At 45.3% G+C, this 72,089-nt stretch overlaps 2 long non-coding RNA genes across 2 annotated transcripts; both read right to left on the bottom strand.

The window, feature by feature from the left end:
- Nucleotides 1-56,807: 56,807 nt before the first annotated feature.
- Nucleotides 56,808-62,733, bottom strand: LOC108177491 (uncharacterized). Its single transcript, XR_001794329.3, has 2 exons — nt 60,072-62,733; nt 56,808-57,040 (listed from the first exon to the last, which is right to left on the bottom strand). It is a non-coding gene; the product is annotated as an uncharacterized lncRNA (long non-coding RNA).
- Nucleotides 62,734-67,045: 4,312 nt separating this feature from the next.
- On the bottom strand, nt 67,046-70,379 carry LOC127492938 (uncharacterized). The gene is made up of 3 exons (XR_007922779.2): nt 70,257-70,379; nt 69,099-69,270; nt 67,046-68,026 (listed from the first exon to the last, which is right to left on the bottom strand). It is a non-coding gene; the product is annotated as an uncharacterized lncRNA (long non-coding RNA).
- Nucleotides 70,380-72,089: the final 1,710 nt, after the last annotated feature.

Raw genomic sequence — 72,089 nt, 5'->3', positions numbered from 1 at the left:
AAAACTTTCTTCTCCTTTGGTTTCCCTACAGTTCTAACATCCTGTGATTGGAGTAAACAGGACACTTCTTACCACGTGAAGCCTGTGGAGTCCGAAGCCAAGGATGTTTTATTTTGGGTGCTGGCCAGGCCCTCGTGATTTATGACATTATTTCGTTACAAATTGCTGTTAGGACAACCATTGCTCACCCAGGAGGGGCTGTGTGTTTACTCATAAATTTTCAGGAATGAGACAGTGTGTGTGCCAGGAATGCTAGATAACTATTTACTTTCCTTCCTTCTGATTCTCTTAAAACAAAAGGATGTTTTAGCAAATTCGGACTCAGGGGTCAAGCTGGAGAAAAAGGGAGTGATCCAAGCCAGTACATGTGTGTCTGTAGGAACACGCCAGTGCGAAGGCATGGGAAGAGGAGCAATGTCCCATCTCTCTCTCAATACGGCAGGAAAGCTCCTTTAAGAGACCAGAATTCTTGGAGAAACATAAGCCCCTCTAGGGTTAAGATCAAGTCTTAATCAAATTTCTTATGCCCTAGGCCTGTTGAGTGCAGGACCTGGCAAATGACAACTGCTCAATACACACAGAATTTGGATGAATCTACATGGGAGGTGACATTGTTTAGCATATATTTGAAAAATAAAATCAATGTCCAAAAAGTCTTTAAGGGAATATGTAAATACAAGACACTGGGCATCTGAACTGAGGTTCTGCGCACCATACTATTTTGTGCTTTTGATATTCTAAATATCTTTCACATTTTTAAAATACTTGAAATGATAATTTTTCACCTGACACATCTTGAGGGTATATAAAGGATATAACAAATACAGTTTTTCCTAATTCAAGCAAACTCTAGGTACTCTCCCCCTCTCCTTCACCCTCTTCTCCTCTCCCTCTCCTTCTCTCTCTCCCTGTCTCCCTCCCCCTCCCCCTCTTCCCCCCTCTTCCCCCCTCTTCCCCTCTCTTCCCTTCTCCCTCTCTCCCTCTCTCCCTCTTTCTGCCTCTTTCTGCCTTGCCCTTTCTTCCTTCCCTGGGCCTGTGACGCCTTTCACCAGGCCATGATGCAGCAGGAAGTCCTCCAACAGATGCTGGCCCCTTGACCTTGACTTCCCAGTCTCCAGAACTGTGGTAGGTTCCTTTTCTGTATAAGGTACTCACTTCACTCCGTGGAATTCTGTTTTAGCAGCACGAAATAGATGGAGACATCCTCAGAGAACTTTTTTTCATTACATTTTTTACAACATATTCTCCCCTTATACAGTCATTTGTTTTCTTTCCTCCCCATATTCCTCAACTTCTTTTATCGAGGCTTAATCAAATTCAAACTCGCTTTATCTTTGTATGTCTGAACTTGTTCTACATCCACTGATTTTTATATTTATTTAGGATTATTTTGCATAAGTGGCTACTTCAATAAGTTCATGGAAAATGAAATTAGAAGGTAAGTTTGGGGTAGTGATTAAGATGCTCCCTGGGATACTTGTGTCCCGAGTTCCAGTCCCAGCTCTGCTCCTTTCTGCTAATGCACACTCTGGGAGGTAGGTAGCAGATGACGGCTTAAGTAATTGGGTCCCTGCCACTCACAAGGGAGAGCCAGATGGAGTTCCTGGCTCCTGCCTTCAGGCTGACCCTGTGCTAGCTGTGGTAGCTATTTGGGGAGTGAACTAGCAGATTGGAGAGCTCTCTGCTTCTCCATGTGTGAGTCTCTTCATCTTTCAAAATAAATAGTGTTTAATTTTTAAAAGATAATTTTCATGCAAAAATTTTTTGGAATCTATGCATCTTTAATAATACACATTTCCATGAACTTTTTGAAGATCCTTCATACAACAAACTGCATCATTTTTAAAGAGTTTTGTTGGTTATAAATATACATAAAAGTCTAACATATTTCATCATCCCCAAGAGATTCTCTACTTGCAGCCCAACCTTCCCTCTACAGCCCTAGGCAACCACAGATAAGCTTTATGTTACTATAGATTATTTCATAATTTATAGAAAAGAAATGTTACACTCATATCTGGCTTCAGGACAATTTTAAATTTTAGCTATGCTACTATGCTTCTTAGTTTGTTTCCTTTTGATTGCTGGGTAATAGTCAATATATTGGATATACCTTATTTATTGATTTACCAGTTGATGGATACTAAGGCTATCTCCAGGTGTGGCTATTGTGATTAAAGCTACTGTGAACATAGTAGTATGGACACATATCTTCATTCCTTTCAGGTAAATACCTAAGAGTGGAACACTTGGATGCTGTGGTAGGTGTATTTTAAACTGTGAAAGACACTATTAAACAGATTTCCAAAGTGGTTGGAACCATTTGCTATCTCCAAAAGCAGTCTATGAGACATTCACTTGTCCTATATACCTTGTCAGCACTGGACAATGAAAGCCTTTTCTTTAATTTTTTTTTTAAAGATTTATTTTATTTATTTGAAAGACAGTTACAGAGAGAGGTAGAGACAGAGAGAGAGGTCTTCCATCTGCTGGTTCACTCCCCAAATGGCTGCAATGGCCGGAGCTGCGCCGACACAAGCCAGGAGCCGGGAGCTTCTTCCAGGTCTCCCACATGGGTGCAGGGGCCCAAGGACTTGGGTCATCTTCTACTGCTTTCCCAGGCCATAGCAGAGAGCTGGATCAGAAGAGGAGCTGCCGGGACTAGAACTGACGCCTATATAGGATGCCGGCTTTAACCCACTGCACCATAGCGCCGGCCCCTTTTCCATTAATTTTACAATTCCAGTGGATACATAGTGATGGTTAATCACATTAATAACCTTTTCATTACCTCTATTTGTGGACAGCTTCATTTATCTTCTTTTGAAAGGGCTCAAATATTTTGTTTTGGGTTGTTCATCTTTTGTTTTTCAATTCTAAGAGATTTCTATATTCTGAATGCAAACATTTTGTCAGATACACATATAGCAAATATTTTCTTCTTTATTATCTTCATAGTAAGTTTGGGGAAGTGAAAGTTTTTAATTTTGATGCTGAATTTATCAATTGTTTTTCTTTTCTTCTTCTGCTCTTCTGTGTCGTATCTGAGATATCTTTGCCTTTCCTAAGATCACAAAGACTTTTCCCATGCTTTATGCTATTTTTGAAATCTTTGCTTGTCTGCTTAGGCCTCTGATCTATATTGGGTGTTTGTTTTATTTGTGTTCTTTTCCTTTCTCATGTTTCATCTGCTCTGAAAGCAAGGACTGAGCCAGGTGTAGAGATCTGGCTTGGAAGTTGTTCTCCCTCTGCGCTTCTAAGACGTTCCACCGCCTTGTGGCATCAGATACTGCCAGTGAAAACGTTGCCATCCCTGTGACTGTGTTTCTGTGTAAGCAATCTGCATTGCTCTCTGTTACCTGTTCATTTCTCTCTATATATTTCTGCCTTCCTGCAGTCTCACTAAGATCTATCTTTGTATGAGGTTTTTGCTCTGATTAGCAAGCAAAATGCCCTTTTCATGTCAGGATTCTTGTCTACTTTTAATTCCAGAAAAGTGAAAAGTTCTGGCCATTATCTCTTGAAACGTTATTCTTTCCTACAGTCTTTTAGAAATATCTATTGCATGAGGTCCTTCAAAAAGTTCCTAAAAAATGGAATTAGAAAGAAATTTATTTTGGTGCCAAATATTTTTGAAATCCATAGTTTTTTCATAAAAGCATTTTCAAGTAACTTTTTGAAGATACTTTATATGCATGGATTTTAAATTTTTGTACTAAAATAAATCCACTTTCTGTGAATTTTTAAGTAACCCATAACAATTTGTAATTTCTCATCTTACCTTCCATGTATCTTACTTTTCCTTTACAATTTCAGATTTTTCTCTCGATATAAAATTCCAGGTGATACGTAAAATCCTGGCTTCCATCTCCATCTCTTCAACTATATTCAGCTAATGATTTCATTCTAAGGGTTGCTTTTTTATTTTGGTAACTATATTTTTCACTTCCAAGATTTCTGATTGGTTGTTACTTATATCCACCTATTCTTGAGATAATTACCTACTAAATTCATGTTTATCATTATTGCTGCTGTATCCTATTGGATATCATAAATGTAATTATTCTAAAGTAATTTTCAGGGGCCGGCACTGTGGTATAGTGGGTAAAGCCACCACCTGCAGTGCTGGCATCCCATATGGACAGCGGTTCAAGTCCTGGCTGTTCCACTTCCAATCCAGCTCTCTGCTGTGGCCTCGGAAAGCAGTGGAAGATGGCCCAAGTCCTTGGGTCCCTGCACCCACCAGGGAAAACTGGAAGAAGCTTCAGATTGGCACAGCTCCAGCCATTGTGGCCAACTGGGGAGTGAACCAGGGGATGGAAGACATCTCTCTCTATCTTTCTCTGCCTCTCCTTCTCTCTGTGGGTAACTCTTTCAAATAAATAAATAAATCCTTAAAATTTTTTTTAAAAAAGTAATTTTCAGATTCCTCCATTATTTATAGTTTCCCAGGTGTGAGTTCTTCCAATTTTATTTTTTTTTTTTTTTTTTTTTTTTTTTGACAGGCAGAGTGGACAGTGAGAGAGAGAGACAGAGAGAAAGGTCTTCCTTTGCCGTTGGTTCACCCTCCAATGGCCGCCGCGGCCGGCGCGCTGCGGCCGGCGCACCGCGCTGATCCGATGGCAGGAGCCAGGAGCCAGGTGCTTTTCCTGGTCTCCCATGGGGTGCAGGGCCCAAGCACCCGGGCCATCCTCCACTGCACTCCCTGGCCACAGCAGAGGGCTGGCCTGGAAGAGGGGCAACCGGGACAGAATCCGGCGCCCCGACCGGGACTAGAACCCGGTGTGCCGGCGCCGCTAGGCGGAGGATTAGCCTAGTGAGCCGCGGCGCCGGCCTCTTCCAATTTTATTTCAGAGTTCATATTGCATGGGCATTGCCTACCTAACAGCCAGCCCCCACTTCTTTGTTAATAAATTCCAGTTTTATTATGAGTGGCGAAATGCCAAAACAATAGATGGTGACTGGCCTAACACTGCTGTGACCTTCTGTTACCCTTTGCCAGTCATTCAGTTTCTCGGGCACTTCGGAAGGCACAGGGAACCATGTGACCCAGTAGAATCTCCTTTCTATATTGTTAGATTCAATTTGGTGGGCTTCAGAGAGGGGAGGAGTTGTGATGCCTGGAACTGCAGCTTCCATCTTACAGCCCCTAAGATAACAAACAGCCAGCTCAGCAGAGCAGAGAATGTCAGAGACAGCCCGGATCTCTGATTGCGTTGTTGGGCTGCTAGACCACTGGGACAGTCTGCCTCTAGTGTTTTTTGGGTTTTTTTGTTTGTTTGTTTTGTTTTGTTTTGTTTATTTGTTTGAAAGGCAGAGTTGCAGAGAGGCAGAGAGACAGAAATCTTCCATCCACTAGTTCACTCCCCAAATGGCCACAATGGCCGGTGCTGCGCCAATCCAAAGTCAGGAGCCAGGAGCTTTTTCCAGGTCTCCCACGTGAGTGCAGGACTTGGGCCATCCTCTGCTGCTTTCCCAGGCCACAGCACAGAGCTGGATCGGAAGTGGAGCAGCCGGGACTCCAACTGGCATCCATATGGGATGCCAGGACTGTAGGTGGCGGCTTTACCCGCTACGCCACAGCACCAGCCCCTCCTCCAGTGCTCTTATATCTCCTTCTCCAGTATCTTAATAACTAATAATAATAAAGGTAATGGTTGGTTTAGGTCACAAGAATTTGCCACCAAAATCATTACCAGAGGCTAGTCTTGTGGCACAGCAGGTTAAGTTGCAACTTGCAATGCTGGCATCCCACATCAGAGTGCCAGTTCAAATCCCAGCAACTCTGCTCCTTATGTGCCTGGGAAGCAGGAGATGGCCCCAGTTCTTGGTCCCTGTCCAAGACCCATCCACGTGGGAGACCGGGATGGAGTTCCTGACTCCTGGCTTCAGGAAATACATTTTTTAAAATCATTCCCTGCCAAGACAGGAGGCTTTTCCCCTCCTCTGCCTGGGATGCACCTGCCAAGCTCTCCAGGGGTCCACAGCTCAGAAAAGCAGCCTCACTCTGCTGGGTCCTCCTTGCTCCTGACTTTATGCTGGGACATGCCTTAGTCTGCCTTCTAGTCACATAGATACTGTTGCATCTGCCCCCTGCCACAGGTGAGCAGCATGTTACCTGCTAAAGATCCAGGTAAGTTAGGCGTTTGCCCAGCTTCCACTCACATACATGGAAGCCCAATGCCTGAGCTGACCAAATTCATGACAGGAGCCTGCCGCAAGATTTACCACTTACCTCCTCTGTTCTGCATCCAAATCGAAGTCCCAGAGCCCAAACTCAGTTCTTTCACCTCCACCTCGCACAGCCCCAAGTCTCAACCAATGTCCACTCCTGTGCAGCTCTGCCCCACTGCGTCTGTGCCTTTCTCTTTCCTCTAGCACACTTAACAATATTCTATGTGGCCCCTGATTCCTGTACGGTGGGACACAAGAGCAATTTCTGCATTCGCACAGTGACATCTTGCCTGAAACACATCCCAGTACATTCTTTAAATATTTATTTTATTTTATAAAAAACAGACAGATAAGACAGAGTTCTTCCATCCACTGGTCACTTACCAATTGCTTGCAACAGCTAGGGCTACACCAGGCCAAAATCAGAAGCTGGTTACTCAAGCTGGGTCTCCCACACAGGTGAGAGGGACCCATCTACTTCAGCCATCACCTGCTGCCTCCCCAAGTGCACATTAGCAGGAAGCTGGAATCAGAAGCAGAGCCGGGATCCAAACCCAGGCACTCCAATAAGGGATGCAGGCATTTCCAGTCGCATTTCAACCTCTGCACCAAACGATTGCTCCCAATGAAGTTTTAAAGTGTTGTATTTAGGCTTCTTACAAATAGAATTATCCAAAAAATTTTGGAAACACAGAAGAATATAAAAATGCAGAAAGTAGGCATGCTAACTGGCATCTTAACCACTAGGCCAGATACCCAGCCTAGTTAGCATCTTGATATATTTCTGTCTAGTCTTTGAATAGCAGAGACAGAGATCTTCCACCCACTGATTCACTCCCCAAATGCCCACAACAGCTTGCACTGGGCCAAGCCAAAACCAGGAGCCCATAACTCAATCCAGGTCTCCCAAGTAACTGGCCGGGACCTAAGCACTTGAACCATTAGGCATTTCAGTAGGAAACGTGAGAGTCCCAAGTTGCATCTCAATGACTATACCAAATGCCCAACCCTTTTCAGGCCTTTTTTTTGTATTTGTATCTATAAGCATACTATTTATTATACTAAAGATATTGTCTTGTAGATGTCTCACGTAGAGCCATTATAATTTTCCTACTCTCCTATTATGGATATTTTGTTGTTTTTAATTTATAGCTACTAAACATAATGTTGCTTTATAAATATTTCAATATTTCCCTAGGATAAAGTCCTAGAAGTAGGATTACTGAGACAAAAAGTATAAACATTTTAAATATATATGTATGTGTGTGTATGTATTGCCAAAGCACTCTCCCAACAAATGTTCATCCTCACAAACTCTGAGTATAATAACGTTTTAAATTTGCCAATTTGATAGACAAAAAAGTCTCAGTGTTCTTTTAATTTACATTTCTTTGATACTCATAAGTTTGAACATTTTTCATATGTTAATTAGCCATTTGTCTTTCCTCCCAGTGCATTTTAAATAAGATTGTATTTACTTTCAACTTCACAGAAACAGTTATTTCACAAATCAAATCAAAATATCTTTTTATGCATAGTTAAGTATTTAAAACAATCTCAAAAGAATTCATGCTGATATCTGCTTTATAATAGATATCCCTCTTTTACATGTTGAAATCTCATCTTCATTTCACTCAGGTCCAAATTCTACCTGGACTCAGATAATTTAAATCAAAGGTATAATGTGGAGAGACATGTATGTAAATGCAAGTGACCAAATACATGTGTGCTTCTATACACACATACACAACACCAATAACTCACATATATAACTCACCACACAGGTATAGATAATTTTTGAACTTTAAACTTCAATACAATTATCTACTTCAATAACCTCTAGATGTGTATAAATTTGCTTTGAAATTTGTTAAACATTGCAGTTGATAACTCCCATTTGAAGTTTTTACCATTTTGTCCCCTAATCCACAAATCAGACCTAAAATGTTAGCTTAAAATGAGCTAAAGTCGAATGCTATGTGGTTGATTTAAACAGCCTCACCCACTCAGTGCCACACACAGTGACACTCGGTGGGGATGCTACAGGGCGATGAACAGGGACCAGGGCCACTGGAGGGCAACTGGCAGTGGGGCCAAAGCTCATGACCACAAAGGACCTTTAGAGCTGTGCAGGAGGCAGTGGAGTCTTTTCAAGGTTTGTGGGGCTGACACGAGAAACGCAAAGCAAGAGACTCCCCCACGCAGTAAGGAACACAGCGTGCCAGGAAGTGTTTGGCTGCATAATGAAAAATCACTTGGCCCAGCATGAGGGGCTGCGACTAGGTGAGCTAGATAGGTGCCTGGATCCAGGTGAGGAGCCAGACAGATGCTGTGGCTAAGCTGTGTCTTTTATGGTAGGTGCTGGGTGAGACAGGAAACAACAACGTTCTGTGTGTTCAAGGCAGGTCAATCACATTTCCTGGCTCCTGGATTTGGCCTGGCCCAGCCTGGGTGGCTGTAGGCATCTGGTTAGTGAACCAGCGGATGAGAGGGAGGGAGGCAGGGAGGGAGGGAGCTCTGCCTCTTAATTTCTTGAAGTTGTATCTGTATTGAACATATACAAATATGTTTCTTATCATCATTCTCTAATATGACAGAATATATATAACATTTACATTGTATTATACACAAATAATTTGAAGATTATTTGAAGTATACAGAAAGATGTTCATAGGTTAACCAGGTGGGGATCCTTTTCTCTGCCAAGGGCCACTTGGAGATTGGTGAGCATACAAATTTATCATAATAAAAATTAACTTGCTGCAGATTTACTGAATTTCAAGTCCTGCCTGTAGTTGCTTGGGCAGGGCCAGAGCAAATTATTTCATGGGCCTTATACTGCCTGCAGGCTGGACGTTCCTGACCCCTGTGACAAACACTGTACCATTTTATAGAAGAAAATGAAGAATTTGTGGATTTTAACATCTATGGAAGGTCTTAGAATCAACCCCCCCATGGGCTGTGTTCAAAATAGTGTAATTTTTATTATCTTTTCTTTTTAAATTTCAAAGGCAGAGCCAGAGAGAGAGAGAGAGAGAGAGAGAATCTTCTATCCACTGATGCACTCTGCAAATGCCTACAACTGCCTGGCCTCAGTAGACAAAAGCCAGGAGCCTGGAACTCCATCTGGGACTCCCACATGGGGGCAGGGGACCAAGCACTTGTGCCATCTTCTGTTGCTTTCCCAGATGCATCAGCAGGCAGCCGAATTGGAAGCAGAGCAGCCAAGATTCTAACTGGCGCTCCAATATGGGATGATGCTATGGTGGCTATTTAACCTACCACACTACAACGTTGGCCCCTAAATTAACTAAGATAGTATACATACACAAACACACAAAGAGACACTCAAAAAGTTCATGGAAAATGGAAGTAAAAATAAATTTGCTGGGTTGCAAAAAATTTTTTAAATCTGTGCCTTTTGTTCACAATATACATTTTCCACAAACTTTGGAATGCCTCTTATGCATAGATTTCAGAAGTTTTTACAACAAAATAAATATATCTTTCTTAAAAGAAAAAAGTCACAGAAAGAGAGGGAGAGTCAGAGAAGAAACTTCTATCTACTGGTTCACTCCCCCGATGGCCACAATGGCCGGCACTGGGACAGGCTGCAGGTAGGAGCCAGGAGCTCCATCTGGGTCTCCCACATGTATGGCAGGGGCTCAAACACTTGGGCCATCTTCTGTTGCTTTTCCCAGACCATTAACAGGGAGTTGGATGAGAAATGGACACAAATCCATGTCCAAATGGGCATGCCCATGTCACAGATGGCAACTTTACACACTATGCCACACCACCAGTCCCATAAAGATACACTTTAATTCCATTTCCCCTGAATTTCTGACAATGTTAGAGGGTAGGTGAGTGTGTGTGTGTGTGTGTGTGTGTCTGAAGAGGGAGGGAGACTTATTACCTAACGAGCAACAAGCACACAATCACTGTTGTTGCCCTCCTGGTTTTTCCTTCTTTGTGACATACTTTTTTGAAAGAAGAACTTAGAATTCTTCATGAGAGGGTCTTGTAAATGCATGCTATATGAGCTGATGCACCACCACATCTCCCATTTCCACTCCAGGACTTCTCTCTGCACCTCAGCTCTCTAACCTCATATACACTCGGGCTTGCAGCCAGAGGTACTTAATAAAGCTTTATTGATGATAAGTCAGTATCTGTCATATCATGGCAGTTTTAAATGGACCTGTCTCACGCACAGAAACAAGCACCAGAACCTTGTAAAGTAACAAGAAGAGGTTTCTAGGTTTCATCTGAACCAACTCCCAGGTACCAAGAGAATTGTGGATGGGCTAGAACAAGCCAGGTCTGAATTGGTCATACACTTGATGGGCAGTCATCTGGGCTCATAGCATGGAAAAAGTCACAGGGAGGTTAAAAGAAGTTCTGGTGCACACAGCCAGAGTCCAAAGATGAACCTAAACCAGGAAGCTTACTTCAGTCAAAGACCGAGACCCAGACAAATTTGGAGGGCTGTTTTAGCTGGGGGAAGAACAGGTGATCTGAGAGAGCTCCGGGAGGCACACAGCTGGTGTCAGGGGAGGTAGCCCAGAAACAGGACAAGGATGCTGATTCTGCGGATGCTAAGAATGGAACAAAAATCCAGGGCTTGGAGCACCAACATACACAAGGTCATCATTTGAGCACCAAGGACAAGGTAGGGCCAGAGCTCCTCAAAGGACCCGGTAGGCTTAGAAAAGGAGTGGTTTGGAGATAAATCCCCAGCTTGCAGGTTCAGTGGGTCAGATACAAGAACAAGCACCAGACAGGCCACTAAAGTGACGTGGCTCCATGTCCAAGTCAAGCCTGATTACTATAGGTTGTATGGTATCATGGAGGAGTTCTCTCTGACCGGGCCAGCCCAAACTCTGGCAGGTGGAACGAGGTCCAGCTGGGAGGCCCCAAGGCCTAGGATCTGGGGTTGCCCTTCAGGCCTTTCCTCTGCCAGCGCAAGCCACTTTGCCAAAGGGATAGAGAATAGGGGTCTGGTGGGGCCAGAGAGAGCTCACAATGAGTGGGTGGCGTGCAAGCAGGTCTGTCCAAGCCCCCAGACTTCTGAGGTGGCCAACCCTCACAGCATCAGGAGGAAACACATTGCAGCTTCATAATCAGAAGTGAGGGGATGAGGGGGAACCCCCAAGCACACACAGGCTTCATGGTGTAGCTGACCAGAAAACACATTTAAGGTACCTGGGCTTGTTTTCCCTCCTAAAACCATCTTCCTGTCACTGCTATGAATGGGGCTAAACAATGACTTCCACTGCCCATTTCTGAGGCTGAACCTCAATGCTGGTAGTCTTGTCCATTGCACCCCCTCCGCCATGGGGACTGGGATAGGGGAACCCCTGCTCAATGCTGATGTTTCATTTAGTTCTTTCTTCTCATCTATCCTTGACTCAATAAGCATTTGTAGTTAGACTTTTCACCTACATAGATGGTGATCACTCTTTTCTCAGTCACTCCATATCATATTTGACTGTACAAAACTTACATCTGGCTTTTTAACTACAGTCAGATTCAACTTGAGCCTTGGCGCTCAAGATTTTGACACGTTGGCTGCCCTTGCTTGAACTTATATCTCTGCAAATACAAGGTCTATTGGAAATCTGGAGTTGTCACTTTTCTCCCCTGGGCAGTCAACGGTACAATCACAAGGAATGCTTGCTACTGCCATTACTGGAGCTCTCGGACACAGACACACGTAACTCTACTGAACAGAAAAATAACGAGAACAAGGCTCCTACTGCAGACACGGCCGGGGTTGAAGCACAGCGTCCGGGAGCATCTGAGAAGAGGTGTGATGTGAATGAGCATTCTCAGCAAAAGCACGCTAGTCAGCTGCGTTCTCCCATCCCTCAACCCCGCTCCTTTGAAAGTGAAAGTAAAAATTAAGCAACACTCCTAATTTCCTTGAGACCTCCAACTCTAGGTTAAAGGAAAATCTGCTGACTTGGCCGACCTTTGCCAGGAGCCACGGGGGTGGGGAGAGGGAGTGGCTGCCTTAGGCTCTTGCGTGGGTCCTAACAGCCGAGCTGTGCCTGTGCTCGTCACGGTTTCTTTCAAACCTGCCATTTTGCTGCTGCAGCTGGACTTGTCAGTTTTCAGTGCTAATGGGTTGTGATGGGATGTCACAGGAAGTCAACAATCAATGGGAGAAAACGTTGGTAAGGGTGGAGGGGACCCCATCACGGGTGACATGGTCAGCGACAGGACACAATGGCTTTCCTTTGTAGAAAAAATGGTCAAGAAAATGTGTGGTCTGTTTTGCTTTTTAAGATTAGTATACCTTTTTATCCTTTGAGGTGTGAGCTGACTACCCCCCTCCACTTTAAGTTTGGGTATCTGAAATACAGATCCTCGTTTTTAAATAACTGCTTTACAATGTAGTTAAAATGGTAATTTGTGTTGTGCATTGTAGCTATTTCTAGCAGGAAGATGAAACAAGATGGGGAAATGTCTGAAACAGAGGAATTGAAAGAAATGATGTGAAATGGCTGGGGCCACCTCTTTTAGGGAAAACTCATTTAGACCCTAGTGTTGTGTGACACGAGAATGCCATTACAGTAACACTCAGCGTCACGACGCTAATGTGAAAAGCATCAACGCCTGACTGCAGTTTACAGCCAGGACAGGAAATCTCACTGAAAATGTTTTTTACCAATAATTCGGTGGAACCATATTATGATGCTGGAGTCAGAATGCAAGAATAATATGTGCCTCATAGATCGGTGTATTCAAGTCCTATATCAGGAAGTAGATGTTGGAAATGATTTGACCACAAGCAAATGTAATATAGCATATGATAGCAAAGCACTTTCTAAATGAAGGCTTATTGTACATCTTTATATGAATTATGCTTACACCAAAAATTCCAAAGATGATCATCGAATATAGTTATTCCTAGTGACTTTCTACAACACAAGGGCCCTTGCAAAGTTTTGTAGGATTCAGAGTAAAATTTGGAATCCCATTCACTTTGTGAATCCAAACCTACATAAATCAAGTTTTCTTAAGTCCACCTCTATGCAGCTTAATCTTGTTAAAATCAAAAACTTAGTTACCGAGAAATATGTGGGTAAAATGTGTCTAAAGCTTTAGTGAAATGAAGAAAAGCTTTGTAAAACCCTTACCCTGCCTATACCGTGCTTTCAGCCTTACCTCACCACATCCATGCTTCACAATCTTACCCAGCGCAATAGCTACTTTCGATTTCATTCTTTCTCTATTATCGGGGTTTTAATAAGCATATGGAATTTTAATAATTAGACTAAAATAACATAACAAGTTCAGTCTTTTAAAAAATAATCATCCTTCATAAAGACAATGTTGATGTACTTTTCCTATCTCTCCCACTAATTACAATGAGAAATCCTGGACATTATATGAATGCATCTACATAAATTAAGGATAAGAAAGAGGCAGACTGGACAGGGACCTCGGGACTCAAACAACACAGTGTTGAGTTCCCTGAGTTTTCTTTTTGTCTCATGTATCCGAGACTTGGAAGTGAAGAAATTGGCAATTCCAAAAGGCCAATGGGTGCAGACAAAAATAGCCCCAACAAAAGCTTGCTCTCTCCAACCAAAAGACCAGAAAGGAGCCAGGCAAGCAAGACAGAAAAAGTTCAGACACTCTACTCCAGCCACAGAAAACACTGTGACCCGACCTGTTCCAGCAAAAGGGGAGTGGGGAGCCTAGACTTCCACCTTGTGAGGTTCTGCAAGGGAGCCCAAAGTAACCCCCCACCCACACCCACCAGGGCTGTGTCAGCACATTTGCTCTCCCTCACCATGTCCCCTGCCAATTATCAGCATGCTCAGAACAAAACACACAAAAATTTGGCAACTTAGAAAAGATGAACCACTTCTTCCAAAAACATAAATTATCACAACTCACCCAATATCAAGTGATAATTTGAATAGCTCTGTAACTATTCAAGGAACTGAATTCATAAATTTTAAATTCAATTAATACAGTTCTTCACTGAAAAACTGTACTAAACATTTAAAGAAGAATTAACACCAATTCTACATAATCTCTCTCAGGAAAATAGGAAAGAATACTTTCAGTTTATTTTACATAACAAATATTACCCTAATGCCAAAAACAGAAAGAGTACCAAAAAAGAAAACTATAGAAAAAATCCTCACGAACATAGAACATAGATGCAAAAATTCTTAACAAAATATCAGCAAATTGGGGTGAGCATTTGGCCTAGGGATTAAGACACATACATCTTGTATCAGAGTACCTTGGTGCAAAACCGACTCTAGGAACCACCATTGTGGCACAATAGGTTAAGCCAGAGCCCACAATGCCAGTATCCCATATAGGCATAGGTTCCAGTCCCAGCTGCTCCACTTGCAATCCAGCCCCCTGGGGCCCCTGCCACCGACACGGGAGACCCAGATGGACTTCCAGGCTCCTGGCTTTGGCCTGGCCCAACCCTGACCATCACAGCCATACATGCTCTCTCTCCTCTCTCCTCTCTATCTCTTCCCACCCTACCTCATCCCCAGACTTCTGCCTTTCAAATAAACAAATCTTGAAAATAATTATCTGTAGTGCCTGGTCCCAGCATTCCTGTTACTACAGATCCTGGGAAGCAGAGTGATGACTTAGGTGGGAGAACCGGACTGAGTTCCGAGCTCCCAGCTTTGGCCTGGCCCAGCCCCAGGATTTTGGTTGATTGGGGAATGAACCAGTAGATTGGGAGTACTCTCTCACACCACCTGCCCCTACTCCATGTCTGTCTGTCTGTCTCTCTCTCTCTCTCTCTCTTTAAGGTTTATTTATTGGGCTGGCACTGTGGCATAGCGCCAGCCCTTCCATGTGTCTCTGTTATTAATCTGAAAGTCAGAGCAACACAGGGGGAGGGAGAGACAGAGATCTTGCATGCACCGGCTCACTTCCCAGACGGTTGAAGCGGCACCTCTGTGCTCCGTGCCTGGTGCCTGGGTTCTTCACAACTGCACAGCCTGAGGAAGGGCTGATTCTGCAGCTACGGCAACAGCAGCTTTCTGTGTGGAGTCTAGGCTAAACATGGATTCCACTGCCCCAAATTAGTAACATCTATATCTTGCCATTTGGTAGAGTATGACTAAACATTTTCCGTAGTTGCTGGAGTTCAGAAGATTCACTGTTCACCATTTAAGGCTTATCATTCTGTAGACCATAAATGCTCAAAAAGTATTGAATGAACAAATAAATGTCTATTGGCACTATGGCCTAAGAAGATCTGATAGGATACACACACACACACACACACACACAAACACATGCACACATATGCACATGCACACTCTAAACACCAGAAAATGCTGAACAAAGCATTTTTTAATGCTTACTCAAAGTAAAGGAAAGAAAGCTCAAAATGCCACAAATAAAAACCAATTCAAGAAAAATAAGTAAGAGATGACGTTAACCCGATGACAGGGATGTTGTAAACAGATACAGCCTAAGGGGCTTGGGACTCAAATTTTTATGCCTGCACCAGAGCAGGAGACAAGGTCTTGGGCCCTCGCAAGGCAGGAAGCTTGAAGTAATCTCCTGCATGAAACTGGGAGCCTTGAATATTTTCCTGGGCTATGAAACTGAATTTAGGAACTCACTGCATTGGTTTAGGGGCTCAGCAAGGAAGCCAACAGCGTAGGACAATGCGGAGTAAAGACTGACCCAGGGGACACTGGAGCTTAGTATCTGCTGTGCACATGGTGTAGTGCTCACAACCGTACATCCACATGCTGAGAGAACACAGCTGAGAAAGGATACAAAACTCATAGGAACAGGAGGAGGATGGCGGCTATGAGGGTTGAGAGGGAAGTGGGTGTAAAATTTCAACTCTGTAAGTTCTAGAAATCAGTTGCACAACAATGTATATTTATTTTACACCACTGAACTGTACACTTAAGATAGTAGATTGGGTGTTATGCATACAACACAATGTGAAAACATTGGTATAGAACCACTGTAACCCATTAGGCCCCAGAAGGGTAAATGGAAAACAAGATAAGAGCAGTCAGAAGTTTATCGTATCTAGGAAAAAAAATCCTGAGGGTAAAAATCCCTCCTGAAGATGAACTCACACTCAGACAGGCTCACACACACAAAGATGACAGACACCACAGGGAAACAAGTCAGCATGCAAGAATCAACAGAGGCAGCAAAAGCAAGCTTTTGTTCTCTGAGGGATATAGACAACAGAATATTCTGCGAGGGTATAAAGCAAATACTCCCATCCGAGATATAAAATATTATCTATAAAATATAATGAAAGTTCAGAAAACTGAAGGAGCTGGAAGAACAAGAACAGTAGCACTGAAAAATAAAATACAACTAAATAGGGTAGAAATAAGCAAATGTATTATTCTAAAGTTTTTTAAAAAATCATTGATCTAACTGATACTATTAATGAACCCAGAGCAGAGAAAAAAAGCAACATATTTTATTCAGGCAATAACCTTTCCCCAGCAATTACATGATTTATGAGCCATGATACAATACCCATTCTACAGCCAGTCTTAAATAACATCAGACGTCTCTCCTGTTCATGTTCAAATGATCAAACTGTATGTTTTTTTAGCCCTAGAGACAGTTAAGTTGCAATCTAGGAGTTTGTTTTCTAGAAAATAAAATACTTTCAGATATTGATAAGCATAATGAAAAAAATGTAGAGCAATGAGAGAATAATGAGGGTCTGATATCAGAAGGGCCACCATAGACTAGGTATTCAGAAAAGGCATCTATGTAGGGGTTGCACATATCTGAGCTTGGATGAAAAAGTGCCACTTAGGCAACCATCTTTGAGAAGAACAATACAAGGAGAAGAGGAATCAAAGACAATAGCTCTGAGAAAACAGAGGAACAAACACCTTTGTATTATCACTTAAGAATGCATGGGTACTGGGGCTGGTGGCTCACTTGGTTAATCCTCCACCTGCAGCGCCGGCAGCCCATATGGGCGTCAGGTTCTAGTCCTGGTTGCTCCTCTTCCAGTCCAGCTTTCTGCTGTGGCCCGGGAAGGCAGTGGAGGATGGCCCAAGTGCTTGGGTGCCTGCACCCACGTGGGAGACCAGGAAGAAACACCTGGCTCCTGGCTTCGGATAGGGATAGCTCTGGCCATAGCGGCCATTTAGGGGGTGAACCAAGAAGGAAGACCTTTCTCTCTGTCTCTCTCTCTCACTAATTCTGTCAAATAATAATAATAAAAAAAAAAGATAGCATGGGTAGAAAGAATGGTTAATAATGTTTATTTCAACCATATATAAAGGTTCCATGGTATAAAGTGCACGCTGGGAGACAGCAGATTATGGCCAAAGTACTTGAGTCTCTTTCACCCATGTGAGAAACCTGAATGGAGTTCCAGGGTCCTGGCTTCAGCTAGGCCCAGCCCCACATGTTGAGGGCACTTGTGAAGTGACCCAGAAGATAGAAGATTGATATTGTTCTCTCGCGCGCTCTCTCTCTGCCATTCAAATAAAACATATTTAAATTCAAAAACCCGTTTAAAAAATAGATGCCATGGTACAGATTCACCCTGTCATTTGCATTGCCAGATTACTGTTGAGGGTGTTGTGAAATACACATTTGCTCTTCTTTCCCATTTCCCAGCATACAATTCCTCAAATCCTTGGAATCTCCAAAATGATGTCTTCTTATATACAAAGGAGTTGACTGGTGGCCGGCAGCCCGAATGGCTTCAAGATAGGAACTGGCCACAGGAGAGACCAAGACATGATTAAAGTTTCAGGGCCCCCCTTCCTAATTTCCAGGGAAGGGAGATGGGCTGAAGGTTAAGTCAACCACCAATGGTCAATGATTTCACCATCATAACTACATAATGAGGTTTCCATAAAAACCCAAAAGGATTGAGTTCAAAGCCTTCCAGATAGTTGAACACATGGTGGGTGGTACGCTGAGAAAGGCATGCAAGCTTTACACCCCTTCTCATATACCTTGCCATATACACATCTTCCATCTAGCCACTCATCTGTAGCCATTGCAATAGCCTTTCAGATAAATCAGTAGATGTAAGCAACGGTTTCCCCAAGTTCTGTGAGCCATCTGGCAAGTTAATTAAACCCCAGGAGGGGGTCATGGAAACCTCAATTTGTGGCCAATGGTTAGAAGCACAGGTGACATCCTATTACTTATGACTGGCATCTGAAGTAGAGGCAGTCTTGGGACTGAGCCGTCAACCCGTGGGATCTGACACTATCTCCAGGTAGACAGTGACAGAGTTGAATTGAACTAGAGGATATTCAGCAGGTGTTCACTACTGAATCGCTTGCTTGCTTGGGGCCAGGTAGAGCCCCCCGATACCTGGCATGAGAAATATTGTATTGACTGTGTTGTGAGAGAACAGCAGGAGAAAGAGTTTTTCACTGCTCCCTGTTCTACTTACTGCTGGTTCACTAGGAGTTTCAATCTGTTTGCAAGAATCAAAGCCCCAGGCCTCAAGCCTCACCTGGAATTGTGCTGTCAAGAGCAGACACAAAAATATGGCTTTTATACTTCATATTGCCTGTCCCTGATATTTTGAATCAAGAAATGAATTAATGCTAAGCATTCCCAGTGGCCCACAATAGCCAGGTCTGGGCTCAGCCAAAACAGGAGCAAGGAACTCAATATACGCTTTCCAACTGGGGGGCAGAACCCAAGTACTTGAGCCAGCCCCTGCTGCTTCCCAGAGTGTACATTAGTAGGAAGCTGGATAGCAAGCAGAGGCCGAACTCAACCCATGCACACCATTATGGGATGCGGGCATCACAAGCAGTGACTTAACCACTACACCACAACATCTGTCCCTGGACCCACTTATTTTTTTAAGCAAAAATGAAAATCTTCTGTAAAGGATCAGATGGTAAAGAGCTATGCTCTCACCTATGGGAGTACCTTCCAAGATCCTGCTGGATGCCTTTACCTCAGATAGTATCAAATCCCACACTTACTATGATTTTTCCAATACACACATGCCTATGACAAAGTTAATTTATAAATTAGGCATGGTGAGTTAACAACAATAACAATAAAGTGGATAATTATAAGAGTATATTATAACAAAAGTTATATGAAGGTGGTCTTTCAAAATATCTAGTGGGGGCTAGTATTGTGGTACAGCAAGTTAAGAAGCTGCCTATAATGCCAGAATCCCATATGATGGTTCAAGTCCTGACAGCCCCACTTCTGATCCAGCTCCCTGCCAATGGCCCAGGAAAAGCAGAAGATGGCCCAAGTACTTGGGATTCTGCCACCCACGTGGGAGACCATGAAGCAGCTCCTCATACCAGCCTCATACCAGCCCAGCCCCAACCATTGCAGCCATTTAAGGAGTATATAAACAGATTCATTCTCACACTCACTCTCTCTCTCCCTCCCTCCCTCCAAGTCTTTTTTAAAAGATATCTTATTGTACTGTACTTATCCTTGTTCTTATGATGATGTGAGATGATACAGTGCTTACGTGAATAGAGGAAGTTAGGTAAATGACAAAGGCCCTGTGACATAGTGTCAGACTGTTGGTGACCCCTGAAAAGAGGTCAGAAGGAGAATCATCTGGTTCAGGCGATTCTGCATCATCGAGCCATGACATGTCACTAGATGTCAGGAGCAGATGACTGTAGATCTTAAAAAGTTAAAGATTTTTTTTTTTTTTTTGCCAAAATCTTTCGGAAGAACATTGTAATTCGAAGTCATTGTCTCTCTAGCCCATCAAACTGTTGATGCAGATGTCGTCATACCTTGCTGATCAAATGAGGGACTTTAATGCTGTGTTCTGTCTGAGGATTGCATTCCATAACTTTGTCCTTTACTGTCTGTGCACTTTGAATCACGTTGGCAAATTTTGGTAACGTCCACGAATGCCAATTCTGCTTCAGTTTCTTACCCCCCTTCCTCTGTAGATGACTCTACAAGTCCTCCCAGTCCTCACTTGTTAATGCTCCTCAGTGGCCTTCAGTAGGTGCTTCCATTTCTCCACCAGGCACATCAGTGAATGCTTCCCCACCCACTTACTTGTCTTTCTGCCTGCATGATTTCCCTAACTTTTAATCAATCCCCAGGGACTCTTTACAATGGTTCACAACTTCATTCTGTAAGTTCTTCTGTCAGGCAACTACAGTTTCTGCTTTGATTCATCCATTTTACGTTTGGGGACTGTTACTGCAGCAGTAATAGTAAATGAATTTGAGCACAGCATTATATCAGTTAGGGTCTAGTCTACATCAGTTGCTGAGTGGATGCCATCAAAAACCAGGTGGATGTATGTGGCCTTGACAACTGAATGATGCCCTGGCCAAAGGGCTGAAGCAGTGAGGTTATACTGGAGGTAAAAATAAAAATTCAACCTGACATTTTTGTTTCCATAGCAAACAGATCCAGAGTGGCCAAATGCATCACCTATTATTACTGGTCTTTAAATTCCAAACTTTCCTCCTCAAATATTTTTTCACTTCTGAGGTGAGGCACTGGTGGAGCCATTCTATGAACAAGATGGCTGCCATCTACACTTTCTGATTGCACTGTTTTTGTTGTTGCGAATGCATATGTTCTTCACTCTGCACACCACTTGCCCACGCAGAATGTCACATAATACTAGAGTTGGTCTGTCCTGCTGTGTTTTACAGACTGCTGCCTCCTCTGCACTTTTATGAAGCTTCTATCAGGCATGTTCTCCCAGAAGATTCAAGTTTCATGGCAGTGGGGGCCAGTGTTCTGGTGCAGCTTCCAATGTAGGAAACACTGGTTTGGGTCTCATCCGGCTCCCTGCTAATGGACCTCAAAAAGCAGTGGATGCTGGCCTCAGTGCTCAGGTCCCTGCCACCCATGTGGGAAACCAGGAAGGAGTTCCTAACTCCTGGCTCCTGGCTCCAGCCTGACACAGCCCTAGGTGTTGTGACCATTTGGGGGAATGAACTAGCAAATGCAATGCCTCTTTATATCTCTCCCTCTCTATCACTCTACCTTTCAAATAAAACTACTAAAGTCTTTAAAATAACAAAAAAGACCTGATTTGTGGTGGTGTCTCTTCTCCTGAATCAACTTCCTCAGCTCTGCCAGATATGTGGCAGCAGCTTCTTCATCAGCAGATGCAGCCCCTCGGGTAATCTTTATATTTTCCAGCCTAGACCCATTGCTGAATCTGTGTAACCACCCCCTACTTGCAGTAAACGCCTTGATGTCACTCATTTCTGGGAAACCCTTGCTGAAGTCTTCACACAGACTCAAGGCTTTCTGGCACAACCCTTTGCCATCAATCAGAACATGTTTCCTGTGTGTGTCTTCCATTCATGAATTTCATGCCTTCTCCTCCTTAACTAAGCACTTATCACACAATGTGACTGTAACATCTGCAGATGGAGGTGCACCAACAAAAAAAACAGTGTGCATTTCTTTTTGCTCCTTCACAATTCCATGGATAAAAGATTCATTTTTATCATAGATTTTAGCAGCCTCAGTCAACAATTGTTTTTCTTGCCTCATTAAGTCAAGAACTTTAACCTTTTCACTTAAAGGAAACACTTCATGGCCTCTCTTTGGCATATCTCAGTGTTCAGCATCACTAATCTTATGCTTTGGAACAATATTTAAGCAAAACTGGGAAACTATGACACTGTGATAACCAATCTGATAACCAAGGTGGCTACCATGTGATATCAGGCAAGGGGCATATCCAGTGTGCATAAGGTAGACAAGGATAGGACAGAGTAGGGTGGAGATATTTCACAGTACTAACTCAGAAAGGTGTATGAATTGCTTATTTCTAGAATTTTTTTTGACAGGCAGAGTTAGACAGTGAGAGAGACAGACAAGAGACAGAGAGAAAGGTCTTCCTTCCATTGGTTCACCCCTCAAATGGCTGCTACGGCCGGCGCGCTGCGCCGATCTGAAGCCAGGAGCCAGGTGCTTCTTCCTGGTCTCCCATGCGGGTGCAGGGCCCAAGCACTTGGGCCATCCTCCACTGCACTCCCAGGCCACAGCAGAGAGCTGGCCTGGAAGAGGAGCAACCGGGACAGAATCCGGCACCCCATCTGGGACTAGAACCTGTGGTACTGGCGCCACAGGCGGAGGATTAGCCAAGTGAGCACCAGCCTAGAATTTTCCATTTTCTATTTTCAGACCATGATTGACCAAGGGTAACTGAAACTACACAAATACAATTCTGGATAAGGAAGGGCTGCTACATTAATTGTGATCCCTTGACTAGGGTGATGTCTTGCCATTTCTTCTCCGTCAAGTTACTGGTTTTCCATGTTGAGGGGGGACAGGTGTAATTCAAATTCTGAAGATCACACTACCTTTGTTGTAAGTGCTCAAGTCTGCTACTACGCTGCAAATCAGCCAAAGACAATCTGTAAATAAACAAGTGCTGCTGTGTTCCAATAACACTATAGACATAAAACCAGGCAGTGGTTTGACAAGCCCTGTCAAAACAAGTCTTCCAAGTGGACAACAGCTACAATGAGCCTTGGGTTGGGATGAGGAAAAAATGTTAGAACTTTTGCTTTTTGCTTTTTATTTTGCCCCCTCCAAAAAAGAAAATAATCTTACTATTTAATAACACGTTGACATTGGTGCGCTCTTCTAACCACGTGTCATAAGATGAAGTCCATGGTGCAGAAGGAACTGTGAGGGAGGAAGAGGTGGGCAAAATGCAGTAGTGCAGACAGTGGGCCCTCAGTCTTCCCTTCATTTTCCGAGCATCATAGTATATCACAGGCCATGTGCAATACTCCTAATAGACAAGGAGCTCAACAGATTTCCACAAAGAAACCTTACATAGAAGGCAGCACTGCTAATGCAACCACAAATGAATAACACAATAACTCTTCCAAATCCTTATTGGTAACATAAGACAAAAATTATAAAAAGTCAAATCATATTTGAAAAGCAGATAGCCAATATTCAAATCATGTTAGTGATCTATTGCTATGTGTCAAATCACCCCCAAAACTTTGTGACAAAAAATTAATAGCCCTCTGCATTTGCAGGTTCTGAATCCTCAGATTCAACCACCTGCAGATTGACAGTATTTGGCAGGGTGTGGCGGGGGGTGGGAATGTGTCTGTACTGAGCATATATACAGACTTTTCTCATCACCATTCCCTATATAACAGGATAACAACCATTTACACAGCCATTATGTTGTGTTAGGTGTTACAAGTCACTTAAAGATGACTTACAGTGTTTGGCAGGATATGTGTGGCTTACATGCATACTACATCATGTTATTTGAGGAACTTGAGTATCCACAGATTTGGGGATCAGAGGGCGCATCTAGAATCAATCCACCATGGATACTGAAGCACAAGTGTATTCAGTATCTCCACAATTCTTTTGTCAAAAATTGGTGGGCAGTTTTTCAGGATGATTCGGGCTTAGGGTCTCCCATGAGGCTGCAGGCAAGATGTTGGCCAGGGTGACGGTCATCTGAAGCCTGGGCTGGCCTGAAAGAGCCTTTTTCAAGATGGCTAACTCATCTGGCTGGCAGGTTGATGGCTGCTGATGGAAAGAGGTCTCCATTCCTCACTCTGTGGGCCTTCCCATCAGGTGGCAAGAGCCTCCACAACATGGCACAGCTTGTCCCAGACTGAGTGACCCAAGAGAACAAGGAAAAAGTACTTAAGTCCCAGCCTCAGTCATGTGCCACTACTTCCACCATACTCTCTTCGTCACACACAGCAATCCTGATGCAGTGTGTGAGGGAACTAAGCAAGGCTTAACTACAGAGAAGCAGGGATGACTGGGCCACCTTGGAGGCCAACTATCACAGTCCACCAAATAACTCCTAACAACTCACATCCCTTGTACATACAAAATGTACTCACTCGCTCTCAAGTGCCCCAAAGATTTCAAAGTGTAGAAACTTGTCATCAGGCCAGCACCACAGCTCACTTGACTAATCCTCCACCTGCAGCGCCAGTACCCCAGGTTCTAGTCCCGGTTGGGGCGCCAGATTCTGTCCCAGTTGCTCCTCTTCCAGTCCAGCTCTCTGCTGTGGCCCGGGAAGGCAGTGGAGGATGGCCCAAGTGCTTGGGCCCTGCACCTGCATGGGAGACCAGGAGGAAGCCCCTGGCTCCTGGCTTCAGATCGGCGCAGTGCACCAGCTGTAGCGGCCATTTGGGGGGTAAACCAACGGAAGGATGACCTTTCTTTCTGTCTCTCTCTCACTGTCTAACTCTGCCTGCCAAAAAAAGAAAGAAAGAAACTTGTTGTCTATGGCAAGTGCAGGTGCAAATGAGGCTCCTCACAAGCCAGTGGACTTTGCCCAGAGATATCTGGGGCTTAAAGATGTTTAATGAGAGCAAAAATTATTTGTACCATTGCACTAGTCAGGATTGGACAAAGAGACAAAGAGAGAGACTTTTTAAGGAATTGACTCATACCATTATAGGAGCTACAAAGTCTCATGATCTGCCTTGTGCAACCTGGAGACACAGGAGATCCAGTGATGAATTCTGTCCATGTCACAAGGCCTGAGATTAGGAGCATCAGTGGCTTAAGTCCTAGTCCAAGGGCCAGCGAGGACAAATATTCTAGCACAAGCAGACATACAACAAGAGCGAATTTTCCCTTACTCCATCTCTCGCTCCATGGAGCTTCCAATGGATTGCATGAGGCCACCCACCCAACCCACCCTGGGGAGAGCAATCCGCCTTCCTCAATCCACAGACTCAAATGGAACTCTCACCCAGAAACACCACCACAGGCACACTCAAAATAATACTCAACCAGGTATCTAGGCATTCCATGTGTCAATTAAGTTGACACAGAAAATGAACCATTACAGCCATTAAAATAAAATTTTTAAAAACTGTCTTAAATACTATTTATTTCAAATTTCTCAATTTGTATTTTATGCACATTTCATGATATGTAATAGTTATGTATAAGTACCTTAATATATAATATACAGAAAACAAATGCACATATTTGTACACATGGCGTGCACACAGTGCTGGTTTTAATAGAATAGACAGTGGCACAGAGATGAAATAAGCTTGGAGACAACTGGTGTGAAAAGCCAGAAAGGTTAATAGGAAAGTGCTTGCCCACTCCGAGTTGCTATTTTCAGTGATCATTGGTCAGGGCATCTATCTGGTGGTTGGTAAGTGCTATCAAAATACAGTTACCAGCTTGACTGCCTTATGGGAAGTGGCAGAAATGAAGTGGTTTTTGAGGGGAAGCAAATGTAAAAATCACATCAAGGAATAAGAGGTGGTAACTGTGGTAAGCATTTAGCCTCTGCTTGAAGACGAACAGAATATTATTTATAATCAAGGACAAATTCCCCTTTAAAAAGCCAGTAAATACATGACCCATTTACAAGACTAAAGCAAAAAAAAAAAAAAAAACTAAGAAAAGAATCCAGGGAAGACTGTAAGGGGCAAGTAAACCCTTTCTGGGGATTAAAAAAAAATGTCTTATTTCAAAGGGGAGGGGGCATGCAGAGAGGAAGAGGAGGTGGGAAGGAGGTAAATTATCAGTGTCTTCCATCACTAGCTGCCAGCAATGTCCCCAAAATATTCAGTCTCTTCTCCCTTTGTTGCTCCCTTTCATTGAAACTGTTTACAGATTCAAAGATCACAAGTGCAATCACACTGTGTCACAGTCCATTTTCTGTTGCTACAACTGAATACCATGTGTTTATTCGGCTCATGCTTCTGAAGGTTGGGAAGACTGAGCCGCCAACATCTGGTGAGGTCTTTTCTGCTGGCGAGGTCTTCTGCAGAGAAAGGCAGTGTAGGGCATCACGTGGTGAGACAGAGCCAACAAATGCAGCACTTGTTTTTTTTTTTAATCTTTTTTTAAAAAAGCAATAAGTGTTATTTGAAATTCAGAGGAGAGACAGAGAGAGGTCCTCCATCCGCTGGCTCACTCCCCAATTGTCCACAATGGCTGGAGCTGCACCAATCTGAAGCCAGGAGCCAGGAGCTTCTTCCCAGTCTCCCACGTGAGTACAGGGGCCCCAAGGACTTGGGCCATCTTCTACTGCTTTCCCAGGCCATAGCAGAGAGCTGGATCAGAAGTGGAGTAGCCGTGTCTTGAACCAACACCCATATGGGATGCCAGCACTTCAGGCCAGGGCGTTTACCCACTGTGCCACAGCGCCGGACCCGAGCACTTGCCTCTGTAACCATGATAACCCATAAATCCATAAATTAATCATTAATGCATAAGCACTCATGACCCAGTCAGTTACCTCCTAATGGTCCCATCTGTCAAGTACCATTGACACATGACTTGGGGGATTAAGTTCCCAACACATGATCTCTGGGGGACATTACAATCTTTTACCAACAGGGTGATCCTCTGTGACTAGTCAACCATGCACCTCATCTAGTTTTCATGGATACCACAAGAAACACACTGTTCTGAACTAGGCATCTGGTTAGCCACTGTAGCCCAATGTAGAATGCTCTGATCAGATGGTTCCTGCAAAGGCCATCTTACCACCAACTACGTGCTTACACACATGGCCAACAGTACATTGTACAAGTAGTGGGATGCGTTATATGCTACCACCAAGTCATGTGCATAATGCATAACTAAAAGATGTCTTAGGAAAGCCACTATTGTTAAGAATTATAAGTATAGGGGCAGGTGCTGTGGCGTATGGAATAAAGTCACCGCCTGTAGAGCCAGCATCCTATATGGGTGCTGTTTTGAGTCTCGCTGCTCCACTTCCAATCCAGCTCTGGGAAAGTAGTAGAAGACGGCCCAAGTCTTGGGTCCCTGTACCCATCTGGGAGACCAGGAAGAAGCTCCTGGCTCCTGATTTTTTTTTTTTTTTTTTTTTTGACAGGCAGAGTGCACAGTGAGAGAGAGAGACAGAGAGAAAGGTCTTCCTTTGCCGTTGGTTCACCCTCCAATGGCCGCCGCAGCCGGCGCGCTTCAGCAGGTGCACCGCGCTGATCCGATGGCAGGAGCCAGGTACTTATCCTGGTCTCCCATGGGGTGCAGGGCCCAAGTACCTGGGCCATCCTCCACTGCACTCCCTGGCCATAGCAGAGAGCTGGCCTGGAAGAGGGGCAACCGGGACAGAATCCGGCACCTCCGACCAGGACTAGAACCCGGTATGCCAGCGCCGCAAGGCGGAGGATTAGCCTAGTGAGCCGCGGCGCCGGCCCCTGGCTTCTGATTGGTGCAGCTCCAGCCCTTGCGGCCACCTGGGGAGTGAACCAGAGAATGGAAGACCTCTCTCTCTCTCTCTCTCTCTCTCAGCCTCTCTAACTCTACCTTTCAAATAAATAAATAAATCTAAAAAAAAAAACCACAAATTGTAAGTATAAGCCACAATGTCTGGAACTTACTGAGCCCTGATTTTGAGCCAAGCACTCTGCAGACAGGATTTTCATACACTATCAAATTTCATGCTCCCAATAAGATTGGGAGGCAGGTTTGCTTACTATACCCATTACAAAATATTAAACCAAGGCTTAACTGATTTGCCACAGGCTAAATCAACTGGCAGAACAGAATTTGACTTCAGGGACTGCCCTCTCAAATACTATGCCAGTAGCCCTCAAACTTGGCTCTATGTAAGAATTCTGTGGAATAACGCACATTCCAAGGTCACACTTCAAAGATTCTGATTCAGCAGGCTTGAGGTTTACACTGGGAATTTGTTGGGGTTCTTTGGTTTTGTTCTCATAAAACACCCCAGGTAATGTTCATTTCACTAGTTTAGTAGTCTTCAGGGCCATATATTGTATGGTATTAAAAACTGGCATTCTGATCCAACATGGGAAGTGAGATACACAGCAGACTCATAGAATGGCAGATGTCCTAAACAGCACTCTGGCCTCAGAATCAGCCCTTAAGGCAAGTGGATCCAGCTGAAAAGCCCATGAGAGTATTTCAGGCATGGAAAGCTAAGACACTCTGGAAAAAAAAAAAATGACCTAAATGAAAGATCTCCACGAGTACATCCCAGTGGAAAGAACAGGTCAAAGAAGGAGATACCTTTCTCTGAAGGGAGGAGAGAACTTCCACTTTGACTACGACCTTGTCTAAATATGATCAGAGTTGGTGAATTCAAAAGGCTTCCATAGCCTTGGCAACTCATGACAAGAGCCTAAGGTGATTACTGATGCCATAAACAAGACTGTCACATTGTTAAGTCAACAACAGGAGTCACTGTGCACTTACTCCTCATGTAGGATATCTGTCGTTAATGTGCTGTACATTGTGATTTAATGCTATAACTAGTACTCAAACAGTATTTTTCACTTTGTGTTTCTGTGTGGGAGCAAACTGTTGAAATCTTTACTTAATGTATGCTAAACTGATCTTCTGTATATAAAGAGAATTGAAAATGAATCTTGATGTGAATGGAAGGGGAGAGGGAGCGGGAAAGGGGAGGGTTGCGGGTGGGAGGGAAGTTATGGGGGGGAAGCCATTGTAATCCATAAGCTGTACTCTGGAAATATATATTCATTAAATGAAAGTTTAAAAAAACTGGCATTCTACAGGGCTGGAGTTGTGGCACAGCAGGTCACGTCTTGGCTTGAGACACTAGCAGCCAACAGGAGTGCCAGTTGGAATCCTAGCTGCTCCACTTCTGATGCAATCTCCTGCTAATGTGCTTGGGCAGATAGTGGAAAGGTAGCTCCCCATAACCAAATAAGTCAAACTGTATCTTAAGAATCCAGAGTGACTGTAAGGCTCCATTCTCTGATGCTGCGAAATGAGGGGAGGATAGGAATATACACACAAACAACACTCGAACTGACAAAACTGAACAACAGAGGTTGTGATTTGCAGTATACAATTTTTCTTCCGTTTACCAAAATATTCTTCACAGTGAGCCGCTCCTCCAGCAGAAAATTCTAAACCAAGGAGCCATACAATGCGGCCCATAAGTTAAACAAAAATATTTGGCTACTAAAGCCGAAAACAGAAAAGATAGAAAAAGGAGAGAATGATAGAATTTCCCCTGCATAGAAAAACATTTAGACAGGTGACTGGAACTATTTTGACGCCCATATATTTTTCTTAAACATCTGGCAGTTGTGGTACTTGTATGCTCCAGGAGAGCCAACAACAAAGCAGAGAAATACAGACTAAGCAATTACGACAGCAAGCACTCAGGAAGCACTGATCGTGTCACAGTGGACAGCCTGACCTTGTCTGAGGACTCTATGCCAGTGATTTATTTCATACTCCATGGCATCATCACATATTCTGCAGGGCAAGCTGGCCCCAGCTCCCACCACCTCACTGAACGTGTCTCTGTCATGGGTTTGTACTGGGAAACGCATCAAGACTTCCTGGGATGCTGCCTTCTGAACAACTGGCCTCACTCCCTTGTAACACAATTTTACTCACACAACCTCAGCAACATACTTTCCAGAAACACATTTTATTGCGGGAGCTGGGATGTGAGAGAAAGGCCGTCTCTCACTGCTGGCTAGAACCGTTATTTTCTTGTTGCAGGGCAGTCACGATACAACTCTGGAAGGCCACCTCCCTGGGCGACATGCACAGAAGTCATGCAGGAGGACTGGTGCTCTGGGCTTCATGTGTCAGCGCCTCAGCACTGCAGAACGCGTGGCACCTCTTAGCAGAGAACATGGAAATTAGTGGGAGGGCCCAGGGGCCATGCTGGAAGCCAACGCTAGTTGTTGGCAGAGTGGATAGAAGGTAAAGAAGTTCCAGGGATGATTAAATCTACATTCTAGTTGGAAGTAGAGAAACTGAGTTTCACTTCTTGATAACCAGATTTAACCACCAACTATGTGTCAAGTGAAATTGTCAGCTCAAGGGAATGGCTCGGGAGTGAGGGCTGGATCTTGAGTGAAAGGAGGCAGGAACCCCCAGGAGGGCAAATGGGACAGAGGCAGGTGAGAACAGGCAGGAACAGGACCCCTACCCAGAGGAGGCGCAGCCCCTGCCACACCTGTTCAGTACTCACCCTCAGTGCCACAACCACCTGGTCCTGGGCCATATCCACATGCAGATAGAGATGGTTGTCCTAGAATCCCCTGCCTTTCCACCTTCACTGGGCCCTCTGTGCTTTTTAGAACCTGCCCTCTCTTCCCATCTGGACTCATTAGAAGCCTGTCATCATCTTTCCCATTCTCTGCATCCTGGATGAATTTGTCCAAAGGATGGACACTTAGAAGCCTTGACATAGCCCACGGTCATACCTAAATGCACTTGACAAAGTAACCTCCCTAGAAACAGAAAGTTCCAGAGAACACATGAGCACCAGGCAGAGGGGATGCTAACTATCCCGGTGGGTCAGGTACATTTGAGTCAAAAAGAGGAAGGAAGCCTTCCTGGGGAGCATCAGCTTGAACTGGCAGGGAGAAAGGAGTTGAGAGGGGCTGACCCACTTGCATGCTTCCGGAGACTTGTACTCTTCCCTGAGCGGCCAGAGGGCACTACCAGTCATGTAACGTGAACACAATGTGAAACTGTGCTGCATAAAATATTTGTGCATCTTTAAAGTGACACGTGAATACCAGTGTCGTCGTGATTACCTTATTGTTGCATGGTGGTGGCCACCACAGCCATTTCTCACTTCGAGTAAGAATGGCCAACATGTCTTGAACACTTTCTAAGGGCCACGCACCATGCTCAGCACTTCACGTACATTACTTAATTTCATTCTCACATCAGCCCAATGAGATAGGTGACATTTCTGCCTATCTCTCTGTCACAGCTAAAGTCGAGGCTGAGAAAATTAAAGTAACTTGCGCTAACTCAGAAGGAGCTATGACCTGGAGCCAGATGAGCAGCACAACCAAGCACTCCTAGGTGATGCCCTGGGCTGTAACACAGCATAACCAGTGTAGGTCCCCAAACCACTGTGATCAGGTTACATCATGTTAGTGAGGCTGTCCAAGGAAGTGAGTGCTCATAAAACATTTTAGAAAGACTACTATTCAAAATAGAAAAAAAAAAACACTACATTTTGGTGCTCAAAGAAGTGACGTTCATTGGCTGGAAAATGCAGTATGTGGAAGAGCTCGCCCCTGACGATGCTGGATAAATGAGGTGTTGGTGTATCAGTAGGAGGAGGAGGAGGAGCACAAGGAGATTGATAATACTAGTCAAGCCGCAGTGCTGCACACATTCACGCAGAAGAGAGGGGAACTGGAGAAACACTTGGGAAGTCGTCTGTCTATGAAAGAGCTTCAGAGAGGCTTGGATCCCGTAGGCCAGACCCACCTCCCTCCTCCCCACAGAGGGATGTAGTAACAGAAAGAGCAGCATGTGTTTCAGGTAATGCATTTATTTCTTGCAACAAATAGTTGGCTATTTTCCTCTAATTTTGAATCTGGCGACTCTGGGTTCCTCCATACCTTGCCATTGCCGGCACTAGAAAATATATAAGTGCCGCAGCCTTTGTGCACAGTACAAGGCTATTGTAAAAGCAAACTGATTCTCCCTGTCTGCTATATTTATGCTGTGCAGCAGAAAACCAATAAGTGCATGACCTTGTTCCACACACAAATATGTTCTTTTAAAGGGTTTCTCCTTTAAGGCAGCTAGTCTGCACTGGGAGGAAGAACAGAATGAAATTTCAGAAATGTGCAAGACAGTACTCTTTTTTTTTTTCCAGCCTTTTATTTTCTTGGTTCCACGAAACATACTTGTAAAAGCATATCCCTTTTTTTACATAATGATATTGGCAAAACCATCACGCTCAAGGCGCTTCCTCCAGTGCTGTTGGCTTGGTTTTCTCTGGGGCTGGGAATGGGCCCCAGCCCCAGAGATCTGTACAGCTCAGGCTCTTATCAGTTCCGTTGGAGGCACCATATTTCTGGCTGTGCTCCTATCTGACCTCCCGACTGTCTCAGATGCACAGATATATGGATGGACAGAAAGACAGATAACGAGGGCCCCAGTCGATAGCTGCTTTCAAACCAGCACTATAATTAAGAAAGCACTGGTTTTATTTTCCTCCTTCTACTAAACTCCTGTTTGGGGCTGGGCAACGCTGAGACTGATTGATACCACAGCACACTCTGAATAGAGCTTTCCAAGGGGAGAGGCACAGCCACAAACACCGCATTTAATTCACATTCCTATTAATGTGCACTCAGCTTCGTGTGATGGCCCCTGTGTGATGCCCAGGTTTGAACACGTGGCCAATATGCTGGATCCTCCACTTAGCAGATACCTATTGTATGCCAGGCTTTCAGAGACAGGAGAGAAAGCAAAGGAAAAACCCCTGCACCTACTGGGGCAAGGCCACACAATGAGGATTAGTGAGTACCACTGTCTCCATTGCTTGAACATCATCCTGGATTTCATACAGAAAATGATCCCTTCCTCCCTCCACCCATGAGTTAGTCAAGAACAAAAGGAAATAGCTCTGACTTGTTCCTTTCTTTCCAAGCACCTCGGGAAGCGCCAGGCACGGAGCCAAAGAGAAGAGGGGTTTCACTAAGGCAAAGCACCACCCTGTTTGGCTTTGATAAAAAAAAAAAAAAAAAAAAAAAAAAAAAAAAAAAGAGCGAGGAGCAAGAGCACCGAGCACAGCAGTTTGAAGGATGTCTACAGGAGAGGAGGGTTCTGTGGCTGGCTGCCGTGGGCAACAGCAGATCTAATCGGAAGCACTACACACGTGGCCTCTGGGAGAAGGCAACTCCTGCAAGGCTGGGTTTCTCCATTTTTCTTCTTTAACACAGAGGCTTACTGTGCATAAAATATTCTTCACAGCCCCCACCCCACCCTGGATCTCCACAAGGGAAAAAAGCACTCACCACTCAACCATTACTCCCAATGAATTCCAAACAAACCAAACACACTTCTCCCCATCGCACAGTTTAGTATGGTATGAAGATGCCCACATGTGTCCCCCCGGGGCATCTCTCCTTCCCCAGAGCCCAGGGGAAGCAAAGCCAAATCACCCCACACCCACCTTGCTCTGGCGTCCTCCTCCACTGGCCCCTTCCATTTCCCTGTCAAAGACTCTCACTCTGTAGAGACTCACAGGGGCCTGGCAGGAACTAGGAGGTGCTGCTGCTGTCCCTGCCCGAGGGGCACTGCATCCTCCAGACTCAGGGGCCTCCCTGAAGTCACCTGACTGGGATCCTGCTCTCCCCGTGTGCTCCAGACACAAGGGTGCCATTTTGCGGGGAGGAAGTCTAAATACTGAAAGGGGAGGCAGGTCCTGGCTCACAGAGGCCAGGAAAGCACCTTCCTTGTGCTGGAAACCTGAAGCTGAATGAGAGAGCAGGAAGAGCCCTGCCCAAGAGGAAGGCTGGGTATTGAAGGTCAGATCAAAGACACCAAATCCAACAGGAACTCCTTTACTAGACCCCAAGTGGATGCATTTTAAATGCTAGATCCAGACACAACTATTTCCCAAATCTTCCTTGACAATCCCCAAATAATCTGACAATGATGGCTAATGATTATTAAGCCCCTGCTGTTGGCCAGGCCTTATGGGAACTGCTTACCTGACTTTTGTTATTTATTTTTCACAGCACCCTCTGACATAAAGGTTATCATTACCCCCACTTTCAGATAAGAAAGCAGAGACTTAGAGGTATAAATACCCCTGGGGTAACCCCCCCAGCAAGCATCAGAGCTAGGTTTTACATCCACTAATGTGACCCCAGCACCCACACTCCTAACTCGTATGCCCATGCCATGTTTTCAGAAACTGCCAGAAAACAAATTTCTAAACCCAAATATGAAAATCCAACTGGTTGAATTATATCAACACTGCCAGGAGGGTAGAGCGAAGATGTCCCCAGTGGTCTCTTATTTAGTAGATGCCCACAGATAAGGAATATAGAAATTAAATTTTTGAGGTCAGCACTGTGGCATAGTGGGTTAGGCTACCACCCGCAGTGCCAGAATCCCATATGGGTGCCAGTTCAAGTCCCAGCTGCACCACTTCTGATCTAATTCCCTGCTAATGGTCTGGGAATGCAGAAGATGGCCCAAGTGCTTGGGCCCCTGCACACACGTGGGAAAAAGCTCCTATCTCCTGGCTTCAGCCAGGCCTAGCCCTGGTTGTTACAGCCATTTGGGCATTGAACCAGCAGATGAAGATCTCTCTCCCCTCTCCCCTCCCCTCTCCCCCTTTCCCCCTCTCCCCCCTCTCCCCCTCTCCCCCCTCTCCTCCGTCTCCCCCCTCCCTTCTCTCCTCTCTCCCCTCCCCCCCTCCCCCCTCTCCACATGGCCCATGTGTACCCGCATGGGAGACCAGGAAGAAGCACCTGGCTCCTGGCTTCAGATCGGCATAGCTACAGCCATAGCGGCCATTTGGGGAGTGAACCAATAGAAGGAAGACCTTTCTCTGTCTCCCTCTCTCACTGTCTATATCTCTACTTGTCAAATAAAAAATAAAATAAATATAGGAAATAATACATAATGTCACACCTTCCTGTCACCCATGCCTCTCCCTGGAGCAAAGCTTGGGAAGCTGGCTGAGTGTAGGAGTCATGTGAGGACCTTGTCAATCACAAATTCCCAGGTACTTTCCCCTGGACCAGTTGTGGGAACAGGTTTGGAAAACATGATACCCCTCCTACTACCACTACCAGTGCTCCCTGGGTCTCCACCCACATTCTACACAAGGGCCACCCCTACCACCTGCTTCCTAGTCACCACTCTCTAGCCTACTATAAAGTTCCCCAACTGGGAAGCTTTCATCAGTGGGTATTCTATAATGTGACCACATAGTGAAGTTGAACAACTCCAAGAGTTCCTCCTAACTGGCACGGTTCCAGCTAAGGACTGACCACAGAGAATGGGCATGTGATTTGTAAGGCAGATGTGAAGCAGCAAGTGGATGCTCTGAAGCCCAGGAGGGCCCAGCCTGTAGCAGCTCATTGGCTCTGGATGCTGGCCACAGGCCCCCTTGGGACCCGGCTCCTCCTCCTGAAGCCTCTCTGGTCCTGGTCCATGCACAGTGCAGCTCCTTCTTCTGCAGGTCACTTATATCCTTGAGGGTTGAGGTTGCAAGACATGGCCGCGAGCAATGATTTATCCTTGTGGATTTAGTTCACACTCATGGGTTCTACTATTCCCCAATTTCTCTGGTTCAGGTCTACCTTTCCTTTCTACCTTCTGGACCTGCTGACTTGGAACAACATCCAGTTCCTCATCAAGCATTCCACGAACTTCGGCACCAGCTCCCAGAACTGTATGTGTCCAACTGCCACAGGAAATCCCCTATGCCTGTCACTCACAGTGGTTCTGCTCCTCTGGTCAAACCCTAACTGATACAGGAATTGGTACTGGCAGTGGTTTCATGGGAATAGAAATCTAAAGATGGGTTCTTTGACTTGGAACTAGTTCATCTAGAATTGGATCTGATCTGATTTAGAGGCATTAATGGCCCTGTCACCAGTAGCAAAGGGGATATTGGTAGCCTGTGGCACACAATGGCAAAATATTCACTAAATTGTCACTTGTGATCAAGCATCTAAAAGACAAGGCTTGGGTGACCAAGTACTTGCTGCTATAACACATTTGGTAAAAATAGAGTATAATGGAGTTCATTGCTTTAAAGGACTAGAGCATGTAGCAAAAGAAAGCGATGAGCTTAGAGATTCCAACTGCAGTTCAAGGTCTAGGGAAAGGATCACAAAGCTTCGAGGACTGACCCCAGAGGACCTCTTATGTCCAAGAGCCAAGATTTCTGAAAACAAACCCTAAGGCATGCCGAATCACACAGCACACAGGAGTCACAACCGTGCAGGATCTCGAACATGAAAATCAGACCACTTAGGGGTGGGTGCTCACAGCAGTGATTAAGACTCCACTGGCAATGCCTGCATCCCATACTGGAGTGCCTGGGTTCAAGTCCTGTCTCTGCTTCCCATCTGGTTTCCTGATAATGCACAGCCTGGGAGGCAGTGATAGTGGCTCAACTACTCGGGTCCCTGCCACTCACCTGGGAGACCCAGGTGGGGTTTTAGGCTCTCAGCTTCAGCCTGGCCCATCCCTGGCTGAAGTAGGCATTTGGGGAGTAAATGGAAGACCTGTTTTTCTGTCTCTCTCTTTCAAACAGAATGAAAATATAATTGTAAATAATGTCAGGCACTGATAGGAATACTGAAAACTGAGTCGAATTAGCCCTTCCTCCTTGTCCAAGCTTTCTCCTTCCAGTTCTGCCTGTGCCTGAGGAAGCTGTCATGGTCTCTGCTGAGCTAGCTACCTTGCAGGGGACCACAGACTCTTCCTATAGGCTTCTTCCAGAACCATGACCAAGCTAAATTTTGCCAAGGCCTTGGGAACGAAGATGTAAAGTGTGACCCATGAGGAGATATCATCCACACCTGAAGAAAGGAAAGGCCTTGTGGACTTTTATCGGCTATGTCCTTGGAGACATATATTAAATGGAATTAAGAATGGCCTGCAGCTGCCTCTGTACCTCGTGAACTGTAGCCTCACTTGTCACCTAGTTCTATGACAGAGTGGCCAAGTCACAGCAGTCACAACAGCCAAGCATCAGCCAACCACAGGCAGCCAACTGCTCACACCAGGTTCAAATCAGGCCAACATCAAGCCAGAGCCAATCAGGCTGACTCTGGCCCTCACTTCCCCTGTCTGTATGTCACTTCCTTCTCTCTAGCTGTGTAAATATAGCTTGCACACTTGGTGGAACTGAGCATTCTGGACCATTTTTGCCCAATTCTAGAGCTACAAATAAAAGCCAGTTACAGAGGTAGGCAGCCAACAGTTGGGATGCCCACATTCCATATGGGAATATCTAGTTCAAGTCTCAGCTCTGCTCCCAGCTCCAAATTTCTGCTAATGCACACCCTGGCTGGCACCAGTAGTGATAGCTTAAGTACTTGAGTTCCTGCTGCCCACACGGGAGACCAGGATTGAGTTCCTGGCTTTCAGCTTTGGCCAGGCCCAGTCCCTGGCTATTTCAGGCATTTGGGGAGGGAATCAGCCAATGGGAGCTAGTGCCCCACCCCACCCCACCCCCGCCTCTCAAATAAGTTATTTTTTAAAAATCCAATTAAGATCTGCCAAACTAGCTTTGTTGTCATTTTCTCTTCTGACACATGTATCAGAATAAATCCTGTAGGTGTTGAATCAGGGGGGAAGGAATATACTGGATTGGGCCAAGTTTGTTGCTATGGGTACACTAAGCCAAGACTGGATTCAATGCATTAATCTGAGCAATCCCGAGTGGCTCTCAAAGTTTGTGCACTTGGTTTCCTGAAACAGAGAGACCAAATGACCTATGCTGTCTAAGTAGAAATGCCAGACCATGCTTAGCAAACCTTCAACCATCTCCAGAGACTTGGGGGAGCAGAGGTGTAGTATGCAGCCGTTCACCTGTCTCCACCTGTGCTTGTCAGGAGGGCTCCGAGGGCTCTCAAGTCACCAAGGCTGAAGGAAAAAATATTTGAGGGGATCCAGGGCACCTGTGAGGAGCTTTGCCACCCTCTCCTCTGAGGGCCAGGATCAACAATGGGAACTGCCAATGAGGACAGGAGTGCTGGTGTAGCAGGGCCCTTAATCCAAGACAGGGTTGGCACAGTCGCTGAAATGGGCAGTAGAGCCAAATCAGCTGTCAGAACGGTCTGAACACCAAAGTCTCTGGTATCATTAGAAGTGAAACAGTCACATTCTGCTAGGAATGGTGAAAGGAAGTCCAGCTCGAATCATCCCAACAGAGTCCCAGATGCTCAGCCCATGCCTGGTTTTGAGCAGAGTCCCTGGAGTGAGGGTAGCCTGGATCCCCTGAGAAAAGTCCCAGCCACACAGCTAGCAGTTGACTGACACATCTCCCAGTCTCCTGAGACTGCACCCAACACCAACGACCGCTTTCCCTTGGCAACTCCCACTCCGGGCATCCCTGGCCCTGGATACTTCTGTTCTCCTTTGACCTTCCTTCCCAGGTTCCTTTTCTTCTTTCTAGGTCCTAAACAGAGAAATATTTATTTTTCTATTCTGGTTCATTTTCCCTATTCATTTCCTAAAACATTCACTTCATTACTTCCAAATACCTAGATCTCCAGGTGGAGTCTAAACTTCCCTGTCCAACCCCAGCTTTGAGCATCACCCCCTGCTGCTCCATTAGCCAAACATCAAACTCAGGCACTCCGTTTCCTTCTCTGTCCGTCACCGCATCATCTTCCCACTCAATCAGAACTGACAACAGATGCTGTGGACTCATCCCCTCCTCTCCCACACCTGTTCAGTCACACAATAGTAGCCATTTTCTTTGCACAGTGCCCTGCCTTTCTACCGCCAGGAACACAGCCCTGGCTCAAGTCTGATGCCAAAGTCTTCCCTCCATTCTCTCCCCCAGGCCTCCAGCCTACACTTCCTCATGTGTGTTCTAGTCCGATGTGTGCAGGTCCACCAAGCAGAAGCCTACTGCGATCCCTGTTTGCCTTCAAAACAAAGCCCAAGCTTCAAAATTTAGCATTTTGGCCCCTTATTATCCATCCCTCTATCTACCTTTTTCAGGTCACAAAGTTTTCACATCTACTACACATTTCCAACCAAACTCCACCACTCCCAGAATGTAGCCCACACATCCCCACTTCCACAATGCCCCTTTTGTCTGACATGCATCCCTCCTCCCCACCTGCTCACTTCTTCCATAAATATCACTGAACACCTCCCATGTGCAAAGCCCCATGGGGCTCAGGGCATCCCACATGGGAATAATGTGGGTTGGGTTCCCTTGAGTGGCTTAAAACCGGACCTGCTGAAATTCCAAGAATCCCACAAGGCTTATCCCAGATACTGCCACCTACATGGACCCTCCCACCCCCGCCCTTCACATCCTGGCCAGAGGGAATGGCCTGACCACAGCACTCTCTCCCTTCCTCCTGCGTTTATCAATGCCAGATGCTGGTCCTTCAGCCGTCAGGGTCTTTGGGACAGCTCCTCCCTCCGCTTAGAATGCCCTTCCCCAGACTCCATATGGCCTAAGCTCTCACTTTCTTCAAGTGTCCACTCAAAAGTCAGCCTCAGAGAGGCCTGCCCTAGCTGCCACACCTGAAACCTCTTCCAACCTTTCCCTGCTTCATTTTTCTCCCTTGAAATAATTAGGACACATTTTCATGAAAGTCTGTGTGTGTGTGTGTGTGTGTGTGTGTGAGAGAGAGAGAGAGAGAGAGAGAGAGAGCGAGAGAGCGAGAGCGAGAGCGAGCGCTACATCTATATCATTACCCTACACACTCTAGGAGTACAGGGCTGTTGTATCCCAGAATTGTCCTTTAGAAACCAGAATCGCCTTTCCTCTTCACAAAGAACACGAAACTATGACGTTGTAGTTTATATGTTCTTTGGGCAGATCAAATTTTCAGACAGGCTTCCTTTCCCCAATAATTGTTTCCTCAGGGCTGGCGCTGTGGCATAGTGGGTAAAGCTGTTGCCTTCAGTACCAGCACCCCATATGGGAGCAGGTTGGAGTCCCAGCTCCGCCACTTCCAATCCAGCTCTCTGCTATGGCCTGGGAAACCAGTACAAGATGGCCCAAGTGCCTGGGCCCCTGCAACTGTGTGGGCGATCCAGAAGAAGCTCCTGACTCCTGGCTTCAGATCAACACAGCTCCAGCCATTGTGGCCAAGTGGGGAGTGAACCAGCAAATGGAAGACCTCTCTCTCTCTCTCTCTCTCTCTCTCTCTCTCTGCTTCTCCTTCTCTCTGTGTAACTCTTTCAAATAAATAAAATCTTAAAAAAATATATTTCCACAAGCAGAAAGGGTGAGACAAATACATTTATCTCCTATTCAACTCATTGCTTTTGATTTTTTTTCTGGTTACATCTAAATCCACCATAGCCTTTTCCTCAAGTTCAGCAGAACCTAAGATGAGAACTTGATAAATGTCTCAATGAATCCCCCTTCCCAGGAAACAAACTCTTCTGTATCTTTTCCACACTCAACATCTTCCAGGTGGCCCAAAATATTGACGGTACTAAACACTGACCACAGCTCTCTTTCAGGGCAGCTGCCTTCAACAGGGGCTACCAGGGTCCCTTCCCACAGGACCGTGAAGGGACCCTGGAGCTGCCAAAGCAGAGAACCTTAGAAGCCAGAGAGCAAAGGCATCCAGCCCCATCTGCCCGCTCTCAGGCAGGTGTCCCATCAGCTCTAGAGGGAAACAGCCTTGGAAGAGGGTCTCCCCTCCTGAGCCCCTGGATTCTCAAGAGACTCTGCCCTTTCATTTTCCCCATCACTGGAGTCCGCATTTTTTTAACCACTGCTGACTGGATCCAAGGGCTGTTTGGAAGCCCAGTTGTCCTAAGTGTCAGTGACAGCTTGTTTCACCATGGATCATCTGAGAACAGCAGGTTGAGAGTGAGGGTTGCTGGGTTCATTCCTTTCTCTTGACATGGTTTTGAGCAACTCACAGAAAAAGCAAGTCTGAACTTTTGCATGGCAATGGGATGGTCCCTGCGTCAAGGCCAAACTCAGAGAGGTCTCTCTCCTTCCCAGAGTACTGGGACACCCAGAGCAGCACCTGGTAAAGACAGCAGGCTGTGCAACAAAGGCTGTGCCAGGATCATGCCCTGCCATGACCCAGAGCGTCAATCATCTCCTACCCTCTCTCGGGGTTCATGGAAGACTCCCCAGTTACACACTATTAGCCCCCAGGAACCAGGCTCCCCATCTGCTGCACATCTCTAATACTGAGTCTGTAGCCATGGCTTAATAATCCAACCCCGATTCATCATGGAACTCACCACAGAACCAGGCCTTCCACACAAGTTCTTTTGCCGCCCCTCTGATGCATTTTTGCAGGTAATCACTGCCTATCACTTTCAGACAAGCTGCTCCGTGTCCTGGGGACTGCTGCGTGAGTTGGTGGCTCTAACCCTAGCTGCCATTAGAATCACCTGGGGAACTTTAAACCAGCAATGGTGCCTGGGCCCCTCCTTCCCAGGCCAATTAAGTTGGAATCTGGGAGTGGGGTGGCTGCAAAAGCCCAGTATTTTTTTTTCAGAGCTCTCCAGGGGACCCTAACGTGAGCCTGTGCTGGGAACCACCACACTGGAGAGTTTCAGCTCCTGCAGGACGAACCTCGCCGTCCTCTACCAGTCCCCAGCATGCGTCCCGGGGGCAGCTGCTGCGGTTGGTTGGAGGGGCTGTGCTGTGGGGGGCATACCTAGTGGTGGTAGAGAGTGAAAGGAAGGCACATGCAGTAGACTCACCCAGGAATGCCCAGTGTCCAAAGTAAAAGTCTCTGCTGCCATTGAAATGTCCCCTGCACAGGCGAGGGTGCCCATGGAGAAAGCAGGACCTGGGGTCTGCAAGATCTTCCCGGGACTTTTAACTCACCATGCAGTGCCCGGAAGAGACTCCACAGCCTCACGGTATAAGGAGCCTGCCTTTTACAGGTGGGTTAATGCGATCAGCCTCCAAGGCCCATCCAACCCCACCTGCTCTCTCCCCCAACAGCACTTATCCATCCATTCATCAAATATCGATTAAGTGCCTGTTAATTTACTGAGGGCCTGAGCTAGGCATGTGGGATAAATTAGCAAACAAAAGCAGAGAAACAGAAAAGAGAGCAGGGGTGAAGCTGCCAAAGGGAGGTCCCTTTTGCTCAGCCCCTGGACAAGGTGAAATCTGAGCAGGAACTTGAACTTCTGCCTCTTAACCCTGCTCCTTAGTGCCCTGTGGGAGACCCAGATGGAGTGCCTGGCTCCTGGCTTCAGCCTGGCCCAGCTCCAGCCTTGCGGCCATCTTGGGGAGTGAACCAGCGGATGAAAAATACCTCTCTCTCTCTTCTCCTCCCCTCTACCCCATAACTCTGCTTTTAAAATAAAAAATAAATATTTTAAATAATAATAAAAATAACAAGAGGGGTAAACATTTATTTGGTCTAGCAGTTAAAACCCCAGTTAGGACACCTGCGTCCCACATTGGGGGACCTGGGTTAGATCCCTGGCTCCACTCCTGACTTGAACTCCATGTCAGTGCAGACTGTGGGGGGCAGTGGTGATGGCTCATGTAATTGGATTCCTGACACCCATATGGGACACCTGGATTGAGCGTCTGGCTCCAAGATTGGCCATTGTGGGTATTTGAATAGTGAAGTTGCAGATAGGAGCAGTGTGTGTGTGTGTGTGTGTGTGTGTGTAATAAATAAATAAATAAGGCCAGCACCGTGGCTCAATAGGCTAATTCTCCACCTGTGGCGCCGACACACCGGGTTCTAGTCCCGGTCAGGGCGCCAGATTCTGTCCCGGTTACTCCTCTTCCGGTCCAGCTCTCTGCTGTGGCCCGGGAAGGCAGTGGAGGATGGCCCAAGTGCTTGGGCCCTGCACCCACATGGGAGACCAGAGAAGCACCTGGCTCCTGGTTTTGGATCAGCGCGGTGCGCCAGCCGCAGCGGCCATGTAGGGGGTGAACCAACAGAAAAAGGAAGCCCTTTCTCTCTGTCTCTCTCACTGTCTACTCTGCCTGTCAAAAATAAATAAATAAATAAATGAATAAATAATTAAATAAAAACTGTATTAAAATGAAGCATTAAAAAAGCCAGGGGTAGAAATAAGGCAGAAAGGAGTGTCCAGTCCTATCTGCTATACAATATGTCTCTCCATCATGCACACACCCAAAAGGTTTTCCGTTCCAATTTCACATCAAATGGGTTTCGTTTGATAGAATCATAGCATTTTCGATTCAAAAGAGACCTTTTAAATCACTGACTCCAAATCCCTCATTTTCGAGGCAGGGGCCTGTGGCCTGAAAGCGGGCTGCTCAGAGCGGGTGAGTGTGAGTAGCAGGCATTCCCCGAAGGTCACGCTACCGCCGAATGAGCTGTCACTGCCACTTAGGAGCACCAGCGGCTGTGGCGCCAGCCAGGGCCACCTCTTACCCACTCTGAGACAGCTCCAAGCCCACACTGAGCTACAGGGCCCAGTGGGTGGAGGGGCAGCTCACGTGCACCAGAGTCCACTGGGCTCTCCACAGTTCCCTGCTACCTCCCTCCAAAAGCAGAAATTTGGCCAGATCCATTTCTGGAACAAAGAGTCTTTTCAGTGCACTGTGTGTTCTGTAAGAACCTGCCTGCACCTTGGCTTGTGTCTCAGAGAAGCCATCGATGGTAACCACAGCTTTCAGTGAGGGGCGAATTCCTAATACAACGGAAACCTCTTACACGCTCTTCCACCTTCCTCCACCATGCCCTCTGTGATAAGCATGAAATCACACACTCTATCAGTGGTCATTAGTGTTGCAAAATCGACCACAAACCACAGCAAAACACAAAACAGCAATTTCAGAATGCATTTTTACCGTGAAAGAGTCTTGAACTTGAAAACCATGTAACATCTGTATGAACACCAGGCCGGCTTCTTAACTTGCTCACCAGCTTGTTTAGGAGAAAATAGATTTTTTTTTTCCATTTTCCAAATATAAAATACCATAATATTGACTGCGCTCTCCTAAAACTACACAGGGACTTATTATTAGGTGTTAGCAGGAGAAGGCAAGGCTGTATTTTAAACTCTGCTGACCTAAGAGTCCAGCGACGCCAGGAAACATAGGAGTTTTTGGAAAGGGAGCACGGCTTGGAATCAGGCTCTGCATTTTTTAATTCAGATAATAGAGGCGCTTGGCGGGGAGAGCTCTGTTAAGTCTGCACAATTGGCCTCTGCAATGACGAGTTCTGAAACCTCAACGTGACTCCCAAGACTGCTTAGAGGTCAGGATCTGTCCTCAGCACCATCCCTGACCACAGCAGACGAAAGATGAACTGACACTGACTACCATGGGTGTAGCCTTGAAAGAGGCAGGGGGAGTTACAGGTCCCATTCTGCCCAAGGTTTATAATAGAGCCCCCAATACAAGCCGAGCAGGGAAATGGGCAGGGACCTGTAGAGTCAGTCCCTGTAGAGAGAAATCATAATATTGTTAAGTCGTGAGACAAACAAAAACTTGAAAATATGACCCCTGAGAATGCTTCACTGAACTGCAGGCTGGATCAGACTTTGTTGTCCTTTGTATTCAGAGATAATGTGCCTGAAGTGATTGTTCTGAGCCTCAGAATGTGCCTTAAATACCAACAGGAAACTCAAGGCTCTTTTCCATGCTCCGTCTATTATTCCATGGTTTGCTACTGCCATAACACTGTTTTTATTCTGCTGCTTAGATTCAGGCTCAACCTGGAGCCCTCGGTCCCAGGGTTGGGAGCTCACGACTTCCCAACCCGCAGTGGGAAGGTCAGCTCACAGCTCTGGTTTGATGAAAGTTGGAGCCACAGAGACTGGATTAGGGAGTCGTTCTTACTGTAGGAGGGACACACCTCCCCCATCCCCAATAATCCAGGAACCCACAAGGGAACATTGAGCATCACAATGCTGAGGGCTTTGAGTAGAGAGCAGGGACAAGCCTTCAGTCCCACAGCCCAGCCCACAATGTCAAGCTTCAGAGGAAAGGTGCCCTTACCACAGGTGCCATTCATCAAACGTGCCTACCTGAAGACATCTATACATTACTGATGTAATTCTCAGAAAATCCACACCACATAAGAACAGTGATACTGATTCAAACACCAGAGAACTGAGTTTCAAGACAATTAAGTTATTTGTCAGAGGTCCAAAAGTTAGTAAAACATGAGGCTTCTAGTCCAGCGAGAAAGGAGCTTGAAAGTCACAATTCTGGGGCCAGTACTGTGGCACAGCAGGTTAAGCTGCCACCGACAATGCTGACATCCCATACTGGAGTGCCAGTTCAAAAGTAGCTGCTCCCCTTCTGATCCAGTTTCCTCTAATGCACCACAGAAAGCAATGGCAGGTAGCCCAAGCACTTCGGTCTCTACCACCTCTGCAGGACACCCTAATGGAGTTCCTGGCTCCTGACTTGAGCTTGGCCCAGCCCTGGCCATTTGAGGAGTGAACCAGCACATGAAAAATTTCTCTGTCACTCTGCCTTTCAAATAAATTAAATAAATATATTTTTAAAAAGGATACCACCCCATACTAACTGCAAGTGAAAAGCTAAGCAGACTGGAAAATCAACACCTCGGCTTAGACCCCTCGAAGAAGCCAGGGAGGTTTCGAAGCAAGTGCTGCTCCCACATCGGAGGCACAGGTGGTGCCAGGAGAACCACAGCTTTGCAGAGCAGAAGCCTCCCTGGGAACTAGCACCAGGGCAGGAAAACCTGAGCTACCCTTGACAAAGTGCTAAAGACTCAGTGTGGACAAGTCTGAGAGTGAAAAAATTCCAGGGGAGCCCAGTCACAGGGAACTCCCAAACTCTGGGGAGTGGTGCCCCTAGGTCCTCAGGGGGAACCTCGGAGGAAAATCTCCTGGGCTTCCAGCAGGGGGAGGAGAAACAGAGCCAAGCACACAGGTGCCTGCTCTGCCTCTGCCACAGCCTCACCTGCTGGGCGCACTTCAGTGCCTAACAGACTGGGGGAAGGGAACCTGCCAACTCCTGCACTAAGCCAATCTCTCCCTGAGGTGGAGGAATAAACCAGAAGGAATCAGAGAGGCGCTGGTGAAGTTCACAGTCCAGGAGCATTGGCCCAGAACAAGACAACGGTCCAGTCACAGGATCACACTGCACCCTTTACCCAGTACATCATAATCACCTTACAGAAACAAGTTACAAGGCATAATAAATGGCAAAAAAGAAAACAGTTATAAAAGACTAAACCAGCATCAAATATGGCAGGGATGTTGGGAATTTTTTTAAACTATGAATAACCCAATGGGTTTTCAAAAAGTTCAGGAGAAAATGGAATTAAAAGATAAGTTTGTTTTGGGGCAAAACATTTTTGAAATCCATGCATAGCTTTTCATAACATACATTTTGCATGAACTTTTTGAAGTCCCCACAGATGCTAAAGAATATAATGGAAAACATAGACAACATGCAAGAACAGACAGATAATGCAAGCATAGTGATAGAAATTCTAAGAAAGAATTAAGAGGAAATGTTAGACATCAAAAACACTGCAATGTAAGAAAAGAATGCTCTGATGGTCCCATGAATAGATGATATGGCTGAGAAAAGAATCTCTGAGCTGGAAGATAGAAAAATAGAAACTTTCAGGTTGGGCATTGTGGTGCAGTGGGCTAAGCAGCCACTATGACACCAGCATCCCATGCTGGAGCACCAGTTCAAGTCCTGGGTGCTCTGCTCCCGATCCAACTCCCTGAGAATGCACCTTGGAAGCGGAAGATGATGGCCCTAGTACTTGGGCCCCTACCAACCATGTGGGAGACCTAGATGGAGTTCCAGACCCCTGGCTTCAGCCTGGCTCAGTCTTGGCTGTGAGGGCATTTAGGGTATGAACCCACAGATGAAAGATCCCTCTCTCTCTCTCTATGTCTCTCCCACTCTCTCTGTCACTCTGCCTTTCAAATAAATCTTTAAAATAGAAAGAAAAAACTTACAAAGACAAAAGAGACTGGACAAGGCCAGCGCCACAGCTCACTAGGCTAATCCTCCAGCTGCGGCGCTGGTACTCGGAATTCTAGTCCCAGTTGGGGCACCAGATTCTGTCCCGGTTACTCCTCTTCCAGTCCAGCTCTCTGCTGTGGCCCGGGAGTGCAGTGGAGGATGGCCCAGGTGCTTGGGCCCTGCACCCCATGGGAGACCAGGAGGAAGCCCCTGGCTCCTGGCTTCAGATCAGCGCAGTGCGCCAACTGCAGCGGCCATTTGGGGGGTGAACCAACGAAATGAAGACCTTTCTCTCTGTCTCTCTCTCTCTCATTGTCTAACTCTGCCTGTAAAAAAAGAGAAAGAGAGAGAGAGAGACTGGATAAAATATCCAGAACTATAGGACAACTTCAAAAGGTATAATGCATATAAGATAGGGATAAGAGAAGGAGAAAAAAGAAAGAAATATATTCTTGCAATATCTAAACAAATCACAACTATGGATTTCCCTGAATTAATGACAGACACTAACACCCCAGATATGCAGGAAGTTCAGCAAACACAAAGCAGAATAAATACATGAAAAACAAAGGAGAAAGAGACACCTGGGCATATCGTACTCAAACTTCAGAAAATCAAAGAAAAAGAAAAAACCTTGAAAGAAGTCAAAGGGTAAAAACATCTGACCTACAGAGGAGTAAAAATAAGAATTAGACTTCACTTTTCTTCAGATACCCTGCAAGTGAGAAGAGTAAAATATAAGAGTTAAAAGACCTAGCGTTCTACCCTGTGAAATTATCCTTGAAAAGTGAATGAGGCGGGTGGGCATTTAACCTAGCAGTTACCATGCCAGTTAGGACACTCTTGTCCCAAATCCCCCATCAACGTGTTCAGGTTCCATCCCCAACTCCAGCTTCTGACCCCAAATTCCTGCTAAATGCAGATCCTCGGGTGGCACTGCTGACACTCACAGGGGACACCTGGACTCAGTTTCCAGCTCCCACCTTCAGTCCTTCAGTCATTGCAAGCATTTGGGGAGTGAACCAGTGAATGGGAGCTCTGCCTATCTATGTGTCTGTTTGCTTCTCAAATAAATAAATAGTTTAAAAAAATATGAAGTTGGGGCTGGTGCTGTGGTGTAGCGGATAAAGCCACTGTCTTTATGGGCCTCAGTTCCACTCCCTACCGCTCCACTTCCAATGCAGCTCTCTGCTATGGCCTGGAAAAGCAGAACAGATGGCCCAAGTTCTTGGGCCACTGCACCTGAGTGGGAGACCCGGAAGAAGCTCCTGGCTCCTGGCTTCAAATCTGCTAAGCTCCAGCCATTGCAGCCGTCTGGGAAGTGAACCAGTGGATGGAAGAACTCTTTTTCTTCTTTCTCCCTCTATCTTTCTCTCTCTACCTCTCTGTAACTCTGCCTTTCAAGTAAATAAATAAAACTTAAAAAAAAAAAAAAACATGAAGGAGAGGGGCAGGCATTTAACCTAGAAGTTAAGACACTTGCATCTCTCACTGGAGTACCAAGGTTTGATACCCAGCTCTGGCTTCCGACTCCAGCTTGCTGCTAAAGCAGACTGTGAAAGGCAAAAGTGACAGCTCAAGTAATTGGGCTACTCCCATTCACATGGGACACTTGGACAGAGTTCCCAGCTCACAGCCTTGGCCACAGGCAAGCCCTGGCTGTTGTGGGCATTTGGGAAATGAACCAACAGACAGAAGCATGCTCTCTCTCTCCCTCTCTTTCTATACCTTGTCAGTAAATAGTGAGTTTTTTAAGTAAGGGAGAAATACTTTCTCAAACAAAAAATTGAGGGAAATTGTTGCCAGGAGATCTACTTTGCAAAAAATTTTAAAAGAAAGAGAGAAAGAGATTAGAGAAGGAGAAATGAAATAAAATAAAAACATTTGTCTCATTCTTAACTGCTTTAAAAGGTAATAGTTTATTCAAAATAATAACAGCCACAGTATAACTGACTATAGATGTTTTTATGTGTTTGCATATCTATATGTTTATGTATGAGTGAAATTAATCACAGCAATGATATAAAACAGGGGAAGAACTGGGAATATGTTGCTGCTATATGGTATTTGCTCTATTCATGAAACAGTAAAATGTTATTTAAGGGTTTTATTTTCATTTGAAAGGCGGAGAGAGAGAGAGAGAGGGAGGGAGGGAGAGAGAGAGGGAGAGAGATCTTCCAACCACAGGTTCACTCCCCAAATGTCCCCAATAACTAGGGCTGGGCTCAGCCTAAGCCAGGAGCTGGGAACTCAATCCCATGTAGGTGGCAGGGACCCAAGTACTGAGGCACACCTGCTTCCTTCCAGGGTGCACATTAGCAGGAAGCTGGAATTGAGAGTGGAGCCAGAACTCAATCACTGATATGGGATGGAGGTCTCACAGTAGTGTCTTAGCCACAATGGCAAATGCCTGTCCTGGTATAATGTTATTTGAAAGTGGACTTGAGTTAATTGTAAATGTACATTGCATTCTATGGCAGCCCAATTTAAAAAAAGAACTATTACTGATATCCTGACAAAATAGAGAAAATAGAATCACATGAAATGTGGAAGACAAAAATAGCAAGACCAGAGCAACAGAAACCATTACAGATACAGTGGATAGTAATCTAACCAGAGGTCAATCATAACTAATTACAGATACAGTGGATAGTAATCTAACTACAGATCAACCATAACTAATTTGAAATTCAAAATGCTCCAAAACTAAAACTTTTTGAGCACTGGCATGACGCCACAAACATAAAATTCCACACCTGATTACATGTGACAGGCTGTAGACAAAACACAGGCAGGTGATGTGCATTTGGGGCAGCAGCCAAGCCACAGCTTGGGATGCCTGCATCCCATATCAGAATGCCTGGTTCAAGTCCTGGCTCTGTTTCCAAGTCCAGCTTCCTGCTAATAAGTACCTTAGGAGGCAGCAGATGATAGTTCAAGTACATAGGCCCCTGTCACCCACTTGGGAGATTTGGGTTGAGTTCTAGGTTCCTGGCTTTGGCAGGGCCCAGCTCTAACTCTTACAGGCATTTAGAGTTAACCAGCACAGAGATTGATATCTCTCTTTCTCTCTCTTTTCCTTTCAAACAAAGTAAAAATAAATAAAGCAATATTTTAAAAACATGAGTACAGTAAAAATGTTGTATAAAATTACCTTCAGGCTATATGTATAAAGTATATATGAAACATAAATGACTTTTGAGTTGGAGTTTTAAGTTGAAGTATCCCCAAGGTACTTCATTTACATATATGCAAATATACCCCCGCAAAATTCCAAAATCTGAAACACTTCAGGTATTTCAAATAAGGGACATTAATGATCTCAATACACCACTTTAAAAAATAAGAGATGGGGGCCGGCATCGTGGCTCACTTGGTTAATCCTCCGCCTGCAGTGCTGGCATCCCATATGGGCACCAGTTTCTAGTCCTGGTTGCTCCTCTTCCAGCCAAGCTCTCTGCTGTGGTCTGGGAGGGCAGTGGAGGATGGCCCAGGTGCATGAGCCCCTGAACCCACATGGGAGACCAGGGGAAGGCACCTGGCTCCTGGTTGCGGATCGGTACAGCTCTGGCCGTAGTGGCCATTTTGGGGGGTGAACAAACAGAGGGAAGATCTTTCTCTCTGCCTCTCTCTCTCACTAACTCTATCTGTCAAAGAAAAAAAAATAAATAAGAGATGGTCAGAATAGATTAAAAAAAAAAAAAAACACAATCCAACTGTATGTCAAGAAACCTACTCTAAATAGACATAGACAAATTAAAAGTAAAGGACTGAAGGAAATTTTACTATGGAAATATTAATCAAAAGAAGTAGGAGTAAGTATATTAAGACAAAGGACATTTCAGAATATGGAAAGTTATCAGAGACAAAGAGGGGGCATCACATAATGATAAAGGGTTCAACACTCCAAAAAGCTGTAAGGTGCCGGCGCTGCGGCTAAATAGGCTAATCCTCCGCCTTGCAGCACCGGCACACCAGGTTCTAGTCCTGGTCGGGGCACCAGATTCTGTCCCGGTTGCCCCTCTTTAAGTCCAGCTCTCTGCTGTGGCCAGGGAGTGCAGTGGAGGATGGCCCAAGTGCTTGGGCCCTGCATCCGCATGGGAGACCAGGAGAAGCACCTGGCTCCTGGCTTTGGATCAGCACGGTGCGCTGGCTGCAACGCGCCGGCCACGGCAGCCATTGGAGGGTGAACCAACGGTAAAGGAAGACATTTCTCTCTCTCTCTCTCTCACTGTCCACTCTGCCTGTCAAAAAAAAAAAAAAAAAAAAAAAGCTGTAAGAATCCTTGATGTATATGTACCTAACAACAGAAGATTAAAATACATGAGACAAGAACTGAGTAAACTGCAAGGAGGAACAGATGAAAACACTCTATGTTGAGATCTGAACACCCCTCGACCAGAAATGGACAGACATACAGGCCAACCCAACAATTAAGGACAAAATGGAACTCAATAGTACCATCAATCAATTGGATATAATGGACACATGTAGACTACTTCACCCAAAATAGCAAATTACACATTATTCTCAAATTCACATGGAAAATACACCAAAACAGAATACATTCCGGGCCATAAAACAAAACAACTTAAAAGAATAGAAAAAGCAAATTATGCTTTCAGATGACAGAGGAGTTAAACTAGAAATCAACAACAGAGGGGCCAGCATTGTGGCTTAGCAGATAAAACTGCCACCTGTAACGCTGCCATCCCACATGAGTACAGGTTTGACTCCTGGCTGCTCCACTTCCAATCCAGCTCCTTGCTAATGGCCTGGGGAAAGCAGTGGAGGATGGCCCATGTTTTTGGGCCCCTGCTATCCCTTCTACCCATATAGGTGACCTGAATGAAGTTCCTAGCTCCTGGCAATGGCCTGACCCAGCCCTGGCCACTGCGTCCATCTAGGGAGTGAACCAACAGATGAAAGATCTCTCTCTCCATCTCTCCCTTTTTTTAACTCTTTCAAATAAATAAATTAATAGCTAAGACGTGGAATCACCCTAAATACCCATCAACCAAAGACTGGATAAAGAAATGATGGGATATGTACACTATGGAATACTACAGAGCGGTAAAAAAAAAATGAAATCTGGTTATTTGCAACAAAATGATAATCGGGAAAACATCATACTTAGTGAAATAAGCCAGCCCCAAAGGGATAAATACCATATGTTCTCCCTGATCTGTGAGAACTAATAGAACATCTAAAACAAAATCTGTAGAAGTGAAATTGACACTTTGAGAAGGGATGCCTTGAGCTGCCCTTGTCTTGACTGTCAAGGAACAGTTTCAGTTTTTTTCATGTTTTTGGTTTCTTTTTTTTTTTCATACTATTTGTTGAACTCTACTTAACATAGAGTTAATCATATGTGTATAAAGTCAATTGAGGATAGATTTCAGTAAAAAATAAGAGTGGGAATAAGAGAGAGAGAGGAGGCAGTTTGTAACTGTAAAGCTTTATACTTTTGCATACAGTCCTACAGACTTACTTCTAAGAGTACAATTTAAAAATCTGTCATGGGACTCCAAATCTCATTAAGCTTAGTGGTAAAAATGCCATCTTAATTGTTAAAGTGATCATATTACATGTTAAAGTGAACATATAGATAGGATTAAGTGTTAAAGTGATCATATAAATAGGATCAAGTGTCTGGTAATAATAATAGATAGAATTAAAAAGGAGAGAATGTTTCAACATAGGAAGCAGTCCACACAGCAGACTCATAGAATGACAACCACTTTAAGTAACACTATGACCTCAGAATCAGCTGCTAAGGCTTCCTTGTCTGGCAGAAAAGCCCATGAGAGTATTTCAGGCATGGAAAGCCAAAACCACTGAAGCAAAAAATGTTCTACATGAAGGATCTCTGTGAGTGAGACCCAAGAGGAAAGACGTGGCCATCAAAGAAGTATGTACTTTTCTCTAAAGGAAGGCGAGAACTTCCGCTTTGCTTATGGCCTTGTCTAAATACTGACAAAGTCTGTGGACTCAAAAGGCTTCCATAGCCTAGGCAGCTCATGTCAAGAGCCTCATGTGGCCAGCGCCGTGGCTCAATAGGCTAATCCTCCACCTGCAGTGCTGGCACCCCAGGTTCTAGTCCTGGTCAGGGAGCCAGATGCTGTCCTGGTTGCTCCTCTTCCAGTCCAGCTCTCTGCTGTGGCCCGGGAGTGCAGTGGAGGATGGCCCAGGTCCTTGGGCCCTGCACCTGCTTGGGAGACCAGGAGAGGCACCTAGCTCCTAGCTTCAGATCAGCGTGGCATGCCGGCCACAGCGGCCATTTGGGGGGTGAACCAATGGAAAAGGAAGACCTTTCTCTCTGTCTCTCTCTCTCACTGTCCACTCTGCCTGTCGAAAAAAAAAAAAAGAGCCTCAGGTGGTCACTGATATCCTACAGAAGAATGTTAATTATTAAATTAACAACAGGAGTCACTTTGTACTAACTCCCCATGCAGGACCTCTGTATGTATTATGAGAGTTAACTGTAAAACTGGTTCTCAAACTGTGTGTGTGTGTGTGTGTGTGTGTGTGCATACAAATTGTTGAAATCTTTACTTAGTATAGAGTTGGTCTTCTGTGTACAAAGTTATTTGAAAATGAATCTTAATGAAGAATGGGGGCCGGCGCCGCGGCTCACTAGGCTAATCCTCCGCCTAGTGGCGCCGGCACACCGGGTTCTAGTCCCGGTCAGGGCACCGGATTCTGTCCCGGTTGCCCCTCTTCCAGGCCAGCCCTCTGCTGTGGCCAGGGAGTGCAGTGGAGGATGGCCCAGGTGCTTGGGTCCTGCACCCCATGGGAGACCAGGAAAAGCACCTGGCTCCTGGCTCCTGCCATCGGATCAGCGCGGTGCGCTGGCCGCGGCGGCCATTGGAGGGTGAACCAACGGCAAAAGGAAGACCTTTCTCTCTGTCTCTCTCTCTCACTGTCCACTCTGCCTGTCAAAAAAAAAAAAAAAAAAGAAACTGTTTGTCAAAGAGTATAAAAAAAAAAAAATGAAGAATGGGACTGGGAAGGGGAGAGGGAGGAGGAGGAGGGGTGGAAGTGTAGGTGGGAGAGCAGGTATGGTGGGAAGAATAACTATATTCCTAAAGTTGTATTTATGAAATTTCTATTCCTTCCTTAAAAAATAAATTAAAAAATATTAAAAATAAATCAACAACAGAAAGATAGCTAAACAATCACAAAACACTTGCAGATTAAACAACACACATCTATATAAAACATAGGCCAAAGCTGAGATCTCAAGGGAAATTTTAAAATATTTTGGACTAAATGAAAATCAAAATACAATTTACCAAAATCTGTGGGATACAGAAAAGGAAGTGCTTAGATAAAAATTTGTAGCATTGGATGAATGCATTAGAAAAGAAGATTTAAAATCAATCATCTAAGCTTCTAACCTAGGAAACTATAAAAAGAAGAGAAAATTAATCCAAAATAAAAGAAATAATAACAATAAACCATAGCAAAAAATCAATGAAATTGAAAACAGAAAGTCAATAGGCAAAATCAACAAAACTGAAATCTAGTTCTTTGAAAAGATCACTAAAATTGATAAGCCTCTAGCAAAGTTAACCAAGAAAAAAGGCAAGAAGATATAAAGTATCATTATAATGAATGAAAGATGGGAGAAAAATACAGTTCCCATAAACATTAAGAGGATCATATGACTGGCACCGCAGCTCATTTGGCTAATCCTCCACCTGCGGCGCCGGCACCCCAGGTTCTAGTCCCAGCTGGGGCGCCAGATTCTGCCCCGGTTGCCCCTCTTCCAGTCCAGCTCTCTGCTGTGGCCTGGGAAGGTAGTAGAGGATGGCCCAAATGCAGCGCACCGGCTGCAGTGCACCAGCAGTAGCGGCCATTTGGGGGGTGAACCAACGGAAAAAGGAAGACCTTTCTCTCTGTCTTTCTCTCTCTCTCTCTCACTAACTCTGCCTGTCAAAAAAAAAAAAAAGGATAATAAAGAAATATTATAAGCACTTCCTTCCACAAATTCAATAAGCTAGATGAAATGCACCAATTTCTTGAAAGTCACAATCTGTTAAAACTCATACCAGAAAGGGACAAATACCATATGTTCTCCCTGATCTGTGATAACTAATAGAGCACCTAAAAGGAAATCTGTAGAAGTGAAACTGACATTTTGAGAAGCAATGACTTGAAACAGCCCTGGTCTTGACTGTTGAGGAACAGTTTTTGTTTGTTTGTTTGTTTGTTTTTTCTTAATGGAGAATGGGATTATGAGAGAGGGAGGAGGAGGTGGGGTGGGAGTTGGGTTGGGAGGGTGAGTATGATGGGAAGAATCACTATATTCTTAAAGTTGTACTTACAAAATCTGTACTCATTAAATAAATGGTTTCTTTGGGAAAAAAAATAAAGAATACTAAAAAAAAAACACCAATAACAATAACAAAAAAACTCACACCAGAAGAAATAGACTTTCAGAATAGGCCCCTCTATTAAAGAAATGGAATCAACAGTTATTACTCTTCCAAAACAGAGAGCACTGAGTCTAGAAGGATGTACCAGTGAATTCTACCAAATAATTAAATTATATAGATTCTTTTCTGAAAGATTTATTTATTTGAAAGGCAGAGTTACAGAGGGAGAGACAGAAGTCTTCCATCTGCTGATTCACTCCCCAAATAGCCGGAACAGCCAGGGCTGGGCCAGGCCTGAGGCAGGAGCCAAGAACTCCAGCTGTGTCTCCCACATTGGTGGCAGGGCCCAAGCACTTGGGCCATCTGCTGCTGCTTTCCCAGGTACATTAACAAGGAGCTGGATCAATAGATGTAAATAAAGCATTTGACAAATCCATACCAATTCATGATTTAAAAAAAAAAAATCTCTCAGCAAATTAGGAATAGATGGAAGTTCCTTAATTTGATAGAGCATCTACAAAAACTCTACTTCCAATATTATCAAACTTAATAGGCCCTGGCCTCAGAAACTGTATACTGTTGCTTCTGCGACACAACACTGGTCAGACAAGTCTGTAAGGCCAGCCTGTACTCAAGGAAGGAAAACTGAATCCCACTTCTTGGCATGGTCAAATAGCCAAGACGCATGCATACCAGAAGGCATGATGAACTGGGGGCCACTACCGCATACATTTCTGCACAGTCTCCTCTTGGGCTGCAGCGATGCACACCTCCCCAAAGTCTCATCCAATCGAACCCCAGCATCAGGCTCAGAGTTCGCCATCTCCGGCCGACCACCAAGCTCAGATTTAGATGAGGTTACTTAAATACAGCTCTTAATCTAGAGCTCTGTGAACAGAAAGACCATGGAAGGACAGGGGTGAGGTAACCGCAGGGACACTCCCCAGGAGAGAGGAGACACAGAGCTGTCACCGGTCCATGGCAACTCTGAAATCCAGCGGGGCACATGGCCCAAGCTTTCTCTTCTGGGAGCAAGAACGATCCTTCTCCGAGAATCAGCTCTGCTCCTTAAGACTGGTTTGTTAATATGCTTCTTGGCTCTGCCCCAGACTTGTGGTTTTACCTTCTGAGACACCTTTTGTTTGGCACCACAAACGGCCCATGTTTGGAGCTGACACACTTTCTCAGTCTCCTTTCTGCCCATAGAACGCTGGAAGCCCAGAGGCCTCTTTAATTTTGAACGCTCGGACTCCCTTTCAGTCCAAGCTAGCAGTGCTCTCATAAACACAACAGTCCCAGAAAACTCTGGGTTTCCTGCGGATTTTATAGCGTTTCTCTCCATGCCCCAAAGGCACATCTGTACATGCCTTTCTGTACAAGCCTCCACTCTGGACTGTCTGCTATGGAACGACGCCCTTAAGATTCTTACAAACATGTTGCCTGGATGACAGAGTTGATGAGGCACCACCTTAACTTTTTCTGAAATCTTAACAAAGGTCTCACCACCACAGCCTTGATTAAATGCTTCCCTTGAAGCCATTTCTTATTTTGAGGACCGCTGGCCAATGGGAAAGACAAGAAACATGAAATAGTTTTTTATTTTCAAATTTAAAAGCCTATCAGATCTATATATTCTAATTATAAACTAAACATTTCATTTCTCTCTTCCCAAATTTAAAAAAAAAATGTCAATGGCCATTTTAATCATTTTGCCTAGAGATCTCTTTAGCCAACTCATCAGGTCCATTTTTCATGCAGCCACGAGTTTGCCCATTGCCCTTTGCAGCTTGAATAGCAGGTTTTTGCTGCTCTGCCAGCCTCTGTGAACAAACCCTGTGCTGCCCTTGTGGCCTCTACCTGCCACCCAGTCCCCAAGCCAATAGCACATGCTGTAGGATTTCGCTACATGTGTACCCACTGTCAAATACCAATTTCTTTTTTTTTTTTTAAGATTTATTTTATTTATTTGAGAGACAGAGTTACAGAGAGAGGTAGAGACAGAGAGAGAGGTCTTCCATCCACTGGCTCACTCCCCAGATGGCTGCAACGGCCGGAGCTGTGCTGATCCGAATCCAGGAGCCAGAAACTTCCGTGTCTCCCACATGGGTGCAGGGCCCAAGGATTTGGACCATCTTCTTCTGCTTTCCCAGGCCATAGCAGAAAGCTGGATAAATACCAATTTCTGTATTGATTACTTATCACCATATAACAAAATACCCCAAGACTTTGTGGTTTAAAACAACTATAAATGTACCAGCCAATTAGCAAGGCTTTATTTTTCTGCACTGAAATAAACTTATCTTCCAATTCTATTTTTCCACAGACTTTATGAAGTACTTTCATATGTGTGTGTGTGTGTGTGTGTGTGTGTGAAATTTTTTACATCTGAATTTGGAATCACGATGTTCACTTCACCAGTTTATTTAGACAAATGGAGTTGAGTCATAACACTTTATGATCGTCAGCTAGCAAATGCCTGCAGTCTGGTTGGCAAAAATAATGAATTCTTAGTGATTTGAGATTTGCCTAGAGCTCCTGACTATAAAATGTTTCCTGTGAAGTAAAATGATATCGCACAGGAATTTTTGTGGAAATTATAGGGTTTATGGATTAGCAAAGTGAGAATTAATGAGGTTCCTCTGTCTTTACTGCAACCTAAGAACTGGAATTCCTATAAAGAAATTAGTTCTAAGAGTGAAGTCCTCTTTCAAATCATTCTGACAGAGATGACATCACATTGAAAGCAAAAGACAGTAAAAGCCTACATTTTGCCATTACAGAGATCATTTTTATTGTAATACGTAATTTATATTAATTAAATTTTCACATGGATAACTTGGCAACAAAATTATTTATTATCTAAGTGTATGTCTGTAATCTTACTGTGAAAAAATTTTACAAAGGTTTGGGACAACATAAGCTATAGTTTCCTATCTATTTCTCAGAGTCACTTATACTATTAAAATTGAGAAATTTTTATACATTAAAGTATTGCTTCTCACATATTTGTTAGTGAAACAAAATGTAATTTCTAGCATCTTCAAAATATGTAAAATGAATGATTATTAAAATTGCAGCAGAGGCATGCACTGTGCTGCAGCAAGTTAAGCTGATGCTCGGAACACCCACATTCACTATCAGAATATCCATGAGAGAGCTTCAAACCCCAGCTAATCTGCTTCTGCTCCAGCTTCCTGCTAAGGCACACCCTGGAGGCACCAGATGATAACTCAAACACTTGGGTCCCTGCCAGCCACACAGGAGACCTGGATGGAGTTCTGGACTCCTACTTCTGGGCTGGCCCAGCTCTGGCTGTTGTAGGCATTGGGGGAATGAACCAGCAGGTGGAAGATATCTCTTTCTCTTTCTTTCTTTCTCTCTCTCTTTCTCTCTCCCTTTCTCTCTCCTTCAGATAAACTAAATAAATTTTATTTTAAAAGTTATTCATTTAGTTAAGAGACAGAAAGGAAAAACTTACATGCATTAGTTCACTCCTCAAATATCCACAATGGCTGGGCTGCATAGGGACCAAAGCCATGAGCCAGGAACTAGATCCTGGTCTTGTACATGGGTGGCAGAAACTCAATTAATTGAGCCATCACTGCTGTTTCTTAAGGTCTGCATTGAGAGAAGGCTAGAGACAGGAGCCAGAGCCAGGAACTGAAGTACTCCAATATGCAACACAGGCATCTTAACTGCTAGACTAAATGCCTATATCTGTTTTTACATTTTTAAATGGTTGAAAAGAAGCCAAATGAATTATTACAATGAAAATTATATACAATTCAAATTTCAATAAATAGTTTCACTGGAATAGAGCCATGATCATTTGCTTACATTTTGCTAATGACTTTTTTCCACAGAATACAACAGAACTGTGCAGTTGAGACAGAAACCATAGAACCAACAAATCTTAAAATATTTACTATCTTTACAGGAAAAGTCTGCTGACTCCTGCTTACATAAAGTTTCCATAATATATTCAAGAGTAATTTGATGAATCAAGTCCATCAAGTTACACTATGTTTCTTGGCATTGTCTTATATATTATTTGGGAGTAAAAAGTTATAGAATTCAATTCACAGTTTGTGTAAGTACTGTGTTAACTATTGGCTCCCCAGTATCCTCTAAATTCCCACCCCAGCTCACACCACAGGGTCAGCTGACAGGCCAGGCAGGCAGTCGGCATGGCAGCTAAGATGCTGCTTGTGACGCCTGCATCTCAAATCAGAGTGCCTGTGTTGGAGTCCTGGTTCTGCTCTCAATTCCAGCTTCCCACCTGAGAGGAAGCAGGTGAAGGCCCAAGTACTTGGGTTCCCGGCTCATGGCTTCAGCCTGGCCCAGCCCAGCCTGTTGCAGGCATTTGGAGAATAAACCAGTGGATGGCAGATCTCTCTCTCCTTTTCAAATAAATTATTATTTTTAAAAGCAAAAAAGTAGAACAGTGATTTCCAGAAGATGGAGGGGGAGAACAGGGAAATATTCCAGATGGGTAATGATTGTTGGTTGCACAACAATATAAAAGTACTTAATGCCACTGAACTGTATTCTTAAAACGGTTAAATTTATGTATTTTACATTGTGTATATTTCACCAACAGAAAAATACACAAAATGAACTTATAATATTATAACTACAAAATAAATGCAAGCATCTTAGAATATCTACAGTTATAAAAGAATGTGACTGTTATAAAACGTAACCAACACTAACAACATTCAGGTACACCCACGAAAGAAAAAGAAAAAAAAAAATCACTGTTCCAAAATGGCAGCTACTACCATGAAGACAGATGACACTGCGCCTGGGAGTCAGATGAGAAGCAGCCGGGGCTGACTGACCTGTGTGGAAACAGGGCGCATGTACTATGCAAAGCAGTTCATAGTTTGAAAGGTGACCAGGTCGCTGAACAGTCACTCGAATCACATGTTTTAAACAGTAAGGAGTGTCCTAAGCATCTCTATGTCTAGGTGTCTTTTCAAAACCCATGGCAAAATCTGTAACCTCAATACAACATCTCAAATACTTATAATTCCAGTTTCCCTTCAGGTCATGTTTTTCCATGAAGATTCTTTTTTTTTTTTTTTTTTTTTTTGGTCTCAGCTCAGACTCTCAGAGGACGCTTCCCACTTTTTCTTTCTCTGATGGCTTCCTTGCAGTGTTCACAGTCACATCTGTTTCCCACCAAGGCTCACCTTAGTGCCTGTGGGTGTTTCCAACAAGACTGGAAGTTGTCAGAAGTGTGCCTTGCTCACCAGTGTACCCCCAGCTGCTCAGTACAGTGTTGGGCCTATAGCAGACAGATAATACATGTTTGTTGATTGCATGAATGAATGAAGAATTAAATGAATGGAACACATGGATCACAATTCCTGAAGAGGGCCCAATTTCAAGAGATAGACTGATCTAGGGACCCAATCATCTGACTGGAACGAAGTGTTAGAAGCCACTGCAGAGATCAAGTCACAGAGAGCAGCAAGGGGCTAGAGTGCAACTTCAGTACCATGAAAAGAGCATACACTGCCCAACTAGCTTATTCCAAAAAGCGTTTTTCTTTCTGGAAGGTTGTTGCAACTACTGCATTCAGAATAAAATGTCTGAAGAGCCTGTGAAGAGCTGTGAAGAGTAGCTGACCATTTGCTCATGAAAAGTGTTTTTCACTGGGCTTATTATGTGTATGCACAAGGGTACTTCAAATAGTTCATAGACAAATGACATTAAAAGCATGAGTTTACTTTGGTGCAAAAAATTTATTTCATAACATATGGAAAATGTGTAGTATGAAAAAATTGTTGGGGCCAGCACTGTGGCACAATAGGTTAATGCCCTGGCCTGAAGCACCAGCATCCCATATGGGTGCCGGTTCGAGTCCTGGCTGCTCCACTTCCGATCCAGCTCTCTGCTATGACCTGGGAAAGCAGTAGAAGATGGTCCAAGTCCTTGGGCCCCTGCATCCACATGGGAGACCCGGAAGAAACTCCTGGCTCCTGGCTTCAGATCGGTGCAGCTCCGGCCGTTGCGGCCAATTGGAGAGTGAACCATCAGATGGAAGACCTCTCTCTCTCTCTCTCTCTCTCTGCCTCTCCTCTCTCTGTGTAACTCTAACTTTCAAATAAGTAAATAAATCTTTTTTAAAAAAGAAAAATTTGTTCACGGATTTCAAAAAATTGCACCAAAATAAACTCATACTTTTAATTCTATTTGTAAACATTTTTAAGTACCTTCATATATTAATATATACCAAATAAAAAGTGGCTTTGTGTTTTACCTTTGTAAATATAAGAAAAACCATGGAACTATAGATATTCTCAGTCTCTTTCCACCCCTAATTTAAGTAAACTTCAAGGACACAGCCACATTCTGGGATCCACCAAGCCACCTGCTTTTCTTAACATAAAAGAAATCATGGAAGGTTTTTCAGTGCAATTTTCCTAGAGTTTTCCCAATACTGTATTTAATTTCAGTGGTTTAGGTACAAGAGGGTCTGTCAGAATGGATGTTTTCTTGTTCAGCCACAAATTCTCTTTGATATTTTTGGTCTTTTGCACCTTACCTATATGTGAACCCCAACCGATTTCCTGTCCTACCTCCTTTTCCCTCATATCTTAAGGAGAACCACCTGAGACAGAAGAGAAGGCTCTGACGATCACTCGAGCTTTGTAAGGGAAGCACATGGTAGGGGCAACCAACGCTCCAGCACTCCCACACGAAAAGCATTACATGTTTTCAACTAAGGACGAAGGGCACTGACTATTACAAATGAGAGCGTGTACCTTCCAGTGATCATTCAGTGCCATAAATACACTGAGAGACTGAATCTACTCATGGGAATAGCTCCTAAACTGGTAGACGTTCATCCTCCTAACATTTTGAAAATCCTGAGAAACACAGAACCACTTTTAAAAGGGGGGAGGAGCTAAAATAAAATTCTCTATAAGCAAAGTGCAGCTCAAACTCTAGTTTTTTCTCCTATCAGCATTTTATAGAAAAGAATATTTTCATTTAACAACAGATCGCTCAACATCCATTACTCTAGGCTAGAACCTAGCAGTGCATTAGTGGTCTCCCATTCTTAAGGAAAGTGTCTTCTTTCTCCACTTGGACTCGAACCCCCTGAAGAAAGATCTTACAGAATTCTGTGTCTCAGTGTTGCCAGCAACCAGCTTAATAACCTCAGGAATAAGGGCTGACAGCTACTGGATCTGAGGAAGACTAACAGGGGCTAGAGGAGGTGCAGGGAAAAGACTGCCATGTTGCCGGCTCAATTCATTTCTGTTTGTTCAACAAAGAGGTTTAGTGCCCACTGTAAAAGTAAGATATCAATAAAAACTAGCTCATTTTATATATTTATTACTTTTTACCTCTCATGGTTCTGCAGACAGTGAGCTCAGCTGGGCAGCTCTTGCATGAGATCTTTCTCCAGCTGGGGCTGGAGGCAGCGGAAGAGTCCACAGGACTGGACACCCCAGATTGCTCACTGGCAAGGGCGGCACGTTACCTGATGTCACCTCACGGCTTATTATTGGGGGCAGTCTGCATGCTAGCATCAACCTGCCCACCTACATGTGACCTCGTCTACATACAATTCCTCATTCTTGAAGATTGCAGCTGGGACTCAGGAGGCAGTGCCCCAAAAGCTAGCATTCCAAGACAGAAGGTAGAAGCAGCAAGATTTCTCTGATCTAGTCCTAGAGTGCCACTTCAGATCCAAGGAGAGACTGACTACATGAGAATGTGCATAAAGGAGAAATGACATCCAGGTTGGGGATCTTTGGAGAAAGAATTATATGGATAGACAGAAAACATTGTGTAATATATAATTTTATATAATATTTCACTTATATAGCATAATCACTATATACTATTACATATATATGGACATTACACATTGCACCATGTGCTTTACTTACATTATCTCATTCACAAAAGGGAATCCTAATGGGTAGACACAGGAATCCACATTTCACAAATGAGGCATCTGAAGCTCAGAGAAGCATAATCCCTTGTCCAAGGTTACCCAGCAGTGCATTTCCTCTCCAAAATCCAATCCACGTACCATCTGCCAATATAAACCCAAAGCATTCAATCAAACCCAAAGCATTCAATCTTTCCACATGCAAGGTTTTATTCTCAGGAAACATGAAAGAGAAAGGAGCTACATGACCTGCCTTCAAGGATTTTCTAATCTAACGAAGACCAAAAATATCGAAGAGAATTTGTGGCTGAACAAGAAAACATCCACTCTGACAGACCCTCTTGTACCTAAACCACTGAAATTAAATACAGTATTGGGAAAACCCTAGGAAAATTGCACTGAAAAACCTTCCATGATTTCTTTTATGTTAAGAGAGGTTGAGAAAAAAAGAAGTTGAGAATAAAGATTCGGGTTAAGACCTAGCATGCCGGAGCCGGTGAGGGGTCCCTGAAGGCCAGCGGAAGGAACGCCGCACCACCGTGCCCTCCAGACTGCCTCCCAGGAATGAACACTGCTTAACGGGTAAACACGTAAATGCTATTGATTCCTTTCCAAAAGGTCACGCAAACAGGGTATATATTCCTACATTTGTGTCAGGGAAGGTTTCAAAAGCCTTTTTCCCTTTCCCACAGAAATTGGTGGATACTCATAAAACCCTCAACCCTTTTATCACATTGTTGATCACTTTCCCTACCTACAAGGCAATAATTTTCCACTCTGTAACCCAATCAATACGCTATCTACCCCTGTTAACTGCTCTTGCTACCAGCCTCACCCTCACAGCAACCAGATTTTTGTTTAATTGCAACTTTTTCTTAATCTGTGGTATCTCTCAAAGGCATTAGTTTTTTACCATATATATATACACACATACACATACACACACACATATTTTTTCTCAGTCTCAGCTGTTCAGAGCCCAAGAGTTGAGTTTTAAGAACCTGAGTCACAGTCCGCCTTATTCGTCCCCTAGTGACTCGCTACCGCAGCCCTAGGTGTTTTGTATAATGCATGAGTGAACCCCGCTTAGAAACAGAAATGCATTTTCAATAAGTATTTATTATGTTGTGCCGAGCATACAGCTTTAAATTTGCCCGCTGTAGCTTGAAGCATTACACAAACTGTGGGTCTGCTGACTGCCTCTCTGGCAGCAACACACACAGAAAATAGATTGCTAAGGGTTTTTCCCTCCTCCGCCTCCTCCCTCTCCTCTCTCCTCTCTCTTTCCCTCCCTCCCTCCCTCGCTTTCTCCTTTTCCTTTTTTTTTTTTTTTTTTTTAACCAGTCGTGAACATTTTTCCGTCCTGTGGCGTTTTTAATCACCACGTATTTCCGTCCAGGACCTATGCTCCTCTACCGATTCCTATTAAAACGCTTTTCTCTCCGCGACCCCTCGGCGGGTCGAATCCCGCGTGGGCCGGGCCCCGCGAGCCGGGCCGAGCGACGACGGGGACCGGCGGCGCCTCTGCCTCCCGGCTTTCTCCCTCTCCTTTTTGTCCATCCCCCCCCCCCCAAATGTTTTCGCCTTTGATGGCGAGGGCGGGGTGGGGGATGAGAACAAAAGAGACCTATCTTTCTCCCGGCTGACGTCAGTTTGGTTTTACTGACAACTATTCGAGCGTGTGGAGCAGTTGGAAGCGGCCCCGCGCCGCCCCCGCCCCCGCCGCCGTCCGCTCGGAGGGAAAACAGGCCCGCTCGCGGCTCCAGCGGCGCGCCCTGAAAACGGCCCGCCCGCCCGCCCGGCAAAGGGCATTCGAGGCTTATTTGTGTGGCACGATCTTTACTGGGGCGGAAAACACGCGGCGGGGGAGGAGCGGCAACGGGCGCAGCCGGGCGGGGACAGCCAGGAATGTTCTTTCCCGGCCGCGGGGGACCGGACGCGGGCAGAGAAAATAGTCCCTGCCCCGGGCGCGGGGGGCGCGCCGGCGCGCGGGGTCCGGGCCCGGGCGGTTCCGGGCAGCTCCGGGCGGGGCGGCGGCGCGAGGGTTCCGGCCGCGCGGAGCCGGGGAGCCGGCAGCCGTGGACCCCGCGGGCGCGCGTGCGCGGTGCGGCCCCCACGCCCCGGCAGCGGCGGCCTCGGCGGCGCCAGCCTCGGGCTCAGCGAGCGCGGCGGCGGCGGCGGCGGCAAAACCCGGGCTGGAGCGGAGCGCGGATCGGGAGGCGGCGCGCGGGCGCTGAGAAGGAGCGCGGGCTTCCGCGCGCGCCCAGGGCGCCAGGCGCCTCTCCGGCGTCGCCCGCTTGGCCGGGAGCTGAGGTGTGGGGATCCGGCCCGGGAGGAGACGGGGCCAGTTAGGGCACAGCCGCGACCTTCAGTTGCCAGGAGCCTGAAGCTCCACGGCCGACCTAGACCGCTTCTGGAAAAAAGTCACATTTTCCAGGCTTTCGTGAAATAGTCATTACTCCTGTTCTAAATCTGGAGGCGATTGCGCATCTATTTCAGGGAGGAAATGTGCAAAGTAGACTGCGCTCCGGGAAACGCGGGCAGCGGGGATCTGGACCTGCGCCTGGGGTGCACCCTGGCCGAGGCAGCACCGCGGAGACGCGTGCTCATTTGCAAAAGGCGAGCTGGGGCCCGCTATCGACAAAGCCCGGCGGCAACATCGGGGGAAAAACGCGCCTCAAAAATGGGTCCCCCGGGGTTCAGGAGCTGGCCTTAGGCACAGGGGAAAAACGTGCATCCATCAAAGTCGCCGGTGCTGGGGCCAGGCCACGTCGGCGCCTGGCGCTGGCCTCCCGGGGGGTGGGCACCAGGGCCAGGGAGCACACCGGAGATGCTGGGCCCTGCGAAGTCCTGCAGATCGCCAGGGAAAGAGCGACTGAGCAAAGGGGAGGCAGGCCTTGGAGCTGGGAAACGGGACGAAAGCAAAAACGGGGAGTGTGTACCGGCACGGAAGGCCTGGGTCTGGGCGGGGAGTCCTTGCGGGCCGCGGCAGAGGCTGCAGGCTGAAGGCAGGAACCCTGGGCCGCGTAGGCAGGGAAGCGGCCAGGAAGGGCAGAGTGCGTGGTTCAGCTGTTCTGGAAAATGGACGTGCAAATTTGGAACACAGCGCAGACTGCAGATAAGCAGAGAAAGCAAAAGCAAAAAGAAGGCAGTTTACAGGGGGATTTCAGGGGGAAACATCCACGATAAGGAAGAGCCAAGGAAAACCCCGCAGGGGAGTGTCTGTGGAAGAGGAAGGGGAAAGAGGTGACAAGGGAGCTGTTGTGCTGAACTTTGACCGAGGCCGCATTCCTCCTTGCTGAAAGCCTAAATAGGTCTAGCTAGAACACGGGAAAAGACAGAAGACAGCGCTACAAAGATGGAAATCAAGAGAAGAGGGCAGAGACATGTTGGAAACAAGATGGATTTGTGACTCATTAAGGAATTTTTAATAAATTGTGGCACAATGGATGGAATATTATGCAGTCATTAAAAAGACAGTGGGCTTATTGGAAAGTGTTCATAAAATACAGTAATGTGAAGAAGCGAGGTACAAGCCAGCCACAAATGTCTGGGATGTTTTCTGTCTGAGAGATTTTTCACTTTCTCCTTCATCCCTGTGAATCTCCTCTGAATGTTTACAGTAAGGCAACCAAAAACAAGTAAACAACCAGAAGAGTAAGCAAAGTTTTAAGTGTTTGAAAATGCCCGTGGTGTCAAGTGATGCCTCTGGCATTGGAAATCCTTAGCAATCGGAAAGAAATCAGAGCCAGGCTGACCTGAGGCTGCACAGGTACTGTTTTGCACTCCCTGTGCCATTCGGCTTGAGCCACCTGAAGAGTTTCCGGGGCTGGGGCAGCCAGTCGGGGCATCGGGTGTGTGCCGCCTGGGACACCTGTATCCCACTGCAGGGTGCCTGAGTTAAGTCCTACTCTGCCGCTGATTCTGGCTTCCCAATAATGCACACTCTAGGAGGCGGCAGCTGATAGTTGGAGTACCTGAGTCCGGCCATCTCCATGGGAGACCTGGATGGAGTTTCGGGCCCCTGGCTTTGGCCTAGACCAGCCCTAGCCATTGCGGGCATTTGTGGAATGAACCAGTGGATAGAAGATCTCTCTGTGTCTCTGTCTCTGTATCTGTCTCTCTCAAAAATAAATAAATAAGTAAACGTAAAATTTTAAAAAGAACCAAAAAAAAAAAGACTTCTAGGTCTCAATAACTGGCTCTGTGTAATGAAAATAATAATAATATCCACTCAGCAGGCCGCTGTGAGGACCAGAAATAACATCTGTAAAAAACTTAGTGCCTGGTACCCATGAAGTGCTCAGCCCTGAGCAAGTGGAAACTTTCATGGGAGGCAAAGCACAAAATACCTTTCTTATTAGATGCTTCCTCTGCCGCTGCGGTGGTCACTTGGGCTGCCCATAAAGATTCCTTCTGTCCTGCTCACATGGTAAGCACCCATTTGAGGTTAGCAGTGGCCATGTGACGGCTCTGGCCAGCAACATGAGCAGCAATAATGTGTCACCGGTGGCCACTCTGCCATGTTCTCTGTATCCATCAGAGCTAGGACACCAGCAGTGCCCAGGGAGTGTCTGCCTGGGTCTCAGCTTGTGGACAAGGCTGAGCCTCTAGTGACCTTGACCTTCTGTGTAGGAGGGAAGAAAGAAGCTTGGTTACAGCAAGCTACTAGGATTCAGGGCCCTTTGTTATCAATGCCTTGTGTAACTCTTCCTGACCGACAGCCGCTCACTGCCTGTGCGACTTTGAGACTGTTGCTGACCCACTCCCAGCTCCCAGTTGCCAACTCTTCCTCTTTGAAATTTGGTGTTCACACTCCACTGTAGAGGGTTGGTGGGGAAGATGAGTGACTGTCTAAAAGGCTCCAACTGCCCACACGAAGTGACAGGGACTTTGTCATCTCACTAAACTGGCTTCTCACCCTGTCTATTAAATGAAGCAGGTATCAAGTCCAAGGGGATCCATTCATGCTTGCATTTGTCTTTCTACCATCAGATATGTTTGTACCACAGCCAGAAAAATAGATGCTTACACATGAATAAAAGAAGAGTCCAATGAGAGCAAGAAAACTCACTTAGATTTGCTGGAATCTTTTTCATCCTCTGAAGAAATGCCAGTTGTTCTAAGCCTGGTGGAGCCGGCAGCCATGTGGTCAATGGGATGTGTGTCTACCGTGATGGCCAAGGGAGTTCTCTGGAGACTTAATGCCAGAAGGTTCCAAGGACGCTCAGTGATCTAGAGAGATGGCTAAAAGGTTAGAGACTGCCAATTTCTTTTAGCACACACTGGCTTTCTTGGCCTCTCAGAGTCTTAAAAACGTAAGCAGTCTCTAGGCAAAAAGCAAAGAGACAGAAGGGAAGAAGAAGGGGGGGGGGGTGAGACAGGAAAAGAGAGAAGAGTGCGTCTGAGTTTTCTGATGATCTATCTGCTTCCCTGCTCGGATTGAGAAGGAAAGAGCAAGTGGCAATAAAAAAAATCTGGTTTCCAGGGCAGGTATCCCATATGAGTGCAGGTCAAGTCCCTACTGCTCCATTTCCAATCCAGCTCCCTGCTAATATGCCTCAGAAACCAGCAGAAGATGGCCCAGGTGCTTGGGCCCCTGCACCCATGTGGGAGACCAGGAAGAAGCTCCTGGCTCCTGGCTTTGGCCCAGCCCTGCCCTGGCCATTGTGACCATTTGGGGAGTGAATGAGCAGATGGAAGATCTCTTTCTCTCCCTCTCTCTCTCTGTAACTGTGTCTTTAAAATAAATAAATCTTTAAATAATTTTTTTAATAAAAAGACACTGCTTGAGGTACCTGTATCCCATATTAGAGTGCCTGGGTTCGAGTCCCACGTCTACTTCCAATCTACCTTTCTGCCAGTGTATACCCTGGGAGGTAGCAGGTGATGGATAAAATGCTTGGGGTCCTGTTACACATGTGGAAGACTCCTGGATTCAGCTTAGTCCAGCCCCAGCTATTGTGGGCGTTTGAGGAATGAACCAGTGGATAGAAACTCACTCGCTCGCTCATTCTCTGTCACTGTCTTTCAAGTAAATAAATGTTTAAAAACCTTTTCTAAAAAAAAAATCTGGTTTCAAGACACAGGCAAGCTTTGTTTCCATTGCTACATAATCGGGAGGGCCCACAATTCTGACATAAAGCAAACAGTCCTCTGAGCATATTTCTGGGACAGGCAGAAGGAGTGCAAAGAACTGCACTTCCCAGGAGGGGGTGGGGAGGGGGTACTGTAACACAGTCCCAACTTGGAAAGGGGGGTGAGCCTGAGGGAATCCTCTGACAGTGCACAGTGCAGTCTCTGTTACCTGGATTTCAGTTCCTCGAGGCTGCCACTCAACGAGGTACTCAAAAGCCTCTTCAGTGGCTCTGGGAAGAGTGGCACACAATAATCAGAGTGATGAGTAATGAATAGTCATAGCGTCACATCTGCAGGTGCCTTACAAGTGACCAGTCCTCTCACAGTCACTCGTTCCATCCCTACAATGCAAGGATCTGTCAGGCAAAAGAGACGAGTTGCCCCTCTCGCGCCTCTACTTGACTCACTGAAAAGCACACCGTCTTGCTAGCCTTTAAGTACTGCATGATATGGATGCAGCAACAAAGGCTGGGAATTCGTTCTGGAACTCGGCAGCCTATCTGAAAGGAAGACCAGGAAGCAGTGGGCCCACAATCCAGCTGAAATGTGGACCCGCGATTTCTGTTTCCCTCACAGCCTGCCAACAGCTGCCCTTCCAACTCCAGCATCATCCCCCCAAGCCATGTTAATGACCACACCCGGACTGCTTCCTGCCTCCTGGCTCCTGTTCTCCACCACAGCCTGGCTTCTCTTCCTAAGCCCACTTTCATCACATCACTTGCTCACAAAGACATTTCTAGCGCCTACATAAAGCTCCCAAACCCATAATCTCGCGACGCCTACGTGCTGGTCCCACCATATCAACTCCTAATTCAGCCAAAAGTCCATTCCCAAGTTGCTTCCACCCTTGCTGACATGCCTCGCCTTCTTGCCACAATTCAATATTTTGTACAGAAACCCAGCAGGTGTCATATCCTCCACTATTGCCAACTCCAGTGCGCAAGGCTTCTTCCACATCCTGAATCACAGCAGGTAGCCCACAGTTTGGCTCATCTTCGCAAGGGCACCTTAGGGCTAGGACCTCCCACTGGGGCTTCCTGACAAGGATATGTCCAAGGAGAACAATGTGCCAATCTTCAAATACCTGCTTTTTTGTCCAGTGCCCCATCTTACTTTCACACTGGTTCTACATCAAATGAAACTTTAGAAAATAAAGGTGACCAGGGCCAGCCCTGTGGCATAGTGGGTAAAGCCACCCCCTGCAGCGCAGGCTTCCCATACAGGTGCCAATTTGAGCCCCAGCTGCTCCACTTCTGATCTACCTCCCTGCTAATGAGCCTGAGAAAGCAGCATAAGATGGCCCAAGTGCTTGGGTCCTTGCACTCACGTGGGAGATCGGATGGAGCTGCACGCTCCTGGCTTCAGCCTGGCTCAGTCCCGGTCATTGCAGCCATTTGGGGAATCAACCAGCAGATGGAAGATTAATCTCTCTCTCTCTCTCTCTCTCTCTCTCTGTAACTCTGCCTGTCAAATAAATAAAAATAAATCTTTAGGCCGGCGCCGCGGCTCACTAGGCTAATCCTCCACCTAGCGGCGCCGGCACACCGGGTTCTAGTCCTGGTCGGGGCGCCGGATTCTGTCCCGGTTGCCCCCCTTCCAGGCCAGCTCTCTGCTGTGGCCCGGGAGTGCGGCCATTGGAGGGTGAACCAACGGCAAAAGGAAGACCTTTCTCTCTGTCTCTCTCTCTCACTGTCCACTCTGCCTGTTAAAAAAAAAATCTTTAAAAACAAATGCAAATTTTCAATGAAACCTTACTTTTCATGTTAGAATTTATCAGAATGTTTTATTCAAATCAATTGTGTAATATTAGTCATTGCAACAACAACTCAATCCAGAAAACACTTAGAGCCTATGGTTACAGGATTTTTCAAGCATGCAAATTTTAATTTTTATACATATGCTAGATAAAAGCACTATGGAATTTCAGTAAAAGATATTTCTATCATAATATTATTACATTAGCATAAAATTCTGAAGGGGAAGTAGAGTGGAAATAAAATTTCAAGGAGAAAACAGAATGCACTTTTTGCTTGCTAAAGATGAGCTTGTTTGTATATTTCTTAATTGGATGATGGTGGAAGTAAACTGTGATGGGATTTAGATTCCACTTAGACACATTTAAAAGAGTGATGTCACAGGTTTATTTTAAAATGTCAATATTTACAATATGCTAGAAATTACATTCTTTGAAACTATTTAAATTTATGATAAAATTATAGATATCCATTTTAAAATGTGCAATGAGGAGCAGAATCTTCTAAACTATTTTTGGCTCCTTGAGCAAAAATGTTCAAATCTGCTGCTATGGTTTGGATATTAGCTTGGATGTTGAATGTCCCCCAGTGGCCTGTGTGTTAAAGGTTTGGTCCCCAAAGTCCTCTATTAATGGCATTAAGAGGGCGTAAACTTAATCCAATTACGGTGTCTGAAAGTGGGGCCCTTGGGAAGTGATTAGAGGAGGAGGTTGTTAGGGTGGTAACCTCCTGATCAAATCACAGTGGCTTTATAAGGAGAGACAGACAGACAGACGCACACCCTCCCTTTCACCAGGCGCTACCCTGTACCCCCAGGGACTCTGCCAGCAAGTCTCTTCCATCACCAGGTGCAGACCAAATGGAGCCCACCTCCCAAACTGTGAGCTGAAATGAACCTCTTTCCTTCGCAACTGGCTTGTCTAACCCATTTTGTTGTAGAGATGAAATGCTCTACGAATCAACACAACTGATTCTGCACACCGTGACAAACTTTCATTCTCTGGTTGTCTGCATGCCTTAGGGAATATTGGAATGTGACTTTCTGTAGTTCACTGTGAATCCAGAGACATTAATTGAATTGAGTCTTGACCAAGTGTTGTCACCATTTGCACTCACAAGTGGAATGGAGGAACTGGATTCACGCTCTCAGATTCCTTTGTGAGCTACAGCACAGTGGAAGGAAAAGTGCATGATGTAAAACCACTTCACACCCATTTGGATAACAGCTCTCGGGATATGGTGGGTGGGGAACGGGAGGGAATGGAAGAGAGGCAGCGCGGAAGGGAGGGAGGATCTTGAGATATTTGAACACCATGTTCATGACAGTATTATGCACACTAGGTAAGAGGCAGAAACAGCCAATCATCATCACCAGATGAAGAAATACACAACCCATGGTATAGCCA

Source organism: Oryctolagus cuniculus, chromosome 5, assembly GCF_964237555.1.
Source record: "Oryctolagus cuniculus chromosome 5, mOryCun1.1, whole genome shotgun sequence".
In the NCBI taxonomy this organism is placed as follows: Eukaryota; Metazoa; Chordata; class Mammalia; order Lagomorpha; family Leporidae; genus Oryctolagus; species Oryctolagus cuniculus.
Note: the sequence above shows the minus strand (reverse complement) of the source record. Positions and strands in the feature narration are given on the sequence as shown.